The sequence below is a fragment of the Vespa velutina genome, chromosome 3, assembly GCF_912470025.1.
Source record: "Vespa velutina chromosome 3, iVesVel2.1, whole genome shotgun sequence".
In the NCBI taxonomy this organism is placed as follows: Eukaryota; Metazoa; Arthropoda; class Insecta; order Hymenoptera; family Vespidae; genus Vespa; species Vespa velutina.
Genome location: NC_062190.1, coordinates 4,705,110 through 4,776,178, shown reverse-complemented (window position 1 = coordinate 4,776,178; position 71,069 = coordinate 4,705,110). Strand labels below are relative to the sequence as shown.

Below are 71,069 nucleotides of genomic sequence, written 5' to 3'. Positions count from 1 at the left end.
CATATCGCACGATAAATTCGTGCGTTCGACGCGTTAAAATTTTCGGCTTAAATCAAGCTCATGTTTCGCATTCAGCTGACCGTTGAATGATTTGCTAGCTAGCTAGCTAGCTTACTACGAAACTCGCACAAAGCGATCGTACGATGAACGGAACTGATTAATATAATTCAAATACTATATTGAAAGAATATTCGATATTACGATTGTCAAAAGATAGATCGTAATACACAGAAATACGTAGAGATATGTTCGTTCGCTTAACAAATTAATCCATCACGATCGGATCACAATGAAAATCTCCGCGTCAGCGAGCCATCGAATTCGGACTGCATACACGTTTACGAGGATTCGCGTGGTTCCGACACGTGTCGTTCGCAGCGACCGACGACGGATGTCAGTAACACGTGTCATCGTCAAAGTAAAAAAAAAAAAAAAAAAAAAAAAAAAAAAAAAAAAAGAGGTAAAAGAAGGACGAAAAAAGAAAGAGAGAGGGAGAGAGAGAGAGAGAGGAAAAGAGATAGAAACGAGCTCACGTCTTCTATCGTGACAACTTGGACTTCGTCGCAATGAAAGCTTTTCCGGAAGTGCATATCGCAAGGCGGGGCTCGTCATGATGGTCTCGATGACAGGCAAAAGATTTGAGATTCATCATGCATCATGAACTTTCTTATTGAGGCCGTCCATTTGTGTTAACATAACGAGAGATACCAAAGTGTATATACGTGAATGTATGTATATATGTGTGTATGCATGTATATAGGTAGATATGTATTACATAGAAAAAGTTTTTACTAACTTGACTCTCGTACAAAAAAAAAAAAAAAAAAAAAAAAAAAAAAAAAAAAAAAAAATAGATTGGTCGTGTTGGAAGTTGGTTAAAATAAAAAGAGGAAGGGGGAGGGGTAAAGAGAGGAGGGGGAAGAAGAAAAAAAAGCGATCGAGAAAAAACTCGAGAGAAAAATCGCGCGATCGACAAACCGCGAAAACGGAAGTCGAACGAACGAGAACAAATCGTTCCGGCGATTTTAACGAGCAAACTACCGATCGTTTTCCAACCAACGTACCGACTTATAATACACTTTTCCAAGCTCGTAACTCCAATATGGATGGGAACGATTCTTTCGTGGATTATATCTCGACAGTGTACAACACCACTCGTTTCCCATCTTTTTTCCGCTTGGTTCTTTACTTTCGCGAAAGATAGATAGATATATATATAGAAAGAGAGAGAGAAATAGAAATAGAAAGAAAGAGAGAGAGAGAGAGAGAAAGAGAAAGAGAAGGAGAAAGAGAAAAAGAGAGAAAGAAAGAGAGAGAGAGAGAGAAAGTACTTGAGCTAAGCAAAAGTTTGGCGTTACGTCGCCTTATAAATCACGGCCCGAACTTTCTTAGGAAGCAACTGGCTTTAACTTACTCTCCCTTTTTTCTTCTGCTCTCTATCGTTCTCTCTCTCTCTCTCTCTCTCTCTCTTTGTTTCTAGCATCTCTAGCTCTCTACGAAAGTAACAACCCAATTTATGCAGATTGCGGACGTCGTATCGGAACCGCGCGCGAATTCGAGCCAACGCACAAATTGGCACTTCGACGAGGAACGCCCGAAGCTATGAAATATTCAGGGCTCGGCTCTAAGGATAGCCATAATATTCTCTCTCTCCGCTATGATTTTACGTTCGACATATAAATTCTTAAAGTTCTTCAAGTTTCACCGAAAGGAAGAAAGAGAGAGAGAGAGAGAGAGAGAGAGAGAGAGAGAGAGAGAGAGAGAGTGAGAGAGAGAGAGAGGGGTAAAAAAGAAAAGGATAGAAATACGGAAGATGTTCTCTAGGAATAATAATTATTTCGAGACCCTTTTCTAAAACACATACCAGAAATCCATTCCTATTGCTATTAATTTGAAAAAAAATACACGGCTATCCTCAATCATAATTCCAAATCCACGTCGAGTTTGAAGAGTAGAGACGCGTGCGTTAAAATAGGCATACGGAAGACTCGTCAGGTGGTAAGCAGATGTGCATAACGCATCTGCATACTCGCGCATAATCATTCTTTTTATCGGTTCCCGTAACTTCAGACAGACACTTATTTCTGGCGAAAATCTCGGTCTCGATTCAATGAAATATGTAGGTATGTCAGACTTCCTTATTCAATTTCTTATCCCCTTTCGGTATTGCGTCATGCGAGCGTGTCGCTCCTTTCTAAGCTTATAAGCGCATTGCGTACGTCAAATTTAAATGACTCTCGTCTTCGTACTTTGATCTACCTGACGTAGAAAAGAGAGAGAAAAAGAGAGAGAGAGAGAGAGAGAGAGAGAGAGAGAGAAAGAGAAAGAGAGAGAGAAGAATGATCGATCTTCCATCCGGATTCATTCGACCCCAAGCATCGTAAACGTCGATTCGTTCGTTCGACATTGAGTACGGGCTTTAACGTTCGAGTAGACTTCCAAAAAAGGAAAGAAAAAAAAAAAAAAAGAAACGGCAAAAGAGTGAAAAAAGAAAAAAGAAAAGACACGAAAGTTCTCTAGTCGGGCGCCTAGCGCGTACATCCTCATTTAAATGAAATAAATCTTGTTACGAGTAATTTTCGTCCGGCCGACGGGTTCGAGACGGTAAAGAGACGAGATGGAAAGGCCTTTTAAGCTCCGTGTCGGAGTGATGCGAGACAAATGAATTTCGTTCCATCACCCCAAGAAGACTCCTTTTCTCCCTTCCTCCCCATTCTTCCAAAGCCCACCGTACTACCTACTCCTTCTCATCACTGAGCTCACATTATTGCAACAATGAGTATGTAACGCACGTTTTCTCCTGTCTACTTTTCTACGCAACGCGATATGAATGCGATTTGAACGATGCAATACGTTCCAATTTCATCATTCACGTGTCGATGTTTATGACGAAGAGAAAAAAAAGAAAGAAAGAAAGAAAAAAAAATAAAATAAACGCGGGAAAAAAAAAGAATCGTTTAAATAATTCTTTTACAGGCAGAACAAACAAATTATTTTTCATAATGGCTTTCCTTATGTTCGTTTTTTATTTTTACCTATTCTTTTTTTTTTTTTTTTTTTTTTTTTTTTTCTTTATTCGTACATTTTACGTCATTAAAAGCGGCAAACTGTCGCGATACATACGAAGGTAGAAAAGAGATATGACAGAGGCAATAGCTGGGCGCGTTTAAACGATAACACCATGTAATATTTTCAGAATATGGCCCTCGATATTTCATAGAAGCTGCTTCGTTAACGTTTTATTACACTTTTTTGCACGTTCTATACTCTCTCTCTCTCTCTCTCTCCCTCTCTCTTTCTCTCTCTCTCTCTCTCTCTCTCTCTCTCTCTCTCTCTCTCTTATTAGCGTGCCTCGACTCAGCTCAAGTAATTAAATAATACCATAGGATCGATCGGCTTTTACAAAAATGCGGTCACGCCACGGAGACCGATAAGTCTGTCATCCTTATTTGTGGGATTTAATCTCGATAAGCAAGATTTAATTAATGATATGACAATAACGATGCGGCATTCTCGGTTTTTACTCTTTCTCTTTCTCTTTCTCTTTCTCTCTGTCTCTCTCTCTCTCTCTCTCTCTCTCTCTCTCTCTCTCTTTCTCTTTTTCTGTCTGTCTTTCTTTCTTTCTTTCATTCATCGGCGTCGTTATTATCGTCGTCCACGAGTCGATACGCGAAAGAATTCAACCAAGAGCCGACCAGTCAATCGTTCGATGGCGTTTTGCGGTGGAATTAAACGATCGTTCGCTTAATTAATTACACGAAAGAGGCTACAACTTTTATTCGTTTTCTTATTACGTTCCAACGCTAAAAGTGTATCCACAATAAAAGAAACAGGAGTAAAAGGCAACACGTGAGAGAGAATTTTTTGTACATATACACAACACACATACGAACACTGAGTATCGAGTAGTTCGATGTCAAAAAGCAATCAACGAAGAGGATCGTAAAAGTTCGTATGCACTCTTGTTATACCTTTCTCTTTCTTTCATTCTTCTACCTTTTCCTTCCTACTCAATCTTAATCTTCTCTCTCTCTCTCTTTCGCTATCTCTTTCTTTTTCTTTCTTTTCTTCTTGCATCTCGATCGTGATGGTATTTTATATCCCACATTATCCGATTCGTCGTCTCGTTCCTCGTCTTCTTGAATCCCTCTGGCTACTATATACTACCTTTTCGTGATAGAAAGAGAGAGAGAAAGAAAGAAAGAAAGAGAGAGAGAGAGACGAAGGTCGGGCAGGTTTCTGTCTTGAGGAGCAAACGGTTTTTACTTCCTTATTTCGTTTTGTACTTGCTCATTTCGTCGCGTTTCAGGACCGTAGCTACGTCGTCACGAAGGCAACGAAGAAGCCTCCGAGCGTTTTATCAAACATCCCGATGTTTTATCTTTACGCGCTTCTTTTTATGTCTGCGACACTTTCCATGTAGCCGTTTCATTACGTCTTCGAGTAACGACGAGGACGAGAACGAGTACGATGACGTGATGAAAGGGAGAAAGAGTAAGAAAGACAGAGAATAAATATATTCTTTAAAACGAAAGCTCAATGGATCGAAGGAGAAGCGCGTGCTACGATAACAACGTGTTTTATTTATCAAAAACGAAGTATAAGTTAAGAGCATCCGCTTAGGAGAAGACTTGGACGCTTTCGCTAAACGATAAAGAATTCTTTGTCGATGAACGTAACGCGACAACGACAACGACAACAACGACGACGATAAAGATAGATAGATAGATAGATAAATACGGACTAAGGGCAAGCGAAAGAAAAAGAGAGATAGAGAGAAAAAGAGAAAGAGAAAGAGACACAAGAGGACTCGTCTTTAAATTGATCCAAATTGACGAAGCTGCCCTAGAATGTAATCGGCTCGAATAGTCACTTTAAAAAGTGTTGCGAGAGTTCTCTCTCATCCGCGATAGAAGGAGAAAGAGTAGAAGAGTCCATTTGCACTTCCTCTTTCTTCTTCTTCATCTTCCTTTACTTCCCCCTCCCATTACCCTTCCTGCTCTTGTTAAGGATGCCATCAGAGATTCCATTCTTTTAGGCAATGTACTTCTTACGATCGAATGTAAACATCTAAACGCTCTACCAACGAGTACAGAAAACGTGAAAGAAAAAGATGGAAAGGGATTTCGAAGTATTTCGAAAAGCGGTCCTCCTTCTTCTTCCTTCATTTCTTTCCATCTCTTTTCTCTTTTTCTTTCTAAAAAGGGTCGCGAAAGAACCCTCTTCAAGTTCCTACATTCTTTTACGATGACAAAGTGGATCGATCTCGTCAGTGTCTATACCCTTTCGCTTCCACTCGTCATGGGACTCGATTTCGTCAAGGCCCAGTTTCGCATTTAAGAAACTCCTGAAACTTTTCACTCTGCAGTTCGCGAGTATACAAGCTCTTTCTCTCTCTCTCTTTCTCTCTCTTTCTTTTTTTCCATCTTTCTTTTCTTTCACCCGAATTTTGTACGATAAGATACTTTTTCGAGACCCCCTTTTGCGAATCTTACTTTCAAGAGAAATACTAGGATTCGTTCCATATTCAACTATATTCCACGAAAGAATAAGAAGATGAAATGTACAACGCGAAACAATGTCGTTCTTTTTAGAACAACCATACCAACGTACATACCAAAGTTAATACTAAGTTTCTTTGTTCTTTGTCAGACATTTTTCGTAAATTACCAAAATATTCGTTGATATAAATCAAACGTTTATTAGGATAATTTTTACGATGAAATATAATAGATACGAAAATATCTATTATATTTCACTTATATTATACTTAAAAAAGTATAATACTAACGATCGCGTTGTCAACATCTAGAGAAAGTTCTTACGTTATCCTTCGATAGGAAAATATTACCATGTGCCGAGTTTATCGTTCGTTCCGCGATCGATTCTATTTCCCAAGTCTCGATGACTCCACCCTCTGTACATCTACGACGGATAGAAAGTCGACAAACCCAAGCAATCGTGATAAAGTAAGCCATACGCATAAAATAGAACGTTGAAAGCTCGCTTGTCATTCGAAAGAAATAAATTAATCGAAGAAAGAAAACGGTGAGATAGAAAGTAGTCGAGAAAACGATGAAAAATATTCTAATTTCTAATATCACTTTCTTTTTTCGAAAGATTTTTCAAAATTAGATTCTTATTTAATTTAAATTCGTTATAAAAATAAAAAAAAAAAAGAAGAAAATCATTTTATCGATCGTCAGATATCTAACGACGATGAAAACGCAATGTTCTCTTTGGTAAGGGAATATCGAGTACATCGAAGTCTCTTTTAGTGGTACGCGTGCCCTTTTGATCTCAAAAGGGAACGAAGGATGAACAGAGAGAGCGAGAGAGAGAGAGAGAGAGAGAGAGAGAGAGAGAGAGAGAGAGAGAGAGAGAGAGAGATAGAGAGAGATGGTTTTAACGCACGTCAGAATCCCAGTCGCTTTTTGAGACCGGAAGGACCCTGCTAGCTGTGGTACGCCTGTCAAAGTTCTATCGGCGGATAATCTCCGAGAGCAGAAACGCCAGACCTCCGTTTTATCCGCGTGCCGAGAAACTCGCGTAATGCCATGGCACGTTCATCAAAAGCCTTTTCCTCCTCGTCGGAGTCGAGTCTCATGGACGCTTCAAAATTTCTCGCTTCGATAGAGTCTCTCTCTCTCTCTCTCTCTTTCTCTCTCTCTTTCTCTCTCTCTTTCTCTCTCTGACTCTCTCTGACTCTCTCTCCCGATTAGAGAATTCATTGACCTTTCTATCCAACTATTTTGAATTTTTTTCTATTCGCCGTTTCATAACGGTATATCTATTTTATAGAAATCGATGAAGGAAACATTTTAATCGACTTTTTTCTTATCATTATTATCGTTTTTTATATATATATATATATTCTTTTTCTCATTCTTTCTTTTTAATCGAACAGAATCTAACTAATTCCGTTGAATTTTTTCTGAGTTTATACCTCTATTCGAGGTATAGTAATCGAAATAAGAAATGTTTCATTGGTATCATTCGATCTTCAAAAATCTACAAAGAAATTCAAGGAATTTTACTTCATGAAGAGAAATATTCGATATTACGCATTACATGTTGGACGATGGAAGTGAACGATAATGGAAGTAAGTACTTCTTAAAAGCGGACAATTCGACCGGTTTAAACGAATCAGCTTATTTCCGAATGCGATTATTACACGAAAATGAGCCGTAAATCACGCGAGTGGTATTGCACGTAAAGCTTATTTTCGCATAACCGGTCGACTACTGCTTCGCAAAACAAACGGGCTCATACCGACTAATTCAACTTGAATGAGCAATAACGTAATAATAATCGATTAAATCGCATTACGTTAAAGCATGATTAAAATAAATTTTATGAACATCGATAATTGCTACGATAATGTAAAATCGATAGTTGGAAAGCTTTTCAAAAATTTCCTGAGTCTCGATAAGAAAAAGAAAAAAAAAATAATAAATAAAGAGAAATAAAAATAATAGAAAAAAAAAAAAAAAAGGAAAGGATCATGATTGATGTTAGCGAAAGCCGTATGTCCCTCTTAAAACTTTTACGTGCGATCATTTATTCATAATGTAATTCGATTTTCTCATAAGACGTCAATGGCACGATCTACTTATAAGACGGATCGCACCAAAATTAATTTCCTTGAGTCGACTACTCCTAATCGAATTTCTTTACGTCACGGTGCACATCTACATGACCATAAGCGTTTCAAACGATTCAAACTATCGACGAAAGACGACAATTACTTTCCTGTTAAAACGATCTTGTGAACAATATGTCTATGACCCACAACCTTTGACGCCACGTGTCACATAAGCACGAGGAACGTTCGACGATGAAGAACAAGAAAAGAATAAAAGAAAAAAAAAAAAAAATAAACATGATCTACTTCCGACGCTAAGCGAATATACGTACATAAGCGGATAAAGTTCAATCACTTTTTTCCACGGGAGAAAAATATTCGTGTCGGTCGGTCATGAACGATTAATAAACAAAAAAACAATAAAAAAATACTTTCAAAATTCAATAAAACGTATACACAGATGAATGATACAAAGACAAAAAAAAATGTGAGCGTGTGTACTCACCACGTGCTTGCCACTTCAAAATTTTCTATCTTCTCTTCGTAAGAAGACGATAAGGGAAATTCTGTCGAGCACGAGATTGATTATAAATGATAACAGAGAGAAAACATCAAAAGGAAATTATCACTGTCCATGGAAGATGAGAATTCTCTTGCTCTTGTAATACGTACAGTACAGATCGAGAAAAAAAAACTGCGCGCTTTAAAACACGATTTATTTACGCGTTTTTAAGAAGGTATACGATACTGATACTAATACTAATACTAATACTAATAATAATAATAATAATGACGATAATGACAATAACAATGCTAACAGATCACTAATGTTGAATGATATTTAAGAATTTATGGAGGAATAAAAGAAAACATGAAAAAACCTGTTCTATAATAATATTTATAATAATTATCGATAAAATGTAATGAAGGATAAAACGAACGGTGTGGCGTGTATCGTAACAAAAAATTGACCGCGTTATCTATCGGTCGAGTAGTCGCGCTCTGCTAGCGTGCACAACCGTCCGGCTCGAGGTCTCGCACTCAACTGGTCTCCGCTCGTTCGCGCGGATTTCTTGAGCGACCAATCGGATTCGAGACTGCGCGGCGCGGCGCGCCGACGACGCCGGCGAACATTTTCTATCTCTATCTTTCTCTCTCGTAGCGGCGGCAAGCGAGTTATACCTCGTGTGCACCGCACCTTAGCTTTAACCCCTCGACGCAGGAAAAGAGAAGAGGAGGAGGGGGGTACCACCCTTCGTTGCTTCTCCCTTAGGCCCTTCCTCTTTATTTCTCTCTCTTTTTCTCTTTCTTTTTCTGTTTGTTCTTTTTTTCTCCCTTTCTCTCTCTCTCTCTCTCACTCCCTCTCTTTCTCTCTTTCTTTCTCTCTCTATCGTCCATTCTCCATCTTTCTTTCACATTCATTCTTTCTCTCTCTCTCTCATTCTCTCTCTCTTTCTCTCTCTTGTTCCTTCTCCACTTTTCTTTCTCCTCCATTTGCTATCTCTCTCCTTCGTTAGTTCACTCTTTTTCTCTCTTTCTATCTTCCTCCAGAGCACGACCGTGTTCCCTCTTTTTACTCGCCCTCATCGTGTTCCTCTTCCTCGCCCTTATTTCCCCCCTTTATTCATGGAAATATAAGGGTCGTTGGCATCATGCGTGTATGCGTGACGCTCAAGCGTACCGTGTTCAAACTCAGGTGCGAATTTCGAGACGAATTCTCGTGATAATTCGCTCGCGAAACTCTCACTCTCTCTCTCTCTCTCTCTCTCTCTCTCTCTCTCTCTCTCTCTCTCTCTCTTTCTCTTTCTCTTCCTTTTTTCTATTTCTCTTGTATAGTCGTAAAGATTAGGGCACGAGTTTCGAAAGGCCAACGAAGAGCAACGGGACTCTTAGCCGTTTGTCGAACAAACGGCCCTTTCCTCGAGGATGTGTTATTGAGTCTTCTCAAGTGGAATTCACTGGAGAAGTTTCAAATACACCGTATATATCCACTCGACCCTCGAATAATATACCTATATCCATATATATATGTATATATATATATATATTTATATGTTGATTTTTTCCCAGTGGGAGAAGATCCGAAGCGAGCGGTCTTATAGCCTTTCATGAGTCGTTAAGTACCATCGAGGATATCGATGATGCATCTGCCTGTCTTCGGCAATAGGATCGGCATATCCGACAGCCCGACTTTCGCGTGGCTTAAACAAGAAAAAAGAACAAATTAAAAAAAAATCTGTCCATGTGCTCGCTATCGAATTAAAAATATAAAAGTAGAACTTTAGGACGACAACAGACCTACAGTAACAGCAGTTTCTCGTCTGCTCGTAATCGTGCTCGCTGCTCCGAACGGACGTCGATTTAAAAGGCAAACGAGATCACACGATCGAGCACAACCCCCACACGGCAAGCATATAGCGAGTAACGAAGCTTTTGTTCGAAAAATTCTTTTGGACCCTAGAGAGGAAAAAAAGCTAGGAAAAGAGAGAGAGAGAGAGAGAGAGAGAGAGAGTGAGTGAGAGAGAGTGAGAAAATAAGTGTTGTCACCCTATTTATGTCGGACTTCGATCGCCGATCCACGCATCACTCTTTCCTCTTTCTAGGGTTCTTTCCCTTTTTATTTCTCTCTTTCTCTTTTTCTTCGTCTCTCTATCTTTCTCGATAATTCCAACGAGGGCTCGACATAATGCTTTTTTCCGGCCCTTCCTTTAGTACAGTACGACAGGCCATGTAGCATCAGTACGTATCTTCCTCTCTCTCTCTCTCTCTCTCTCTCTCTCTCTCTCTCTCTTTCTTTCTCTTTCTTTCTTTCCCTATCTTTTCATTTTCTTCTTCTTTTTCTCTTACGCCCCCGAGTGATGCGAATTTTTCCCCGAAACGACGCGCCGTTCAAGCACACGAATCCAGCCGGTGGTAACCCCAAGGCGCACTCTTGTGAATTATCCGAGTACCTTAGGTAACTCCGTCGGGAATCGTTTTGCATAATGTTAAGAAAATACCGTGAAAGCCTCGAATATATGTATATATACATAGTTATGTATGTTAGGTATCTATGTATTCTCCTACGAATACACCGTACTCTCCTTCCCACCGATATTACATCGCGTTACGACATTGTCGACAATGATCGCGTTTCTATAGCGTACTTCTTCTTATTACACCCCCCCTCCTCTCTCTCTCTCTCTCTCTCTATTTATATCCCTGGCGAATTCTACTTCGTAATTTCACTTAAAGACGTTCTAGCGCCTCGAGAGTGTCGAAAGAAGAGTTCCTCTGTGAGTCCTAGTCTCTTAACAAGTTCCGAAGTCAAAAAAAGAATGAAGGAAATGAGAAAGAAGATATCGATTCGAAGAGAGAAGTGTTTATAGAACTCGATGCGACTTCGTAAATCGTTTTTGAAAAGCTATTCTTTGTTCATTGAAAAAGGTACAAAAGAGAGAGAGAGAAAGATAAAGAGATAGAGAGATAGAGAGATAGAGAAATAGAGAGAGAGAGAGAGAGAGAGAGGGAAAGAGAGGAAGAGAGAGAGAGAGAGAAAAAACATACGGATTCTGGAAGAGTCAGGAGAAACTAAGAGGACGAGGGAAACCCTTGGAAGCGACGCTATTAGTTCCGGTACGTCGTAAAACCTCGACATACCATGCTGAGGTTTCTTTGTGGCCATTTTCACCAAGAAAATCCTTCAGCATGTTTTCCCTTATATACTAATCTTTTAAAAGGGACTACTTAACGAGCGAACGATTAATGTTATCCGATACTCTTACTTCTTAAAATACACTATTAGATATATCTAATATCTATCGCATCGCGTCGCATCAATTTTTCTTTTATTTTTGTCGAATTCTCTCTAAGGGAAACAAGGCGAACAGCCACCCTTATCGGATCTGCGAAATAGAGTTTAAGATTAGATTCAGACCGGTAGCGACCGTTGGTCCTTGCGTAAGGACTTTTTAATGCATTCGGCGTTAAGAACTCGATTCAAACTCCATAAACGAGTTACGAGAAGTTGTTCTCTCTCTTTCTATCTTTCCTCGTCGCACGCGCACAAGCCGCAACCTCTTTAAACCGCCTCTCTCGCCTTATCGGTCGATCTCGCCCGCTCGTCGTTCTGCCGTTTTCGTCCTTCGTCTTTTCTCTCTCTCTCTCTCTTTCTCTCTCTCTCTCTCTCTCTTTCTTTCTTTTTCTCTTTCTTTGTGGACCAGAAAAAGGGCAACCGGAAGCCATTGAAGATTCACCGTCCATCCAACGAAGGTCTTCTTGTTTTGTAAACAGCTCGCGAATCAGTTACTCTTTTTATTTTTCGTATTCTCTTTCCTACTTGTCTCTCTTTATACGGCTTTTCTCGCGGAAGATCGAGATCCTCGAAATTTAAAAAACCACCCTTATGTTATTTCTCTTCTCTTTCTCATTCTCTTTCTCTCTCTCTCTCTCTCAATCCTGTGATTCAAAGATTTACAGTGAAAAATGATCCCTGTCTTGCGATTCTTACAATAATAAATTAAAGACTAATAAGACGAACGCAAAAGGTTAAAAAAAAATGAGTATAAATTGTATAAAGAGACTAGTCAATGATTCTACTTCTCCTTCGTTTGCCTTTCTCTTCGTTTAACAAATAAAGAAATACATTTGTAACTTTTTGAGAAAAATCGTTCGTTGAGAAATTCAGTTATAGTGCAACTATTCTTTTTCGCAAAGTATCGATATTATCGATGTTCTCGTGAATTAGATGTGTCCGTTTGTTATGACTGATTGAAAACACGAGTATATGAAAAAGCTCGTCTTCACGATTCGTATTTGTCTAATGTAGTACGCGTTTCTAATTACTTTTCTGTCCACGCGTATTCTGATTTACGGTCCATTAATATTAATGCTCCGCCTAGGAAGTGGTCGCTTGAAAAGCATTTGACGTGGTATAACGTTTACGATCCATTTCCATGACGGTCCATTTGCCGGCTATAGAGATATGTGAACGCATCGATCGTAATACGTCTATCCGATGAATGAGTAATAACTGAAAATTCGTCGGCAGCTGTCGAACCAGCGTGTCGTTTTGCTCGCAGACAGACGACAGAGTTAGTACGAGAAAGAAAATAAATCAAATATAAATAAAATGAAGAAGATGAAGAAAAAGAGTTAAAGGATAATCTGTCATAACTGCCGCGAGCACTAGAAAATTTCATGTTGGACGTATATATATATATATGTAAATATGTATATAGGAGAAATATGTGATACGTGCCGTAGATGGCATTTTTCAAAAATTCAAGTCTGATTCTAGAATAGTTCGATGCATTCCAATAGACGTTTACAAAGAGCTCGTTTTCCACAAAACATCTACAAATAAAGTTTTGCCGGACGATTTTAAAACAGAAGCTGGACCTCATCTATCGAAGCGTGTTCGCGAGATAAACGTAAAAGGAAAAGAAAAAAAGAATTCAGAGGAAGTAGTAGTAGTAGTAGTAGTAGTAGTAGTAGTAGAAGAAGAAGAAGAAGAAGAAGAAAAGAGATCAGCGTTGCGAATCAAACGAAAAAAAGACGCGAAGATAGATAGGGAAAGAGAAAGAAAGATAGAGAGAGAGAAAGAGGAAACGAATCGTTTTCGTTGTTTTGCGTCGTAAAACGTGGCGAGTGGCTCATTTGTACTACTCCTCGGTAACGAAGAAAAAACAGGAATCCGATTTGGCGCGAGAGCTCGGTCGCGTCGCATTTAAGGTTAAAAAGCTCGTTGAATCCTCATATAACGGAAATTCTATTTAAGCTCTCCATTCGCTCTAACAAACCGCACCCATATTAAATTCCACTGCTTCCTTCCTTTTCCTTTTTTATCTCATTTACTCTCAATACATATATATATGTATATATATATATATATTTATTTATTTATTTTTTTATTTTTACAGCATCAGAATTTTTGGAACGCTTTTAGGAAAGCTTTCGATCGGGTAACCTTCGTGTCCTGCCAATTGCTAGCTTTTTCCCGTAAAACGCTTCGATCGCGTTTAATTCATTTCAAAAGTGAAAAAGAGAAAGAGAGAAAGAGAGAAAGAGAGAAAGAGAAGGAGAGGGAGAGAGAAAGAGAGAGAGAGAAAGAGAGAGAGAGAAAGAGAGAGAGAGAGAGAGAGAGAGAGCTGGAAATAGCTCCGATCCACTTACAGCTCGTAATATATTTTACATCGCTTTTATAACTACGAGTTAATGACGCTTTTACCAAATGAAATAGTGCTCTGACTCTGACACGGTATATTGGAGAATTTCGTATGATCCCTTCGAGCCTGTTATAATCTCATGACGACTGAGAGGTCATCGAAAAGAAGCAAAATGATGATCCAGAATAAAAGAAGAAGTATAAGAAGAAGAAGAAGAAGAAGAAAGAAAGAAAAAGAAGACTAGAACGGATGTCCTTGAAAGAAAGTGCACAAAAGACGTTTGCTCTCGCGTTTTCTTCTGGTGCTCATAAGAAGTCGCGAGTTCGCGGTATCCCTCACTCGTTGCCGGATGTCACGATTCTTTTGGCGAAACGTAGAACGTCCCATTGATATAACGAACGTGACCGGCGCACCTTCGATGCTATTACTTGCGTCTCGAAAAAAAGGTACGAGTGCCATACGTTCCTATCCGACGCGCCACGATAAATCGGAATTAAGGCGGAATTACGATCGTATCGAGTTCACAGTAGCAACTCTGTGCGTGCTCCAGCAAACTGTACGGGACTTAAGCCTCCTTCTGGCACCATCTGGACCGACCGGTCGAGCTATGTTCGACCTATTCGAAGAGATGTCTGTTCTTTCTTTCTTTCTTTCTCTCTCTCTCTCTCTCTCTCTCTCTCTCTCTCTCTCGCGTGCGCACGCACACATTCTTTTTGTCTTTTTCCTGGTCTATATCGATGATAATTGCACAAACCAGAACAGCTTTTTGCTCTTCATTCTTAGTTCTCTCTTTCTCTCATTTCACCAAAGACTTCCGACCATACACCATCCATCGTTTCATCCTATCTATAGATGATCACTCCAGACTGCGTGGCTCCCGTCAAGGCCGATAGCCTCCAATCTAAAGAACAGCACAATTGCGTGAATATACTTTTCTTCTTTTACTTCCGTCTAACTTAAAAGCAATGCGAACATTCGAAATCGATGAAACGCGTTATGAAGGGTGCGATGTGCGTGGCGTTGAAATCTGGTATTAGCGAAGAATCGACTTACAAGAGACGTCTATCAAAACTTTCGCACGCTTCTTATTTCAGAATACAGAGACTACATAAATATAAGTAATGTATGTGTATGTATATATGTATATATATATATATATATATATATATATATATATATATATTTGTATACATACATGTATACACTTATATATGAACGTATCATCCACAGCATTTTGTATCTATCAAACGTATACGACGTACACATTCGAAACGTCTACGGTGGCGCTTATGCTAATTTTCAGGCTTTTATAATCACGCAAAGGGTTCCTGCCACGCGAATTGTTCGAACGAATTCTCATGTCAGCGTCTCGTCAGAGCGTCACGCCGGATTAAAATCCGGTTTCCGATTCACGCCGGCCTGTCAATGAGGATAATAATGTTCCTACTACGCGTGCATATGCGAAGGCTTTTGTTAGCGAGAATGCACGTCGATTCAAATCCTCCTTGACAAAGAAACACGGTTTGCGCGCCCCCAAACATCGCTTCATAATGCAAAGTGTAGCGAAGTTTATGCCGAGCGAACGTGCAACGCAATTCGCCGTGGTCTTTCCATTTATAATTATCAGGGCCAGTAATTAAAGCCGAACTCTGCTCGACGGACCGTTCATATAGCACATATTATACAGCCTGGTAAACCTATAATTATGATACAAAAGAGGTAATTTCTCTAGAAAATAAATTTATCCGCAATGATAAAACGTTTTTCCTTTTTCTTTTTCTTTTTTTTTTTTTTTCACATAAAGACTTATTTTCATTCGTTTACTCTAGAATTATTTTTGCCATGTATGCTACTAATAATGATCTATGAAATATTGTACTATGTGATTCGTTTATATTAATTAATCCTGACAATAGACATTGCATGATGCATGTATTTTGTAATTGCAATCAAGAATGCCATCTATCAATATGATACTTTTTTCAGATCTCGTGGCATATAATCTTACAAAAGATTTTCATTTATAGATGGCAGTAGTGACCACAATTATTGATGAGACATAGGAAATGCTCGTCTAATTCCATAGGCAATGTTAGATATTTGTGTGGATTATAAAAATTATAAGATAAATTTTCCTAAAACAATGTTACTTGTCGTTTTAATTTATTCATAATCTTTTTTTTAAATATATCTCCTTTATCATTATGTCACATCACACATTGTATTTTAGTATAAAAGTTTTTAGAAAAAAAAAACCAAAAAGAAAAAAGAAAGAAAGAAAAAAAAGAACAAAGAATGAGTCGCCAATCGAAACGTACGTAAGACTTTTCTAAGAAGATTACATACGAACCTCTATGAGGGCTAGTGACCTCTCTGCAACTCTTCGAGCAAGTTTTAGATCATATAAGGACTGTTTCTAGAGCAGCTTGAAACCGTAGCTGGATCCATCACTTGTTTAACGTCTGGACGTGTCGAAGTGACAAATAAGCGGATAGCTTGAACGAAAAAGGAAAGATCTGATGATCGACCTATATAAAGGAAAAAATAAATAAATAAATAAGAAATTGAACGAGATAGGTATGTCAAAAGTTGATGATGCTAAATACAAAGACTACTATTTTTAAATCAATTCCTTTTTGCTTTGCTTGCTTCGAATTATTTAACTATATCTATTCGGTTCGTCGAAACGATTGTTATCGGTCAGCCATCATTATCAAATAGCTTACATTGCGCTGTCACATCGATTGACATACCTCGTAATTACATATTGTCCTCACGGTAATGCTGTATATTCTGCCATGATGAAAATATACGAAACAAAGAATCGAGTTGTGTTCGATGTCTCATTGATGTTACTGATGAGAATAAAATAAACGCTTTTCTATTACCCAGAAAGAATAGCATAGGTTAAATTCCAATACGAAACAATTTTAACTAGATTTTGAATCGTGCACTAACATCTAGTTAAAATCCTATACGTTATACTGATATAGAAGACGAAATATTGATTTTATTCTATTTGTTACGAATTGTCTTGAATTTCCTCGAATTACTCTGATAATTTATTCTGATTTAAACTCTAACAGAAAGCTTTATATCAACTTGACGGTTCAGCATTATTTACGATTAATTGTAAACACGTATCTAACCCACGTTGTGTTGTTAAAATGTAATTAATTCAAAATATATGCAAGAAGTATAGTATAACTTTCTAAATTCTATTATGAAATGAATGACAGCTCGGGGCACTTTTTATAGGAACCACAGTATTCATTTGAATTTTAAGTGGTTTTTTGAAGAAAACGTGGCTCCCTTTTTCTCTAAAAAAAAAAAAAAAAAAAGAAAGAGAAAGAGGAAAAGAAAGAGAAAGAGACTTTGAAATTATGAAATAATTTTCTTACAATATTTTCAAAAACTGACATGATTTGAAATATTAATTACATCTTCCATTAATCTTCTGTCGACAATTTGATGTCTAAATCTTAGTCGTGGAATTCTAGATTTTAATATAATATTATTACCATTTAACGATGTATCTCTCTCAATTCTTTATTCATACTTCTCTATAGATAAAGACCAAAGCAATTTTAATTGATATAAAATTTTTATGTGAAGATTGAAATTATATTGAGAACATGGATAATTATAAAAATCAGAAAAATTGTAAAGTAATATAAGTTATTAATTAATTAATTTATTTATTTATTAACTAACACGTACCTTTATTGTTAGAATAAATCAAAAAATAATAGGAAACGTATAGGATGTGAAGATCTTTCGGTAGATGGCGTTGGTAGAAAATTCAAGAATATCCCACAGTCGGTATGTGCTGAGATAACCTTAAATTTAATCCTATAATCAATAAAAAAGTATTTATCATATAAATTTAGATTATGTATTCTTTTTTCTTTTTATCTAAAAATATTTGTTCTCATTTAAGATAATACATATATAAACGACTATCTCAAATGTTGAATATTCTAATTGAAAACGACGTAAATAATATTAATAACTCTTCTTTCCTGTAATATTAAAAAGAGCTATTAATCTGTAAATAATGAAATATATTATTTTGAAAAACAATATCCTTAATTGCAGCTCCGACAAAGATGCGGTAAATAAAATTAAAAAAATGAGATGTTACAAGTTTTTCACATTATTTTGTTTGGAGCAATTTAAGAACAAAGTGAATTAATTATCTTCCGTATAATTAAATTTACTAATGAAAATTTACGATTGGACTAAATAATGCAGCCAATTAAATCGGTTGTACTTGTGTTATTATATTGTGATCGTTCAATAATAGTAACATCGGAAGTAATACAGATTATTCAGACTTCACCACATAGAGGTTGCTGCATAGAGAGATTCTATTCTTTATAAACAACGAAATTTGGATTTAATATTATACCAGAGAATAAAATAAATATATTACAATACTGAACGTATTTTGCTTTGATAAATCGGACTTCGCCACTTTAGAAAACAATACAATCATTCCAATGTTCGTCATTCCAATGGATGAGTAACATAAGCACAAAATAACTGAGATGTTACCTAAACGATGTTCTAGCATATAATGAATTACTTTGGAAGAATATAATTCATTTATATTATTAACATTCAAAACATTCAACTATATTTATTAGTTCACAAAATTTAAGAAAGATTCTGAAGTAAGAGATTCACAGAATGAAATGCGAAATTTTATTAAATAAAATAGCGTTCTAATGGTCTCTTAACTTTCACTTAGATAAACATACATATATCTTCTCATATATAATATAATTTATGCATTATACGTAATCTTAATTATCGATCAGATGATTAATTAAATATATCATTTGTATTTCGAATGATTTTATACTTGATTCGAGATGCAAATGGAAAAATATTTCGAAATGAGAAATAAAGTAAGCGCATAATTTTTTGTTATGAGTAAGATGGATATTAAAATCTTGAAAAAATAATAATATCATATGAGGAAATGTTTAATTTCATTATCTGTAATTCCTTTCCTATATTTTTGAATAATTTTAATAGAAAATTCTTAATTTCGACTATTTTTAAAATGAAAAACCTGAAAATAACAATGTCCGTCTTACGAAAAGATCGCAACGATTGTCATTTAAGGCTGTTATGATTTTAGCGACGAAATGGGATTATCCAAACTCAATTCCATACATTGTACATTTATAAGCTTAAATGAATTATTTATTATATGAGATGCAATAATTGGTATTGCGTACGTTCATCTATTTTACATAATACAATATAAATAAAAGACCAATAGTTGGGTGCATTAGACAATTTTTTATGATATATTTTATTAAACTTGACAAATATGAACTAATATCATAAATTAATAATTAGTTTAATTAATATCATAAATGTCATTATTTCAATTATGTCTAATTTAAATTTAATGAAATATGCAGTCATTCGATCACAGTACCTGTGTTACAAGATTTAGAATTAGATTTCGATAGATCACAAGTAATTGCGATCTATCGGTAAACAGGTATTTACTTTTATCGACATTTACTTAGTCGGCAAAACGGGAATCTACTATTCCCAAGTTTGTATTCGGTCAATAAAAATATGAATTTACTATTATCGATATTTTACACTATCGGTAAAATAGCAATCTGACATTACTGGCAAACTATTCATAAAATTATCGAAGATATATATTATTTAATTTTAGTCATATGAATGAATATTTTAATATTTATTCGTCGGAATGTCTATCCATGACTCTAATTATATATTATTATGCATTTAAGACTATCGTCTACTTGTTCAAGGTAGAAAATTCAAGGGAAATCATTATACAAAACTTTTTGTTCAAAAAAACGTTAAAAACAATATTCACATCAACCTATTACAGATTTGATGAACAAGGTCTCATTTTAAAAATGAAGATTTATGCGAGGATATGGCTATTTTGAATTATTATAAAAGTTTATTTTTTTTTTATACAAAAATCGTGTCAAAAAGTAATATTTCTTCGAGAATAGTTTATGCATTAAGATAAAGCTTTTTAACAAATTCGAGAAAGCTATGTCCTCGTTTAAATGTTCAGATTTAAAATAAGAGGCTATTTATCAATGTCGATCAAGAATTATGTCTGTACTCATTGCTGGCGTAAACTATTATATATAATCAAAGATGATGGACAGTATTGATTGATCGTTATATTTTTTCCTAGGTATAATCAAAGTTGTAAAAAAAAACTTAATTATACCTAAAAATTAGAAAATAATTTTAATATTATTTTACAATGCTGTATTAATATGGATTATAAGAATATAAAAGAATGTATTTCTTATGCTTACTTGCATAAATCAAAACTGTAACATTGTGATAAAGGGAAAAAAATTGTTTAAAGTTTGTTACAAATAAAGATATTCTATATTAATTAAAAGGCAGTCAAACGTTCAATTTGATTAATCTAAATCATATTCTTAGATTAAATTCTTACTTTTGCATGTTATGCACTTACTGCATATTTTTGTAATAACATTAACTGTAGTTAAATTAATTATTGTGTATATATATATATATATATATATATATATATATGTGTGTGTGTGTGTGTGTGTACATATATTTATATATATATGTATATTGAAATTTTTTTAAATTTCTTTTCATAAATGGATTACAAAAATATTAGCTACCAATTACAATAATGCTATACGTATTTACATTTAACAATTTGACACGTCTCTATCTATGTACATGTATTCGATGTAAAATTATTTTTGCCAAATTTATATTATCCTTTCCAAATGACATTTTATAAATAATATATGTTGTTAAATAAGACATTTGCATCTCATGGAAATGCACGTACTGAATATAAGTAACACTTATTCAGACTTTCAAATTCCTTAACATTATGAAATGCGAAAATTAAAAAATATTATGGGAAAGTATAAAAATGTTGCCTTTACATAGTCTAACTTTTTTTTTTTATAAAAACGCTTAATTGTCAAATTAAAATATTCTTTATATTTATGTGGGAGAAATCTCTTTTTTTCGTTTTTTGTTAAATATTAAAATTCTTTAAAAATGACACTAGTTTAAGGCAATGAGTGATGATAGCTACATTTATGGACATTATTCGATATGACTTTTTATATTAATGTGTTTCTATTTATTTTGCATTGGATTTATTATGCATTTTAGATATGAAATCCATTGCTTGGTTGTCTCCTTTCCTATGTTCTAAGGCTCGAATTACGTCCGTACCTTAAAAGAAATAAGTTACAGTGTTCAAACAATTTTTTAACGCGCACGCGCGTGCATACATAAATTTAATAATTTAAATAAATTAATTTTAATTCATACTTTTATTATTTGGCCGTGAAAGTTTTAAATGAATTTGTTCCATTGATTCCATTCCTTTTTCTGGTCCCACTTCTGGAATTTCACGGAATGATAGAAAGGCTTCAGCCATAAATCTAGTTCGTAAGAAATCCTTGTCTTTTATTTCAAAAGCCACTATGGCATCCTCTATAGCTCGTTGTTCTTCGGTAAGAGGACTATAATATTAAAACGCAGCAAGATAACATAAAATGACATAAATGTACAGATTTTACTTAATTAAATTAAACTTACATGTTAAAAGTTTCATCGAAAAGAGGGAACAAAGTTTCCTTTTGTACATGCGTCTTTGGTGTCTTATTATCAATAAATTTTTCTTCCGGCAATAATCTTATTTTTACGTAAGAATCACATTTGCCTGTAAAAAGAAAAAAAAAAAAAAAAACGTAAAATTTTATGACATTTGAGTGATACTTAAAAAACCCCAATGTAGAACGAGACATGCACGGTGAAAGTGATTGTTGAAAAGCAATCGACAGTTCATCAACGAGATTCTATTTAATTTAGACGATGAAATAATTTTAATATTTTAAGGCAATTTTTCAAGAATCTAGTTAATGAAAAAATCTGTCGATTTTCTTTATATCCGTGACAATGTATTCAACTTTTCGAGCAAGGAAAATCATTGTGTCGATTAAAAAGAGCTAACATTTCTACTTGGAAATAACAATAATAAAGTTGATCCGTGCCATGCATTTTCAAAATCTAATCTCACTTAGACAGGCAATCGACCAGTACGAGTCATTTAACAGCGATGAAATAGAATTTTACACGTCCACCTTTTTTTACATACTTTTCTTCGCTTCTTTCAGTCTTTGTTTAGATTTAGAGTGCAGTTTGCGCTCGAGAGTAGACAGCTTGCCTATAAAATCTCCTATAAAATCGAAAAATATGTCATTCTATGTCTATATCCCGTTACCAATTACCCTATTGCATTAGAAATATAATACATTAGAAAATATTATTCGTAATCCAATATTTTACTTTTTCATTCGTGTTGTTCATTATATTATTTGCCATTCTCGTACTGTTGATATTGCTCAAGCATTTTTTATTAACTTATGCTTTAGCTTTCTAAATTTATAATATATATATATCTATGTATAATATATAATATATATGTATTATATAATATATATATATATATATATATATATATATATATATATATTGCGTAAACTTTTCTATTATGTATTAAAAAAAAGATAATTTCCTTTACCATTACTATCCATCGGTCGTAGATTTCTGGCATTGAGAATTTGAATATTCAATGAATTGTTCAGGAACCAAGCTTTAACAGTGAGAAGACCATAGATAGTTTCTTCCATCTCTTTCTGTTCTCTCAATCGATCTTGATTATATCGATGAATAAGCTCAGCCGTTTCCAAACCATGAAGTTTCAAAAGTTCTTCAATCTTCTCTAAAACCTGCACGTTCGACGTTTCATCTGCACCAAGATTGAAAAATCTAATGAGTGTATGAAGTGTCCGGTGTAGATTAGAGTAAAATGAAGGTGGTCTTCTTTTCTGTAAACAATTTTTGAAATAAAACAGTTAAAATATATAAATATTTATTTAAATAAGTGAATTAATAAAATATATATTTCTTACTTCTAGATTACTATGAACTAACTGATAAAGTGTTTCAGACATTATTTCCCAAATAACTAAGAGAACTCTTTCAAAATTATCCTGACTAAGATTATCGTGTAATATCGTTAAATTTGAATCAAGATATTGCAAAAGTCGATCCATCGCATTACTAGTAGTATCTATTAATTCTGCTCCTTCCATGAGATACCTACAATTATAAAATATTTTTTATAAAAATTTTGGATAATCTCTTATATATCTTTTTATAAGCACGAAGACAGTATTTAATTTTACCTCTTCATAGCAGGTGCCATTTTGTGCGCAACAACTTCTAATAATTCAATAATTTTATTTTTCACCGTGTCTGCCGCATTAGCAATGATTAGCTGAAGAGTTTGTTTGCAACGATCGGCTTCTTCTTCCGTCTTATTTTCTCCTAAAGCATCGACGATACCTTGAAGCCCTAAATCATTTGCCAATGGACCAATCGATGTTCTGATATAGTCAATATTATTAATAGCAAAGCACCAGGCATTAGATACCAAGAATTTTTTCTCATAGACACTATTTTCACTAAGCTGTTCTAAATCTGTTGTAATCTCTGCTTTTGTAGCCATTTTGTCAGCATATGCAATGGAACACTTACAAATATCCTGTAACACCGTTTCCATACTCAAACTAATATGATCATGAATATAACAAAGGAACAAAATTATTAAAAAAAAAAAAAAAGAAAAAAAAAAAAAAAGAGAAATATTAATAACGTACGTCTATAATTTTAGTGACAAATGTATAAGATCCTTCAACATCAGGCCATGCCAGTTGTGTCCAGAAAACTTTGATTTGATAAAAAATCGTTAATGTATCAACTGCACTGGATGTATATTGTACAGTATTATCAATAGCCTGTAATGTATCAAATTCAACAGCTCTATCAATTCTTTTTATAGCTTTGTATACTGCAATATCTAACCAATGTGCTACACCAGCTTTAAACCAGTCATGATAATTTTGTATTTTCATAGTTTCCAATTGTCCTTCGGCACAGACTATCTGTCCCAGTCTATAAAACAATTAATTAATTTAAAAGAAGTTAAATAATCATTAAAATAATTTACTCTTTTTATATCTTACATAGCATATCGTTGAAGAGTGAGATAAAGTTCGAACAAAGTTGTACCAAGACTTAACTCGGAATCATTATTAGTATCGACTTCTATATGTTTCAATCTTGCACATACATCTTCCACAGCCTCCATGCACATGTCACTTATTTTTTTTTCATACATAATATACAATGTCCTTGTATAAGGAAAATTAATTTTTCTAAAAATAAAATTTTTATAAACGATTATATAACATAAAATAAATTACAATAATAATGATATACTTTTTTATATAACTTACTTGATGAACAACTTGTCATAATAATCTATAGATCTTTGTAAATCTGCTCTGATTAATTGAATTACTTTAATATAATATCTTAATGTATCTTCGTCCGATTTAGTCTCGGGAGTAGTATTACTTGCTATGTGCTCAAACCTTTTAATGTAACAGTATATAATCACCAATAATTAATATAAATCATATCAGAAAAATTATATACAAATAAAAGATATATATCTACCATTCGACACCGCCTTGTATAACTGTGTTCTCTAAACCTCGAATAACATCCAATTTCGTACCATCTGGTTCTGGAAACCAAGGATACATCTTTGCAAGAAATAAATCAAAATCTTCAGGAATTTTGAGAGTGGCAATAGATGATAATATCCTACAATTAAATAAATTAATGTAATTATTGTACTTTTGAAAATTTTATAATACTATGATCGAGAAAAATATACCCTAAAATAGCCGATAATTGTGTTGTGGCATTCTTGTCTCCTAAAATGAATCTCCTTATTTTCCTGATACTATTTAAACAAGAATATAATAGTTTTCTTGTAGCATCCCAAAATAGTTTGGTTTCGTCCGTAGAAAATAATCCATTATCCATAGGTCTTAACAAATCGACTATCAATTTATTAAAAACCATAAAATTAAGTGGATGTTCTTGATGGATCCTGGCATATTCAATCCATTGTGCTAAAGCAATATTTCTAGCTAAAAGACCACGTTGTGCACTATGTTGGAGGATCAAAGCTTCTGCAGGACCTGACCATCGACCACACCAACAATATTTTTCAACTTTTTCGGTCTCAAGTTCATATAACAATAAAACTCTGAGTAAATGTCTGTGTTCCTGAGCAGCAACTTGCGCATTATGTTCCGCGCTAAAAGCCAATTTTAATTTAACAACTCCTCGTCGTTTAGACTTATTTTTTTTCTCCAAAGGATACCACATCATGTGTCCAGTCGTTGGAATATCCTAAATAAAAAATTGATTTATAAATAAACAAATCTTTAAGTGAGAAATATAGTTGCGTTTTGATAGAAAAGGCTATCTCGAAAAATAATCACAATTGAATTATTATAAACTGAAGAATTATGAATACAATAAGATAACAGTATTACGTCGGCAGAAAATGTAACCAGATGTTCACATCAATGTAAATTTATTAAGGTCAAATAAAACAGTCATATGTACGAATAAAAGGTTCGATGTGATCGATTATATTACTACTACGCTTCATAGCTATTTATTAATCTCTTCATAAGACAAAGAATTTTTTACACTTTACTATGGCTTCATTTCATTTATAAAAAATAAATATTAAATATAGAATTAATAGTGCTGATAGATATAATATTGAATTAGAAATTTATAATACCTTTAAAGGTATTCGACAACGTCCAATAAATTCATTATCATGATTACCAGTTGTGGCTGTTACAGCGATTTCCTTAGCAAGTTTCACGAGACCACGAACACCTTTAATATCTTTAACTTTACTTATTTTCTCAGGCACAGTTTCAGCTGCATCGAAATCCCTATTTAAAGAAAAAATAAAAGAAAAGCAAGACTAATATAATATATATATATATGTATATAGTTTATCAATTATATTTCTTATTAAATTTAACTTGCAAAACATTTACCAAACTTCCAGGGATAGAACATCATTTTCTGGATCCTCTAAAGGTCTGTAAAACACATTTTAATTTTTTAATATTCATTTTTGAATAGTTAAAAACAATTCAAAATATAATTAATCTATTTATTTATCGATGATATATATATATTTATGTAAATATTTATTATCATGCACATATATAAAAATACTATTTCATATTAAGTAGATAATATTACTTTTGCGATACGCAAGTTTTTATAGAAAAGGGTTCTTCGCAAAGAACTGCAGATATTTTGCCTACTGAAGGGGCATAAAAAATTTTCATAGTGATAGATGGCGCTCACATATAACATTATCAACTGAATATGAAATGTTACATATATACAGGTGCATAATAATCGCATTTAAAAAAATAATTATTAATCACCGAAAATACAACTCACAATTCAAAATGTTCTTCCCATACTGGGCTAAGAGTGGACGTTTTTACAGCCGTATTGTATCTTCTAGTAGGAGCTGATTCGAGATAAAGAGCGCAAAACGGATCGCTTTTTCCATTAGCATCTTTGGATACCAATTCCTTGGCTTCGATCACTTCTACATTGAGATGCATTTCTGGAGCCTAATAACAAATAAAAATAATACTCATCGATATCGAATTTTGATTAGTTCGATTTATAAGTAAAATGATTATAAAAATCTACCTCCATGTTTTGCGTTTCTTCCAATATTCTCTCATGAGTTTCATTGTCGATCTTGAATGCATTTTGCAGATGATTTAACAGAGCTTCTTGTCCACACTCGTTAGAAACGTCATAGCCGATTTGATGTTGTGTCATATACACAAGAGCCGTGTAAAGTTCCTCGATCTGTAAAACGTACGTGATAAATTAAATAGATTCACTATCGATTACCTATTTTATTACCGCGCTCTTAACATAAAAATAATAATTTCGTAATATTGTCAAACAGTTCAAATTTTATTTAATAAGTTTGTTGAAAAGATATCTAATAAAAACCCATTACCCGGTAGGTTTTTATCAAAGAGAAACCACAACGATAATACATGTATCTATACATGTATTTCATACTTTTCTTCAAGAAACATCACTCAAAGATATTTATTAGAATTATTTAACAAAAGGTTTAATCAGACTCCAAAGTTTACTTTCGAAATATTCAACAAAAAAGCTCCGTTACAATTGTATTGAAATACATCAAGTTCATACAATCTAGTAAAAAATAAACGTAATCTGTTATAATTACAAAGATTATAATATGGACATATAATGCAGACACTAATTCGTAAGAATGAAGCAAATTTTAATGTAACGACAAAAAATATATATGATTTTATTTCAAAAAATGAATTTGACTTAAAAATTTTCGCCACATCTCAACTTGCAATAAAATAATTTACACTATATGATTATGTCCTTCTTCATATCAAACAACATTTTTTGATATGTTCGATCTTCTACGTGATATTCCAACACGTATGAATGGAATATTTAAAGAAACACTCTAACTATGTATGTGTATTCTATATGTATATATATATATATATATATATATATTACATTACACAAACAAATACATTACACAATAATATATTCATTCCTCGACAAAATAAACTCACCGTCATTGCTTGTAGAAGAACATTAGTTCTTCTTTCAACTTCTGCTTTTGGTATTCCACGAAAATTATTTCTTTTGCGATCATAGATGCTCGCCCCACCGGGCGAACTAGTGCTAACCATTTTGTCGTTCACGCAAATATCATTCTCACTTATATCAAATATAAATAAAGATTAACAACGTCGTTGTATTCGTTGACACTTCACCTTTGTTTTAATATAAAATGATAATGAAATGGACCCTCATCGAACTATAGAAATGAATGTTTTGCACTGTCACCACACTTATTTATAGACAATTCACGATTGGCCTTAAGAGATCAAATCGTCGTTGAATGTTGGCATTCGTTTTACGATGAGGCTATAGATTTTGGAAAGAAGAATTTAGGACAAGGCGATAATGACCCACAGAATATCACGTTTTAGCCAAGAACAATGACCATGTTTATGCACCATAAGTTCTCCTTATTTAGGAATCGAAAAACACAGTTAGTGTCGAGCTTGAGAATCTTACTTTTCTTGTTTATTATATTACAACGAGCTTCTTCTCGACTAGAACAAAGAACTTCTGTATTGTATGTTCACCGAGACAAAGACGTACGAATAATGAATAAAGAGTTCTCACACAAGTCAAGAAAGATTTACAAACACTTGTGACATGATCGAAAGCTTACAATGATCTATCATTGCAAACGCCACAGTACATACTAAAAATGAGATAAAAATTCTTTAATAAGAACGAACGAAAACAGCATATTCGTCGGCTAACTTACTTACGTTTTTACTTAAACAAAACTGAACTTCTATCATGACCTTTTCTTATCAACGATACAACAGCCGACGCATATTTGATCATGCGTGTACATAATCACGAGTCATCTAATTAAATCCATTCGTAATACATCGATAAACTTGTATTCTTTATTTTCATCGAAATAACAGTTTCATGAAAAAAAAATTTGCTTAATAAAATCCAATACTAACACTATTATTATTATTATTATTATTATTATTATTATTATTATTATTATTATTATTATATATTTATATTATATTACATGCGTGTGTGTATGTGTAATATAATCAAATTATATAATTCGTAGGAGAGAATAAATTATTAAAATTTATAGAAAGACGTTTCAATCAAATCAGAGAAATTATACGAAATAATAATTACTTACATTGATTGATGTGAAAAAAAAAAACAACTTTCACAAACAAATAAAGAACGGATATATACAACTTACTCGTTTTACAAGAGAAATATATGGCGGAGTGCTCTTTTTTTAGCATCTTCGTTACGTACGTCATAGAAAGAGAGACCAATAAGAATGCGGTAACGTATAGTACAAATAGTTGATCCTTTGCCATTGCTTTAGAAAGAAATCTCTTGATAAATTTTACTCGTAAACGCGAATATAAAAGAAACGATTTGTATGAAAAAGAGAATATTCGAAATTTCACAAAGTACAATATGTTTACAGAAAGAATACGAGTCAAAAAGTAACAAAATATATCTAATAGTAGGTCAACATTGTAGCTCTCTGTCACATCGTCGTTAAATCGACTAGACTTGCCAAGTGCAATTGACTCTGACAATGAAGTTTCCTGCGTCTTAAGATTCTCCTATTAAATTGTTTATTTCATGAACCAAAGTTTATTTTATCAAAACAACAATACAATCCCAAGGGTTAAACATACCTGTTACTAAATACATGAATCTTAGTATTAAAGAATAAAAGAAAGAAATATTACTAGAAATAAAATTTACTAGATTCACTTGTATTCATTAAAAACATTATATTCATTCTTACGTCTTACATTCGAAAAAAATAATATTAACAAAAAAATATAATAAGAGTACGAAAGTATGTAGTATCCCGTTTGACCCACATGACAAATGCAACTACAATGCGTTCGTACGTTCACACAATTGTATCCAATGAAAGTTGATATACCGGCAATTAGCTCGTTGGCCATCAAGGCACACACCGAGATAGAACACCCGGTATGCGAAGTGTATACGAGCGTATATATGTAATATGTAGATACGCGAGACTATCGTTCTTCCTACTCAGCTGTCGCCCAATTTTCGTTAAATTATGCAATTTTCCTTCGGTCCAATTTTACACATCATTCTATTTCCGAATCCACGTTATGTGGGTGAAGTTCATTCAAGAATTTTGTCCATCTTTTTTGTCCTATTTTGGATTAAAAATTTTACCAAAATTTCACACAGTTCTCTTTTTTTCTTTTCCTAAATATTTTTTTTTTTTTATTAAAATATAAATCTACCATGAATGTAATGAATTTTTCAAAAGAGCAACGAACTTCTTGTTAAAAAAAAAAAAAAAAAAAAAAAAAAAACGTTACGTTCGTAGTAAAACAAAAATTCAATTTTCCTTTTTTTTTTTTTTTTTCAAATGTTACTTCTGACAGTTGGCCAATTTTTTAAATTATCTTACAGAGAAGATTGCTTAACCTAATTTTCTAAGTAACAGTCCAGTTTTATATCTTGAATAAATCCACGCACACGCATTTCCACACGGAATCGAACTAATGGAAAGAGTCGAGACAGAAGCTCGTCGATTGAAACCAATTAATTCATCTTATCATAAGAAAGAGAGAGAGAGAGAGAGGGAGAGAGAGAGAGAGAGAGAGAGAAAGAGAGTAAGGGAGAGAGTGAGAAAGAGAGAGAGAGAGAGAGAGAGAGAGAAAGAGAGTGAGAAAGAGAGAGAGAGAGAGAAAGATAAAGTTGATTACTTTTAAACGATTAATAATCATAAATCGATCAGATGAAAAATCTTCATAAGCACTGGCCTTATCGAATATGTTATAAATAATAATTACATTTCACGTTTCAAAGACCCTTCAATACAAAGGCAACATTCAAGTCTCTTCTAACACGTAACACTTCCCTTTAAATCGATTCAAATCGAAAAATTTTCTTCAACTAACTTTTCACGGAACAAATTAGATCTGTAATCTATAGATCTATTTATCGATTCCTAGTAAAATCACAAGTAGCAGAAAGCTCATACACTCCGTTAATTTAACTCGAACACGCTGTGTTGTCAATAAAAAAAAAAAAAAAAAAAAAAAAAAAAAAAAAAAACGAAAGAAAAAGAAAAAAGAAGAAAAAAGAAAATAAAAACAATCAAACACTATGAGAGAAAGAAAAAGAGAGACAGATCAGGATAACGTTCGCGTGAAGAAGAGAAGACAGGGACTTGGCGGAGGCGAGCTCAATACTGCCAGGAATAGATAGATCGTTGGGATCAGAGTCGTCGTTGGTCGTCGTCGTCGTCGTTGTCGACGACGACGAACACTAAGAATCACGTTTCGAATGGAACTTAACTGCTCCGATTGAGCTTGCAGGATAATACTACCTTAACTATCATTATTTCCTTCTTCCTTCCTCGCTCTTTACACTTTTCTCTCCCTCTTTCTCACTTTCTCTCTCTCTCTCTCTCTCTCTTTCTCTATCTATCTATCTATCTATCTATCTATCTATCTATCTATCTATCTATCTATCTATCTATCTATCTATTTATCTATCTATCTATCTATTTATTCATCTCCCCTTTCCGATTCAGTTAGAATGTGAATCTAGTGTAAGTGCACGCGAGTTCGGCTATCGGTCATAGAATTGCAAGAATCAAAATAGAAAGGCTGTCATTATCTAGACAAGAGTACTTTATAATTACGTTTTTTTACAAACGTAGTACTATCTTTCTCTATCAAAGAAAATAATCGAATCCTTTAATCCCCTTTTCTTCCGCTACTTATTCCGTACCAAACTAGGAAGTAATAATTATGCGATCGAATATACTTAAAATAGATTTTAATAGACAAGAGATCGTTGGATCGTTGAATGAAAATTAATTAATCTTTCACCTGAACTAAACTCATTGAAAATTATACGAATGAAAGGATCGTGTGAAACTACGAGGACGTTACTTTCTTTAATGATGTATTTAAACTCGACTTTGAGACTTCTTTTCGAATTAATATTCTGGACGTTCTACGTTGATTGCTCCTTTATCTCTCGATTGTGACAAAAGTGGACGGATTTAACAGAACGGGAAGTCCTTTTGTGAAGTAATGTTTATATCTTCATTGTTAACCTTCTATAAGTCAATTTTTTTTTCATGTCTTAATACAAAAATTATATACTATGAAAATTCTATTAGTATAAATATAACATGTGTCTAACAAACACTAAAACGATTAATTTTGAATGATAAAAAAATTAAATATAAATTTTGCATGACTTTGTAGAGGATAAAACGTATACATTTTTTCTTTCTTTCGTACCATCTACGATCGATGGTTGTCCATTTAATAAACATTTTGAAAATCACAAATATTTTATAAAAAAAATATCATGCAATGTTTATAATCGACTCATTGAACTTACGTTTACTTCCTCGTTTTTTACGGAAACAGGGCCAACAAACATCCCCAACTGCATTGCGCACCATTGTGACTCATTAGTCAAGCAAACCTTTACCACTCGCTTGACCGAAACAAACTATTACGACAACAGTTTGAACGAGAATGAGAGAGTAGCTTCGTCTACCCTTCGACGAATCAGCACGTAACCTTCAAAAAATCAATATCAGGACGATCGTCAGGACTCGTGTGAGGGTAAATTTAATGTAAACAATAGACGAGTTATCGATCCGACGGTTAGAAATGAATTAATCATTCGACTATACTATAATAAAATTATCGATCGATCATTTTCTTAAAATAAGTTATCATAAAATAAAAGATAAAAATTAAGACAAAAGAAGAAAAAAAAGAAGAAGAAGGAAACTATCTTGTCCTTGAAATTTCTTTTTACGATTCAATAATATGCAATCATGTGACTTAATTGTTATATGTACATTATTTTATATAGAAGTATCAAGATATAGTATTATAACGTGATATGGATCAAATCGAATAATTAGAAACGAATGTGTGCAAGTGTTAGTACAATTATGTTCTATATATCTAACGATTATCTTGATCAGGTCCTGATTCAAATTATTGTGAGATAGTAGCATACTAAAGCAAAAAAGGAGATTCGTCAACTCTAACAGTTTTTTTTCTTAATTCTTAAAAAGCAAACCCTTATATTCCATGCCACCTTCGTTTAGATATAGAATCACTCAAGATATTTCTTAGTGCGTATCTGCGTCAGTGCTGACGTGAGAAATGGATAAGACGAGCATCGACGTCGTTTCAACAGAATTAAAACGATTCGTTAATATCTTCAACAAGTCGACTCACTAGTTTTCCTCTGAGATTAGATCTTCATTCTCACGATGGGAATAAAGCGAATCTAAAAAAAGAAACTCTCCAACGAATAGCTTGCTATCTCGTGACCGAAATATGTCGAATAGCTTTTTCGTCTTTTAAATTTACGAGCATTTTAAGTATACCATATGAAAAATCTACAAGGATTCGAATGATTTAAACTTTGAATAGATAGTCAGATTTATGTATTCGTCAGAGAATTGCTTCAAATAAATATGACGTTCATCCTATATTAAACTATTATTGTATTAATATTATAATAAATTTGACGTAATCCAACAAATTCGTCGATTATCATTGATTATCAATTTCTACGAACTATATTAATTTATATGATATATATTTGTAAATATATATATATGTTTCAAGTAAATTCGAATTCCAAATTTGAATTCCATTTTATTCTACATCGAATTTATTATTATTTTAAGTTTGTAATAAATTCGACGTAATATAATGAATTCTTTTTTTATTAACGAACCCGTTATACTATATTGATTTTTTGTTAACTATATTAATATAAAATTAACTTACGTTCAATCCAACGGATTCGACCAAAAAATTTTGAGCATGTTCTTTCTCGTCTCGATCACTGTCAGTTTCTAACAAAGCTTCAGATGGTTCCTCGATGCTTCCTTCTTCGCTCAAATTATCCTCATCTTCAGCTTCTATTTCTTCTTTCTTTTTCGGAAGAGGTCCTTCCATTTGTTCTTGAGCACGTACTTTTTCAGCCAGCAACGTGCCAAGATTTTCGAAGAAGCCGCCATCGGTCTCTTGTACCCTGTAGCAATAAAAATTCAATATATTCCTCATGTTCCATTAGACTATTTTTCTAATGATTTAATCAAATCAGTAATTCGACAAACATGCGAACTTCTTTTTCCTTGTCGGCGCTTGAAGAAACAAACAAAATGATGAAGAAGGAAAAAATAATCGCACGTATTTTTCTCAAACTAACTGCTCAATGCCAAATTAATATATTGTCTGTTACCAAGCTAATCTGTATTTAATTATTATATAATCAATTTCACGTTCGTTGAATAGGGAATACAGTAAACAAAAAACAGGAGACTTTTAATCGATTCGTTTTCGATTGCTTTCACGAACGCGATAACGTTTACGTCAAATAGGTCGGAACTTTTAAACGAGTTGCAACATAAAAAGCGGAAAAATCAAATAAAATGTTACTTCGATCGAAACAAATGTATGTTTCATCATCCACATACGTTGCATTTTTGTTATGCGTCTAGTCGTTTATGAAAGTCATGAAAAAGTATTGAAATGTTTGTAATATTAATCGACAAATAAAAAAAATAAGCGATCACATCTAATAAATAAGCCTTTTTACTACAAACGAATTCGTAACATTACGAGCACGTTTCACCTTTTATGAATAAAGTTGAATGCTGCGAATTTCCAATAGATGCTAGCTGTAGTGACTGCTTTGGTTTCAGGTTTTTGCCACATACGAGCAGCGGCGATCGCGTAATAAGGATGTTTCTCGTCCATTTTATGAAAATGTGCCATTTTGTATGATCCTTTATTCCTTTGGAAAAAAATATGAATCGTCTTTTAAATTCGAAGTTTCAACGAGAAACTTTACATATCGTTCTCTACATATCGTCGTTTTACATACATATATCCTTCCAAATGTAACTACGGTTTACGATTATGAACGAATAATATTATTACTTCTCGTATTATCAACCCAGCGATTATGCCAACTTCGTTATTCAGGAATGTATCGATAAAAGCGACGATTCAAACCTTGATAACATCATCATAGAAGTACACTCACTTTGTTTCGATAATGAACGCGAACGATAAACTGCCTTTCGTTACCTTTGTAATCCCGTTTTAACACAAAGTGTTAATTATTGTTGAGTTAATTCCTTGAAAATTGGAATGAACTTTCAACGAATACGTTCCGAGTACTATGGTATTCCCTTTTGCTAAGCTTTAACTGACAGACCTATGGTTTCCGCGTGGAGAACACGTTCCACTGAAATTATTTCGTTTCTAAGCTTTAAACTCGCAACGATCATTTACGAGGAAATGATAATCACATAGGAACACGAAGAACGTAGGGAATTTTGCGATCGACATATATATGTAATAGGTTTATACGTAGCTCGTGAGAAAGCTCGTGTAGGCTGAATCGTGTCTCCTTAGAAACTGTTTAAAGAAGACTCGATTCATACAGGTAGATCGGAGGATAATAGGTAGGAGGTTGTGTATATATACATCTGTATATATGTTCTAATATATCACGCTACTAAAAAATCATCGCGAAGGTCAAACACTGAAAGTAAACTATTCGAAAGTCATACAATTCATTTTATTTCGCTTTTATAAATGTCTCTTCAATATTAAAATTTTCCCGTAAATCTTCGCTAATATAATCTTATAGAATTTGAATCATTTAAAAAGACTTTTATTGCGATAAGATAACGGCAAATTAATTTATAATCTATACTTAACCTGTAATATGATACGAATCGTTTGTGAACTCGTTGTTGTGTGATTCATTATGCAAACCAATAAAACGATGTACATATATATATATATATATATATATATATATATATATATATATATGTTTTCTCTTTTAACGAAGAAAATATAAAAGCATTTTCTAACTTTTCTTAGCGTGAAATTAAATTAAATCCATTGAGAATTAACTTTCGACGCACCTTTCTTTATACCATGCGCATAGAGAATAGACGCTATAAATATACACGAACTTTACTTCTAGAAAATAAAACTAAATCGAAAAATCAATCGACTTACGTCAATGCTGTTGATACTTACGACTTTACGTAATTTTATTGATACTTTTTCTATTTTTATAACCCTTTTTTTTTTTTTCTTTTCTCGCATTTGGAAAACAATGAATGATTCATTCATTTACCGATACAAAAAGTACACGCGCGATGAAAGGGGTACTTTGTAAAAATATAATGTCTAAATTTTTTTCTTTTCTATGAACATTTTTTTACATATTTCTGATTCAAATTCATATATTACGTAACGTACTCAATGCAATGAAATATATTCATTCTCACAATTATATGACTTCTCTAGGATTCTCCGTCCATTCACCTAACGTCAATGACATCGATGCCTTCAATCTAGTTTCCTCATTCGCACGAAATCAGGAATTTCCTGTAGAAAAATGATGTGACGTAGGCTGTACTTTTTGAGATCAATCACGAGCAATGAGTAAAGTAATTTATCTCGAAGATGATAAGGTTTTGCAATACACATGTTCCCTCTTTCCCTCTCTCTTTCTCCCTATCTCTTTCCCTCTCTCACTCATTCAATCTCTATCTTTTTGATGACGGATCATCAACACAAATAAAAGTATGAGACACGAGACTAATTCTTAATACTTAAAATCGATTCCACGAGATGTTTCATATCCTTATAACAATAAAGGAATACGACTTATCGAGTCTTTGAATTATTCATGAGTTTTCAGGCTAACGCCAGGAACAATGAAACTATATTAATATGGATTTTCCGACTTTCGCGTTATCTTTTTACTTCCATCAATGATGATTTATTTCAATAATTGTACCGAATTCAATTGGTATAATTTGCATATCATTCAAAAAAAAAAAAAAAAGAAAGATTCTTCTTAGGTATAGATCATATATATTGATATGAAATCGTAACGACTCAGAAGAAAATTATTCGTAAGATGAGCACGTACGTATATCCCGGTAGTTCGTCACCATTTAAGGAGAGACAGAATGCGAAATATTTACTGTTTAAATTATACTGTTTATGCAACACATACTCCACGTGTAAGGTGTCGAATGGCAAGAAGAAACCAAAAAGAAATAATATTTTTTTTCAACGGATGAACCGTATTTAACAAAATAATCATTCTCTTCCGGATGAAATTCTTTTTTATTTCTATTAAACGATATAAAACTTTAACCATTAAGTTCTACAAAAAGGGAACACGTTAGGTAATAAGCTAGTCTGCCAATGATGAATCATGAAATGTTAGGAATAACCTTGAACGTTCTGTTAGATCATAGAGAAACAGAGACGGAGACAGAAAGAGAGAAACAAAGAGAGAGAGAGAGAGAGAAAGAGAAAGAAAAAATAGAGAGAGAGAGAGAGAGAGAGAGAGAAAGAGAGGGAGAAAGAGAGAGAGAAAGAAAGAAAGAAAAAAGAAAAAAACAGAGAGAGAGAGAAAGAGAGATGTGTTTAGGAGAGCACTGGCATGCAAATGCGACGGTAAAGACTGTACCTTGCTTATTCTCAATTTTATAAATAGATTCTGACACCAGCAATATAAGAGAAGCAGTTGCATCGTAAACATGTTCAAAAACTAATAATTAGTTTAATAATAACGTGTTATCACATTTTTGTTAAAATTTTATGTATAATTATAATTCGAATGTTAAAAAAGACAAATATTTTTTAAAACACAATAGATCATTCGAAATTAGATCTATTTATATTGTAGATTTTCTTATCGACTGTGCTCTATATATATATATATATATATATATATATATATATATATACACATCATACACACACACACACACACACATAATGTACCTGCCTATAGACTTTGTCAGACGCGATTAATATTTTAGTTGATTTTCATTTAACCTTGAAGAAAGATTTACGTTTCATTACCTCAACTCGTGATCCGTGCGTTCCTTCTGTTCCTTCTCTTTCATCTCTTTCTCTTCCACAATTTTGTGGTAGAAATTCTTCCACATGGCATCCTCGTCCATCTTGATAATTGATCGATTTTGATCACAGTCACGAATAATGATCAATATGGCCAATATATATTTTTATATCTAATAAATACTTAAAAATAATATATCATTTTCGACCTTGATTATTATATTATTTTTACTATCGTTTTTTTTTTTTTTTTGTTTTTTTTTGTTTTACACAGAGACGTATACACAGACACACACACACATATACATTATTTCTTTCTCTTTTTCTTTCTTGTATGTACCGTTATGTTTCGTGACAATAAAAATGACGAACAATCCTCGATTTTCTTAAGACGTACGCGCACGTAAGATTTTTCTTTCGTAAGAATACTAGGAGGAACGATACGTACAGGTATATCGATTTTCCGTGAGGAAATACAATGAGAGATGCCGGCTGACAGTTGCGCCGATAGAAGGAACACGTCGAGGCAATACTGTCTTTACTCTGCAGATGATCACGTAGAATCTCGTAATTTCTCGTACACCCGTTAGATGGCAGTCATAGCCAACAAGAGACTCACCAATGAAAACTGTACGATATATTTATACATGAATATATATATAAAGATATATAAAATATATAAAATGCATGTATAAAAGTACATATTATTTTTTATAAATCGAATAATATATATTTGTGTTAATACATATAAATCTATATAAGTAGACTTATGGTTGAGATAAAAAGAAAAGAAAAAATAAAATAAAATAAAATAAAATAAAAAAAAAGAAATCCTTCTGATAAAAGAAAAAACTTAGAAATTCCAATGATTTGCACGTAGTAAAATTTAAAGAATGACATTAATTTGTAATATTTCAAACGTCCTTATCGAAAATCGTTCAAATTCACCGAGTAGAAAAGCTATAAAAGATGAAAGAGTATTTTTTAAGAGATCAGTTTTGCCAAAATGCGTTCCAAGAGAATTCTCTTCTTTTTATGTCTTGGTAAAATCATCTAATATGAATTAAAAATATTTCCTTGATAGAATAATTCATATTAATACCATAAATATATTTTATTTTTAGGAAGTCTGACGTCGAAGATCTTTACAAACAGTTATTATCGTCAGTTGAAATCATGGACGAATGATTCGTTAGACACATTTATAAGTTCGGAACACGTGGATCCAGCTGAACGGGCTATTGAAAATTTTTTAACAAAATTAGCTGGTCCGATATCAAGACCGATAACATTACGAAGAACTTCTAATGAAAAATATGGCCTTCAACGAACGATTTCTGAAATTTGTCACGTAATACGAAGAAATTTAATGAATTTTGCTAAAACCTGTCGATTAACGTCAACCGTTAATCGATATAAACAAAATTCGGCTATTCATAATATCAGATCTAACGATTGGCTCCCTGAAATTTTACTTCGAGGTTCATTATTACTACACGATTTAGGAGGAATCACAGAAGAAGTAATGTCTTCCGTTGATCGTTATCTTTCTAGACACAATCTTAATCTACCTAAAAATAAAGTGAGTTCATTTTGATATTCCACGTTTTATTCTGATGCAATTTTCTTTTTTTTGTTTTTTTTAAGATTTTTTTTGTTTAATCTATTTTAAGATACTTTAAAATCTGTGAACAGGTGTACAATGCAAAGAAAAATCCCCGATTTTTAGGAACGATCGATGATCTTTCAGAGTTCAGCGATCGATTATGGGAGTGCACGAAATCGAAAACAAGAAATAATCGAAACACAATTTCTATTCTCAATGAAGCTTTTGGTAACTTGGCAAAGGATTCACCTGAACATATTCTAAGAGTTCTTAAATCTCGTTTGGACGTTGCTTTAGCAAACGATCCATTGAATAATAATGGTTCATCACTCGATCAACTAAACGTTCTCTTTTGTAATCTTATTTCCAATAATTCTAGTCATTTAAATCATAAATGTACCACGGAATTCAAAAGTCTTAGTGAGTGTATGTTTACTCAAAAACATAATTCTACAAAGCGTTCGAACGATAGGATCAATAATCATAAAAGTTTCCTAAGAAATCATTGGCTAAGTGGAATCGAAGATATAAGTAATTGCATTGCCGTGTTCGATGACGATGGAAATGCGAATGTGAGGTGTAAAACGAAACGAAAAATACCTAAAGATCCTGGTCGTCGAATAAAATATATTTATGAGAATCTATTAGAACAAAAATTATCAAGAAAATCACCTTTATATCGAGTTGCGAATGATCTAGGTAATGTTCTTTCGATGACACCTTGGGGTAGGCAACTCATCGAAGATACATGTTACTATCTTTCGATTTATCAAGATGGAGTCAAGAAGATCAACAGATTGTCGAAACTTCAAAAGAAAAATAAAAGAGTAACTGCAAAGTATGTACGATAAATTTGTTAATCATTTTGTTATTCATGTGATTAACTAAATTAAATCTATTTTAACATTGAAATCATATCATTTCTTAGATATAAGAAAGTGTCTAAATCTTTGGAATTATATAAAAGAGGTTTACTTTTAAAAACATTGGAAGCAATTGATAATATTCATCGTACGACGATCGAATTCGAAAAGATCGTTGTGAGCGGAATTAAAACGGCAATGAACGAGAATTGGTACTATCATCTTCAAATTTTGAACTGTGTTTCCGATTGGATGACAAAACTTTTTTTATTTTACGATTACGAAAAAGAAAAAAAAAATGAGACGATATTGACGACTACGTTGGAGCCTTCGCTGTCAATAGAATCGGATGAGAATTCCTATGAATTATCTGATGTATTATCTGACGAAGAAGATGATAGTGAAGAAAAAAAAACTGCTTTAATTACGACGAAAAAAGGTAATCATAAAAAAAGAAATTTCTTAATATTTCGTAACTATTATAAAAATAAATCTACCATAAATGATCGTGCTAAAAAAAAAACAATCTATTCCATCGAATGTTACAGTGATGAAGGAAGCTGCTGATAAATCTTTCGAAAAGTTAATTCGATCGATGAATCGTGTAAACGTCCGCACGGCGAACGAGAAAAGCATCCTGGTTAATCTCGCGAATAATTTATTGCTAACAGCTATGTTCATGGAAACTATCGGTTTCGTTTCTGTGTTGTTTTCTCTCGGGAATGCTAATAAAGAGGAAATGAATTCGTCCGAAATAAGAGACGAATGGCTACAAAACCGCAAACATAGATCCTTGATCTTCAAAAGATAACCCACGAAATCGAACCGAAGTGATGCAGAATGAAGATATATCATTTCAAATGGAAATTCTTCGAAAAATAATTTTTATGTTCAACGATAAAAAAATAAATATGAGAACTTATGAATGAGATAATTATCAAGAATAAATATAAATAATGTATAAATAAAATATAAAATTATTCTATACGTATATGTATTTATATCTGAATAAAATGTTATGTTGCAAGTAAAATTATTATTGACGTCATCAAACAATTCATATAATACTCATCTATGAAATTAGTTATATAAATTTCGAGATAATTTTCACAATGTAAGATATTGTTTATGAAATACATCTTACAAAGAATATTCTAACTTTAAGCTATAAATTTTGTCATGTTACATAAACTTAAGATTAAAAAATTTATAGTTCGCATTTAAATCATTGATAAACAATAATATGTTCTAATAAATTTATGATTTACGACAGCTTACTAATCTTAACTCTAACGATGAACCAAAAAATAAAATAAATTAAGGAAATGTAATTACAGTGACATTTACGAAGAATGACGCATCAAATGTTACAAGTAATAAGCAAGTGCTCTACTTCCCAACTCGTATTTTAAAAGAATGCTTTGGACCATCGTTTTCATTTGCTTAATATGTAAGTAGACAAAATATTTCTGTTATTTGTAAATATAATTCATTTAAAAATCTTTTAATATTCTCAGATTCTCATATTGGACGTAACGAACAAGAAACGCATAATGTCAAACTTAGAATTATCGGAGGATATAATATTAACATCAAATCGCGTCCATTTATGGTTATCATTATTATTTTCCAAATCGTTAAAAATCTCATCATTCTACAAAAATTCACATAAAAATAAATTTTCAGGTATCTCTTCATGACGAATTAAATGATTTTCAATGCGGAGCAAATATATTGTCAAAAAGATGGGTCATTACTGCGCTTCATTGTTTGTAATAATAACTCCTATATTTACTCTTTAATCTGTATTAATATCTTATACAATGTATTATACACGTATATTTAATTATATGTTTTCAGCAATTCCATAGATAAAAACGATTACTACGTTCGTGCTGGGTCAAATTATACCGATCACGGTGGTACATTACACAGAGTTAAAAAAATTTATGTTTATAACGAAACGATTTATCCATATTGGTCTACGAAAATATACTATCATGATATCGTCCTTTTCAAAGTGACACCGTCCTTTCGATTCTCTTCGACGATTCTACCGATTGGTTTACCGAACAACAATAAAATACCACGGAGACTTTACGTTTCTGGCTGGGGACATACTTCTTTGAACGTAAAAGAAAAAAATAATTAATTAATATTTTTATCATCGAAAGGATTTTTTGTTCTTTTTTTTTTTTCAGAGTAACTCTCATCGTACTCTGATGACTGTGAACATTCCTTACGTTCCATTTAAAGCCTGTGTCAACTCTGTACCATTGTATAAATTACTCGTTAGAAGGGATCGTCATCTCTGTTACGGTAGACGCGGCAAGGATTCATGCTACGGAGATTCCGGCGGTCCATTGGCTGATGCTTGCACAATTTATGGCATCGTATCCTTCGGCCATAATTGCGGCGAGGTTTCTGGAGTTTACGCAAAAATCTCTTACTATCGTGAATGGATCAAGATTATTACAAAATTATAAGTCAAAGTGTATGTACAAGATAATCTTATCTTTGATAATTTCCACCTTTTGATTTCATTTCTATTACAACTTTTAATTCTCGTAAATTTCCTCGAAAGTCATATCTTTATATTTATCTATACGTATTCTTTTAGATAGGAATACATAAAATAAGAAAGTTTAATAAAAGATTATATTACTTCTGACACATATTTATGTATCTGTTATTTTACACAAATTTTTTCGTCATAAAATTAATTCATTCATATACGAACGTTCGTTAAATATAAATTATATTTTTAATATAGTATAATATAAATTATATTAAAAATTTAACATTATATAATTTTCTCTATGAACATGAAAAAAGAATGAGTTGTAGTAAATCAAAAATTTCAATTAAACTTTGTTATAAAAAATAAAACAAATATTAAAATTCTAGATTAAATAGATACGAATCGTTCAATTATAATAACATTATCAAAGATCTTTAAAAAAATGATAAAAATGAATAAATAAATGATCGTAAAGACTTCGTATCACGTTACTGTGTTTTCAGGAAAGTAGATAGGACAAGTCGAATCACGGAGCGTGGACCCCAGCGCGTTCAGGTCCGATGGACACAGGAAGTCCATTACACGCGTGCCGCGCAACAGCGTGTCATGCACACACGCGCGTGAACGTGTCTCTTTATCTTCATGCAGGGTCGAAAAAAAAATAGTACATTTATTTTATGAAAAGAAACAATCATTTTCATTTCCTTTCAGGAAACGTATGTAAAAAAATGATGTATGTATAAAAATTACAAGAGAATAATTTAATAAATAAAAAATTCACTTCGTTGAAAGACAAAGACGAACGAAGACGAACAAAATTATAAGTTGTTGGAAAAAGAACGCCTTCTCTTTTACCTTCGGCCCTGAACTTGTAGTACTTATGTTAGAGACTATCGTTTACCAGGCTGACTCATCCACACCTGAACATTTCTATGCGAGATGATTGCATGCTTTTCCGTTCGCATTTCCGAACCTTTGTAAACTCTCCCCTTACTGCAGACAATTTAGTAAATATCTTTGTAAAAAAGACAAAAGCGTGAGAAGTACTCTATCACTGAATTACATCCGCTAGTATTACCTTTATTATCGTATCAAATATGATAAAGTTCATTCTTAGATTAAAAGTAATTAATCGATTTTTCTCATGTGTTATATATATATATATATATATATATATATATATATATATATATATATATTGAATATATTGATACGTGACTCACCCAACTATTGCAACCGGATAAATCTTATTCCGTAGACTCTTCAGTATCTCACGTTTTAATTTCAAATACCACGAATTATTACTTTTAGAATTGCAGTACTTTTGCGAAACACTGTTAACTCGAATACTCTCTGTAATTTCGTCTTTCGTCACTGACTCCCATTCCGATACTGCCGATACTTCTTCCACAGCCACATAAATAAACGAATCCGAAGAGTTCGAATTGGACGAAGAGGTCGAATGATTTGTTCTCGTTTTTCGTTGTCCTTTCTTACGTAAACAAACATTGTCTATTTCGGGCTCATTATCCGTCATGATCGACAAACTTTTATTCTTTAAATATTCCTTCAAAAATATATTCGTACGTTTATTAGAAACACACAATTGTTCACTCATTTCAACGGTCCATGAAAATCTTTAATTTAAATAATCAACAAATTTCATTCATTTTTACAAATTGTCTTTGTCTTTGTCTATACACAATATTAAATACTTATTTCTCATTTTTACAATTGTTTCAACAGGTACTTCCCGGATATATTTGATATCTAACTTATTCTATTAATTGATTCGATAATTAACATTTGTTTTTAATCTGTATAATTTCAAAATTGAATATATTCGTGCCGACGAAGTGTCCGATGTATGGAATAGAAAGTGTACGACTGAACAGGCTCGCAGGAAAGGCTAAAGCAGGCGGGAAAGCCCAACGACAGTCCAACTGATTGTGAATTCATGCACCGGGAGAAGGGGTTTGTCTATGGTGTCTTGAAGTTTATTTACCATTTGCTGAACGTTATTGTTCCGACTATATTTTCCAAATGACTTTATTCTACACGTTGCATATTACATATCAAGTTTAAATAAACAATCGTAAAGATTTCACATAATAAATTGATATTAATTAATAAGAAACTAATTCTTGTCAATTAAAAATGATGACCGTGCATTCGGAGAAATTGTAAAGTTTTGTTTTTTATTATATACAATGACACCATGACGAAAAGTGAATGGCCACGATGGCACGAAATAACGGTATAACGTTGAAGATGAAATTACGATAACAAATAATTAGAATAAGCAACAAGAGAATCTTTAAACGCAGTGATTATGTTGCTTCGTCGAATATGGCATTTTTATTTTATGGAGTTGCATGCTACGCATGGCAACGATTTAAACAATGAATGAAAACTACGACACGTTCAACGTTGCTACACAATGGAGAACAATGCCCGAAGATCTCAGCCTGAATTTCTAATGATGTTTCTTTTTTAATACGTCAAGTCTTCTGCGTTTCAAATATACACGTAATTTATAAATAGCTGTTATCTCAATAAATAAATACTCATACAATACGAGTAGCATTTATTTCTTTTCGATTAAATTTATTCGTAACAGTTCATAGAAATTTTTCCTTATTATCTAAAATAAATTTACACGTAATATAGTAAGTATTTATAACAAAAACTTTTATCTTTTACAAGATAATTAAAAATATAATATTTTTATTTTTTTAACGAGATATACATATATATATATATATATATATATATATATATATATATATATATATATATATATATATATATATATATATTTATACACGTACATATAAGTATAGCAAGCGTGTTAAAAAAAAAAGCATTTTTCACATAATCTCACAACACATCCGTTGACGACGAACTGATAATTCACGAATGCAATGACATCATCACGATCATAGGCTAAAAATTTCCATTTCTTGCAATTGATTAGAGAAATATGACACGTTTCTAATCTAAACGAATGAATGAATAACAAAAAACAATTGAGATCTAAATTTAAATTTAATACATAAGTATACCTAAACGATTTAGAAACTTTTGATATCTTTTTTTTTACATATACTCGGATAAGAGAATTTCACGGTGTGTGATATTAGAAAGGATCCTTGGAGGAATTACACTAAAGGCTGAATTCACTGGCGTGAAATTGAAATATTACGAAATTCCAAAGCTTCTTCTACCATCGACGTTTTATTGTCAAATTATTGACAAATTTGCAGGACCTATTTCTTCCGAAATGTAAAGATTCTATGACGTGAACGTCGACGTAAAACGTTAATTAGAATTTACCTAGGATGTAAATTTCTTTTGTAAGATGAATAACGAGATATGTCATAACGTTAATTGTATTTCATGGAAGACTAACAGTATTCATAATCAAATGAATTAAGCGTCTAAACGTGATACTTGCACGAAACCTTTTCCAAAAACTTAATCAACTTTAATAGAAACTTTGGAGAATTTAAATGAGTATACACGTGTCTCTATAATCTTTTTTCATCGTACAAGTACGACGTATAAATATACATATATATATATCTATATTATCTAAGGAAAAAAAATGAAACTTTCGTATAATTTCTTCGCTATAATTCGATCTTATTTATATTAATAAATGCTATACGATAGAACATAACATTTATAAAGTGCATTGACTTTTCTAAATGACTTTTCTAAAAGCACCACGCTGCAATCGATACAAACTATTCTATTGTAAATGAGTAACGTGTATATGGTACATAATTAATAGAGATGAAGCATGGCTAATAATACATCTAATTATACTTCCGAGTACGAACAATAATTCAATAGAAAGAAGTATTAAATGCATTGCGTACAATTAAAATTTGAATGAAACGCTTGAATAAAATGTCATATTGTAAATTTGTACTTACTCTGAAGTGGACGTCAAACGTAAAAGCTGGGGACCTGATTTGACGTAAGTTGTACACACATTTTTTTCGTTGACATTCTCCTCCACCATCTGTGTCGTTCTCCATAATCTCCATAATCCCATATTCTAAGAAATTTCTTAGAAACACGGTCTAACGTTATCTAAACTATTCCCACGTGCATTAAAAATAATCTAAGTGTATCAAAGAGACACATCAAGACATTAGAAAACTCGTCTTTCAGACTAACCATCCGCAAGCCGACTGTAGAAAAACTCATCTCTGAATAGCTTCCTATTCAACGAGGAAATAACGTCCACTTGTCTGTACCGTAATTACGCGTATTTACATGAACAGGCGAACGTCAGTCTACGGTAATTAATTACATATACTGAACATGTCATCATGAGACTAAAAATATGGACTGATTTACTATGAACCCTTATTAACAATGAATATTTGTTAGGAAATATATTTGAAAGATTTTTTCTTTTTTTTTTTTTTTTCTAAAATCATTGTCCTTTTTCAAAAATTATCGAACCAAACGTATCCGTTCGATTCGTTCCTTTTTATTTTACTATCGTATAAAGCAAAGAGAGAGAAAAGACGTAACATTATTATAAAGCTTTGATCTTTCGTACGAGAAAAGTTAATTTTCTCTCTCTCCTTCGATCGTTTATCCCGAACAAACTCCTCCATACTTTCGCTCGCCCTTTTATGTTCGACTCGCCTCCCCCCCTCTTACTTTGTTAGGAATTTTTATTACGGACCTCTTATTAGATGGAGGTCTTAAACTTCCTTTCATCTTCTTCAAGCGGATTTCGTCTAAACTGAACGTTATTGAGTCTGACATAGCCAACGTGGAAAGCTTCGAAAATACGATAATTTCTCTAAATCCATTAAAGGTATCTTACCTTCCCTTCGTCGTCGTCGTCAACTCGACAAGATGGATTGCATTAGGTAAACGAAATCATTACCACCTCTCCATGATGCAGACATCGAAAATTAGGTCTACGATACATGAGAATAAATAAACATGCGCTAATAAATCATTCCGTGCTTCAGCATCATTAATCACTTTGTATATAACTGCATATAATGGATTTATTGAATAATATATAATATCTCGTTGCAAAAAAAAAAAATATTTAACGAAATAAACTGACCGAAATATGACTCTCGAAGAAAAAGAAAAAAAAAGAGAAAAAAGAGAGAGAGAGAGAGAGAGAGAGAGAAAGAGAGAGAAGAAAAAAGAAGAGAGGAAAAATATTTATTTTCATCATTTAACAAATCTATCGAAGTAAAATAAGTTAATAATTAGAGTGATAATATCTATATATTATGACAACTCTTTTATAAATTCTTAGGATTACAATATCTCTTTATCACATCAAATAATCATTGTCTAGCAACGAACGTTAAAAGGATTCGGTGTTTCGAAAAGAGGCCTTGCTGTATGAATTTTCATCCTTGTTTTGAATGGATCGGGGAAGGTAAAGTTCCTACATAGGATTCACGAAATGGTAGAGCAAGAGAGAAAGAGAAAGGGAAAGAGAGAGCGAGAGAAAGAGAGAGAGAGAGAGAGAGAATGAGAGAGAGAGAGAGAGAGAAAAGGAGGGGTTGGATTGAGACATGTCGGGGTGTGGCCGGTCCTGGGATTAACTTTGCTGACAGCCAATCATATCCGAGACGACCCCACCAAGTGCACGACTGGGAAAGCCAGCTTTGAGGCCGTCGCAGCAGCAACCCCGTCCACCCTTCTACGTACAACAACCCCCTCACGGCTAATTGCCCTCGCTTTAATATCGCATGTGGAATGAAAGCTCGAGGCGGCAACGGGGTAGGTTCCTTGCTTCAGCTGGTGTTCCGGGTGTTCAGAGGTTGAAGGGAGCTGATAAGGTACTATATAGAAGCTAGCTAGGAGTCCAGGAAACAGAGACTGCTTTGAAACACCTTCGTTGCTCGTATACCTATAAACGAGCATTTCTCAATGTATGTGTCTAGGTGTTAGCATGAATATGGTATAGACCATAGCTCTTGCTACGATTAAATTTCGAAACAATGGCGAACCGCTTGACGACTCCTTAGTTGGCGAATCTTGCTTTATTAATGATTTAGATACTGTGCTAAGTAGTTAGGTGTAAGGACGAAAACCATGAAACCATGAAATACCATCAATAATTTTTAATACTCCAAATAGAGGAGTCAGTTTATAATGAATTCATTAATAGATCATGAATCTACGAAACAATGTAAGATAATATTTTTTTTTATTTGTTATATTGAAAGAAAGAAAAGAAATGTTGATAACGATCGAAGGGGATAATCCTTTGGAAAATTTTGTAAACTGAATTTACTAGAATCTCTCGAGAATCGAAAAGAAATTCCGTGAAGCTAGGAAGATCTTCTAAGATCGCTTTCGTCTTATATATTGGCTCATCCGGAAGGGGAATAGCTCTTATAAAGCGGAGCAATTATCCGGGTAAAATACTCTCCGAAATTTCCGTGATAAATTTCGGCTCGTAATAAGGGTGGAGTCGCAAGTCATTTGGACGAGGACGATCAAGGGTATGGGTATCGAGCTTCAATAGAAATTCTTTTCAAACCCCACCGCGTGCTCGGTCGGCCGTTTAATTTAAACATTTGTCGCCTGTTACGCGTTCACCTTCTCTGCTACGTCGTTTTAACTTATACTTTCTAGAGCGGTTTCTTACTACTAAGCTAATAATTACCGTCTTTCTGAATACAGTGTGAAATAAGAACATAAAAGGGTCTCCCTAACACGAGCTTGAAAATCTTCTCTTCCGTTTTCATTTCTTCGTTTGTTCCAACTTCTCTTTGTTCCAAGTCGCAATAAAACGAAATCATCTTATTTACTTAAATAACGAATTATTAGCCATCTAAATTAATTATTTAATACGATTAATAATAAGAATGACAACCTTCCAAAAAAAAATTTGAAAATTGACGAAAGTTTGAAAATTTAATTAGAAGTAACGCCTCACGATCAAATAAGAAAATATATTTTACGTTATACCTACGATAACTTAGCTTATTCCTATCCTCCATCTCCGCCCTTCTCCCAACGGTGCCACTCTTCGAAGTAGATCCTACAATGCCAAAGTTTGCGACAAAGTTAGCACGCCGCGAAATATATGACGTAATTACATGAGCCCGTTCCTCGTTTTGTAAAATATTTAGAAGGTTCTCCAAGTAAATTTCGAATTTATAGCTTAATTTTACGCTCATAGAAGTGTCAACGAGATAAGTGCACAAGTTTTCATAATACCAAGCGATTTCTTTAGAGATCTCTTTGTGTAAGATATTATCTAGTATAAATTATATAAAATACATGAAAGGAGATGATCGATAAGGTTTAGATTCGTAAATAGTATTAAAAAAAAGTTGAAATATTAATAATTAAAAGTTTAAATATTAATTAAACGATATTGGTCGTGATATCGATCATCGACAACATAAGTTACTTTTCACAATGTAACATACCTTAAACATACCGTTGACATGACTTAAAAGCTCATCGTAATTAAGCACCCTTAAGCTCCTTAGAGGTTTTCCGAGGTTCTGAAATTCCCGCACGCTCGTCAACATCTAATGAGGGGATTGTGGATGAAGTTTCGGCCCAGATAGAAGCAATTAAGCAAACCCCACTCGATGCCAAGACGTGAGAATTACCTTAAGACTGTGTTTATACTCTCCATTAAATTACATTAAATCGTATCTATTAAAAATCATGTTTCATTTTATTTTCTTATTGATAGAAAAAAAAGAACAATAGAATACGCGAAAAGAACAACAATCTCTACGAAATATTATATCCTCAAAGAGAAATAAAGATGACAATAAAAAAAAATCGTAAAATTTTAGAACAATGAGAAAACGAAATGTTGAAATAGATCGAGTTAAAAAAAAAAAGAAGTATGAAGGAAAAGAAAAGTAGCTCATCATAATTAAAGGAGACAGCTAATTAGCGCAACGTCTTAGACACAGATGACATCGTTGAGAAGCGAAGACACTCGGTCTCAACCGTGGCCAAGGTAGCTACACAGTCGGCTAAGATCTTGCTCGGATCTACTCGTGTTCATTCCCGTATACATAGAAGCACCCCTTGGCCAAGAGCTCCTAGTCTCTAGGCGAAAGCTTATTAATGGCTCTCTCTATCTATCTTTCTCCCTCCCTCCCCCCTTCTCTCTCTCGCTCTCTCTTCGAAGGAAGAGAACAAGGAAAAGGGAGGTTTAGGAAAGGGAAGAGCAAGGTTGAGTCGACGCGAAGAGCAAGAAGGGTGACGGCTGGTGGTGGAAAAAAGTAACAAACTCCCCGCAAACAAGGCTACCACCCCCTTTAGGTATACCCTAAAGCTTACCGACACGCAGCGCAACTCGCTCCGTAGGCGTGTCCCAGGACTAGTGGTGATGGCAGGACTCGGCCAACCAGGACTCGAGACGCAACATTCGCCTCGGCCTTCCTCGGTTCGAACGAAAAAATATTGACCGTACATCGAGAGGATATCCTGCGGTCCATTTGGGGGTTGCGGAGGTGAAAGACGACCCTGGAGGAGGGTGAAGAGCAGACAACATCGGTGAATACCCCTCTCATCACGTACGGGATCATTAGCCGGATATCCTTGCTCCTGCCACCACTGGCCAACCCCGCAACACACCATCCTACTAACTCTTGCCACCCCTCTCTTTCTCTCTCTCTCTCTCTCTCTCTCTCTGTCTCTATCTATCTATCTATCTATCTTTCTCTATCTCTATCTCTATCTCTCTTTCTGTGATAGCGGTGATTTTCGTGGCTGACATCATTATCCTCGGATGCTCCGAAGCGCCAGCGCGGATCGACTCTCGCGAGACCAACCTCTTCCTCCTCATCCTTCTCTCGTTATACTATTCGTGCTTCTACACCTTTGCCACTTTCTTCTTTGCTCTCGCCCTTCGAAAAACGAGCTCGATTCTTTCTAAAGGATCCACGCGATTATCAGTAACGAACACTGGTCCTGAGAAAACGTCAACCAATGCGTGTTTATCTCTAAGTTTATCCGACGGCTACGATTTTTACAGTTTTCTGTAAAGACTTAACGAAGCTTTATAAACTTTTTCGATCGTTTTAAGTGAAATGAATAAATGCAACGACGTTGTGTATGGTGATAGGACTCTTTCGGAAAATACAATGGACTGATCGTTTAAGTGATGTAATATATATTTGATGAATGTGATGAACTTTTCTTGTTGGACTTTTACGACGATGTATTTGTAAGTAATCAAAAAAAATTGAGTAAAATATAGATATAATAAAATTAAGACATCGTTAGTGAGAAACAAAGGAAATTAAGAATATAAACCGAAAACAATGGAGACGAGCGATCCGTCGGGTCGATTAACGATAGAGGATCTATCTGATTGTCGAAGCGACAGCAATCATTCCGAGACACAAATACGTGCTTTTCAGGATTACGAAAGAGTTAAGGAATTAAATTTGTCGGTGGATAAAAATAAGGAGGATACTTCGAACGAACCAAAAGATTTTCACATTGGTTTAGAAGGTAGAACATCGATGCGTTTCGATGAATTTTCTAACGACATTACTAGAGGTGTTTCAATGACCTTAAACAAAGCAAAAGATTTTGGTTACTCTACGAACGGCATAAGTAACTTAAATTATTCATTGGAAAGAACAAACGAACCTGAAGATTCAATGGAAATGGCAACGTCACTTTGTAGATCGAAAAATTCCACCGCGAAGGATTTACTTTTCAATCTTCGCGAAACAAGACAAAAAAATGCTCATCCGACGCTCTCGTCTTTGGACAGATGCAACAAGGATCTTAATTTTGGTATCGAGAGAGACATTAAGGACTTTGGTTTGCTGAAGAATTATGGACTCGATCGTATGAAGGAATTCAACTTGTCGTTAGATCGGATTAGAGACAATCATATAAGTAATCTCACACTCGAAAGGCTACGTGGAAATGCTGGACTCCTGGAGAATCCTGCCATTTTGGACCACAGTGAATTCAGAAATCTTCAGGTGCAACAAAGAAGTCCAGAATTGGAAGCTATTGCCTTGGAACGTATGAGACGTTCTCATCTTTTAGGCACCGATCTCTCCGTACAAAATCTCTCGACGCAGCTCCCTCACTCGCATGCCATCACACAAATGGAACACTCTCAGGCACAACAACAACAACAAGCTAAATCCTTCACCATCGACGCAATTCTCGGACTGAGAAATAATCAAAGAGAAAAACGTGGACAACAGCAACAATATAGAAAACATCAGGGTACTTCCCGTAAATATTCCATCTTGTTATGCATGTCTCATTTTATTTATCACATGTTCAAATTTATCACCAACACGATATGAAATAAAAGCCAACGATTGACAACGATGGTTAGCTGTCTGTCAATGCAATAACCACTAATAGTTATCATTTGACAGACTCGGACTTTGCTACATTCGCGAGAAAATTTTCTAAATTTCATGAAACTCTAACGTCTAGACGGATTTTTATTAGTGAAAATAGATAGTATTAAGGAAATTTTGATGTGAATATTTTCTAGAGTGAGTATATCACTTTTTTCGTTATTAACGAATGTTAAATCAGATATAATTTCTAACAAACGAAAGAGACTTAACCTATCTCGCGTTTTACGATACAATTAATTATGATCGTTTGATAACGTAAAAGAAAATTAAAAAAAGAAAAGTTAAAATCGAACAAAGAAAATATTTTGAAGTCGTTTCGAAAAGAATTTTTATATATATTTTACAGGTCAGGAAAGTTCAACGAAGAACGGAAGTTCGACTTTACGTTCACCCGGCGGTGGAAAATCAAAGAGAGTGAGGACGATTTTCACAGCCGAACAATTGGAACGACTTGAAGGCGAATTCGCTCGTCAGCAATACATGGTTGGCCCTGAAAGACTATACTTGGCTCACGCATTGAGATTGACCGAGGCGCAGGTCAAGGTCTGGTTCCAAAATCGTCGAATCAAGTGGCGCAAGCTTCACCACGAACAACAGACTCAGAGAGTTCAGGAATTTCAGAGATCGCTGAGCACGTCCTTAGAACACGAGGACTGCAACGAGACAGATAAATGGTGAAGAGGCTTGCATCTCGATCATCTTAGATCACGATCGAGACAACACATTCCTCTTGTCGTTTCTCTTCTCTTCCTTTTGCAATCGTGTCTTCTTTCCATTTCTTCTTTGAAACGTGTGATCGCTCGATTTTAACAACGATCCGGCCAAGACCCATTTCAAATATCGTTTTAATCGATATATTTAGCTAAAGATATTCCGATCATTTTCTTTTTTCTTTTTTTTTTTTTTTTCTTTTTAAGGAAAAGACTCCGTCCTTTTGATTTACTTATTTCTTTTCACCTTTTTTTTCCTAACACAATTCTAATATCGTGTATCGATTTCTTTTCTTAACTCATTTGAAAATCACGAAGGAAACCGATCAAAGACTTTGTGATTTTAGAGAAAATTATTGTTACACGAAGATCACGTGTTACGAGAAAAAAAAATTAATTCAATTGAAATGCAATGTGAACAGTGAAATTGTAGTAGATATAAAATTGTCAAAATATTGTGGAATAGGAAACACCGTTTTGAGACGATTTTTTTTTTAATGAAATTCCTCGGCGTAGAAACCGATTGATAACTAAAAGTCGAAGCGAAAATAGTCATTACCATGCAACAAACTGAGAAGCACAAAACACAGAAGTACACGGCTGGGCGTTCGCCTTTGTGGTCCACAAAATATCAAACAGATGTCAGAGATTCTTCGGATGCGAACTGGAAATATCTTCACAAACATAATTCGTCTGTTCCACCAAACAAAGCTAATAGGTAAGCATTAAAGAATTTATCAAGGTAATTAAGTATTCTAATTAAATACTTAATATACATGTATATCGTATTTCAAATCGTTAAATTTGTATTACTCAATATTCTTGATTCTTAATTAGCGCTTAAAAAAGAAAGGGACGAAGAATATACTTCGGAAATAACTGTTTGGAAATATAATTCTGTCTTTAGGAGACAAGTCAATGCGACGGCCGAACCAGTATCGAATTATTATTTTACTATGAATTCCTACAAACAACCTAAACATCACAATTGCGAATCTCCAACGCATACAAAATACACGACGTGTCAAAATACAGAACCACATCGATGGGCATCGCACAATCAGACTAAAATTCCTCGGAACAAGTTTTACACTACAAACAACAATATCGCGATCGTGAGAAGGTCTAATTACAACAAGAACGAGTTGGAGGATGACGAGAAGGTAAGATACGTTGATGAGGAAATGGGTAATTTCACCGAAGATAACATCGAAGAGGATGCAATCGAGGAAGGTACTAATGATCGACATTTTGAAATTTCAAAATTTCACCATAAGTTTCTTTTAAAATATTTAACATTTTGTTGTATAGTTGAGGACGATCAGGCAGAAACAGCTGAATCCGTCGATAAGGATTACGAAGAACACGAAGCTGACGATGAGATCGACGAAGAATCCGATTCACCTATCTTGAGGTCACAAAAATTGCAGAGACGACCTAAAAAGGATGAAATTTTACAAGAACAACAAAGATCAAAATTGGTTAAACAACAGCAAGATCCACGGAAACTTCATTATCAACAATACATACAAAACTCATACGATAGTCATCCGTCAAGAAGAAGGTTCGTCAAACTTAATTAAACATGTTACTAAAAATAATACAATGATGTTGCAAATAATATTTCTTACTTGAACAGATACTATCACGACCTCGATGATCGCGACGCAACAGAATTTTATTCCGACAAGGAAGCGATAGAGCCACCAACACCACCAAAAAATTCTATCAGAAGATTAGGGAACTATTATCAACATAGGACACCATCTAGAAGTTCATCCGATCGCTACGATACCATTGCTTCTTTGAATCAATCGATTCGCCGACCTCGACCTAGACAGGATGTTGAAGCTCTGTTGCATTCAGAAAATAATAAGAAATGTATAAGATGTGGTGCACCTTCTGGTAACAGATCTTCAACGACAAGTAAAAGGAACAGCTGCAGATTTCAAGAACATCCTAATTTTATTGTGAAAGAATCGATCGGTAATCTACGAATTCAATTATAAATTAATAAATTTAAATATCTAAAAAGAGACAAAAAGATGGAATACAATGAAAACAAATGTGTGACAAATAACGAAGATATTATTATTATTATTATTATTATTATTATTATTATTATTATTATTGCTATTATTATTATTATTATATCGTTTTCACACATTAGGCGACGATATGGATGCCGTTGAAAAAATTATATGCAGCCGTTGCAACGTCAAACACAATTCCGAGGACATTGAAAGACCTTACAGATTAACAAGATCAGCTTTGCAGACATTAAAACCACGACGATCGAAAGGCTCGAAAGGAATCTATGAAGTATTGGAAGATTATCAGATAAACGAGGAAATTCCAAATGATTATATGACGAACAGATATTCGAGAGATATTGCTGCAAATACCGTTCACGAGAGAACGAGACATTCTGCGCCAACAGCGCGTGGACTAACCACCAAATCGTCCTCTCGTTATGACGCTTAACAGCCAATTTATCATGAGGCTGTCCGCAGATCGAGGGAAATTTGGATGAAACGTCGAACGAAAAAGTTTAAAAGACGTTTCGTGTCAATGGCGAGTGTGTTCTAATCTAAAAAAAAAAATAAAAAATAAAAAAGGAAATAAAAGCAATAACAAGAACAAATTATTTGTATCAGTGTAAGGTGATCGTTTCCGTGAAAATTCAAACAAAAAACTGAATGAACTCGTATACATATAAACGAAAAAAAAAAATTATGACGCTTTCGAGAGAAAAATGTAATTTGAAAATAATCTTATTAAGAATCGTGAGATACTCGCATCCCAATGATTTCCCTCCGACCGATTGTGTAATATATATTTTTGTAAATGTCTTCGAAACGTGTAGGTGTGTTAATGAATGTTACATAACATAGAATTTCGCTAAGAACGACGTAAAATTGTTAGCACGATGTACATATAGAGATAACGAATTAAGAAGAGACTAGGAGTTTAATATCTCAAAATATGTACTTTTAATGTCCAAAGATCACGAAAAGAAATAAACGTACGACCGTAAAGTGTACGATTTCTTTTGACATTGGCAATACGAGAAATACAATATGTAAATACGCGGTGACATTACAATTAATTATACACGTACATCCATACGCGTACATCCATACGCGTATATGTTGCAGAGAATAAACTCTTGAATCTGTACATTCGAAATGGCACGTCGTTATATCTCACTTTTCCTCTTATCCATCCATCTCGACAAATTCATTTTTTTACTAATCTATCACTTCATTCTACTTCGCATAACATCGACTAATTCGTTTTATCTCTGTTTCCTCTATCCTATCCACAATTAAAATTTACGACCAAACGAAGCTCGTTCGGCATGCAAAGGTAAAAGCAACGAGCCGAGCTTTTGTTTAAAATATTAATAACATGATGAAACTCCGTTGCCTTTCTGAAAATAGAGGGTTACGCTTTGTCCAATTAAACTCGATACCTTTATTATTATTCGTCCGTCGAAAGAGGATAATATTTATTGCCAGCCGAGGGGACGAGATGGGTCAAAATTGTAATTTCACTTGAAACGTAGAGAAATCAATTAACGAACCAGCAAATTAAGTGGAATCAGCAATTCAACAAAAGAATAAATGCTCGTAATTGATCGAATAATAAATTAACGTTGATTTTTCCAAAATACGTTCGAATAAATGCGTATGGAAATTTTGGTTGGAAGAAAAAAAAAACGAAGAAAAACATAATCAATTTAAAGTTACGTTTGAAGGATTTCACATAGGTATATGTACGTGATTGTGATATGGGAAAGTCATACCCGGATGGGGTGACGGTAACTGATATTCGCTCGTTACTCCTATCCCTTTTGTCACCGTGATAAATTAGCCCTCGACCCGTGTCAAAGGATCACAAAGAAAACGTTCCTATCTCGTGCGGAGTGTCGCACCATGTTGACTATCATCGTTCCACATCGTTCTAATAAAAAATAATCGATCGAGAAGGATCGAAAGAGATACATCGTAGAGTTTGAATGAATCGCGAACTTGATAATTAACGTAACTACTTTTGCCTTAATCGCATTGATGTAATTAGCATAATTAACTACTTAGCTGTTGAAAACAATGAAATATATAAACGATCATTGTATCTATTTAACCTTATCTCGATCATATTCTATTTAAATACCACATTATATTCTATTTAAATGCCACTCTAATTGTACGTCGTTCATTTTTAAAAATAATATCAGCTAATTGAAACACAAACTTTTTTTAAATGATGACGTAAGAATCTTCAAAATAATCGAAGAAAAAGCCTTAACAAATTCGAAACTTGATAACGAATGAACGAATGCATCAACTTCCGACAAAAGATCGTTCGTATTGCAAACCGAAAGAGAATAAAAAAGTCGAGGAGCCGATGAGTCCTCGATATCGCGAGGTAGAGAACCAGTCTGTGCGGGGGATGTAAGCTCCGCCTATCCCAGCGTTACATCGAGACTTGGAGCACCCCCTCTTGCTCTTTATCCTCTCTCTCCTCTCTACACGTTATCCCAGCCCCTGCTCCATCGTCGTTGGCATCCGCGGCATTCCAATTAGCTCGCGAATCAAAAGAGCCCCACTGCCTTTGTGGGGTCTCACTCCCTACCCCTCACAAAACTCTATCTCTATCTCTGTATCTATCTCTCTCTTCATCCCTCTCCCTGGACCAGCCGCTTTGTCCTCCTCTCTGTCTCTACGTCCCTTCCTTTCTCTCTCTCTCTCTCTCTCTCTCTCTCTCTCTCTCTTCGCGTCCGTTCTACCACTCCTCTTCGCTCTCAACCCTCTTTTTCACTCTCCTCTTCCACCACCTAGTATTCTTCATCCTCTGCGTACACAGCGCAATGATTTTTTCTTTCTTCTTCTTTTATTCGTAACTAGCAGCAAACCATGGGAAAGAGCACCCGTTAGACCGAGTTAAGAGAGGTAGAAAGAGAGAGAGAGAGAGAGAGGACAGATTAAAACGCGGTTTTAATCGCAAATCTGCCCTCTCCTTTACATCCTCGTAACTTCCATCAGAGAGAAGATTTCACGAATGTAACTACGTCGAATTCGTATTATGTTGAAACGTTAATTATCTCATCATTTTGTGTTACTTTTAAAAGATCCCTCGATTTAGATCAGATTTCAAAATTCTTCAAATTGATTTAAAATTCTTTCTATTTTCGATCGTTTGAAACTTTGTAAGTTTTTTCATTTATCAAGCTTTCAGATCTCAAAATAAATAATCGTGTGTAACGAGAGTATCAAAATTGGCATTTAATAATATTCGGATAGAGATATACTTTCTATCGGTAAATTTAACAGAGCATTACCTGAAATCCGTTGAATTTCCGAAATTCGAGAAATGCGTCAAAGGAGATGCCATTCTCCAGCTATCTTTGTTAATTACACCACCGTATTAACCTTTACAGTATATATTCGTTTATATGATTTACAAAAAAAAAAATTATTTCTATTTTCTGTTGTATATTTTCTATATCGAAAAATGACCACTTTGATGATTTATTTAAATCCGATGAATTATCATAGATAACTCCTAAATATATATGTTAAGCCGAATGAAAAAATTTTTCGATATTATCAAAAATAACATACAAAACGTTAAAGTCATATTTTAATTAAGGAGCAAACACGTTTCGAAAGATTGTACATACTACATACATCGAAAACGATACGAGGTATGAGCTTACATGACAAATTGAAATTGCTAAGGTTCTTTCTACGTTTTCCTTGGGTTCTTGTTGTTGTTGTCGTTGTTGTTATTGTTGTTGTTGTTGTTGTTGTTGTTGTAGTAGTCGTCGTCGTCGTCGTCGTCGTCGTCGTCGTCGTCGTCGTTGTCGTCGTCGTTGTCGTCCTCGTCATCGTTGTTTTTTTTTCGTTTACTGCAACGAACGCCCATATATTTCCGTCGTTGAGGGTAATTGAAATCGGAGGAAACCGCTCGTGACGTTTCTCTTGGCTCGACCACGACGAAACGCAAACGCAAATTTTATTACGCTGTGCCTCTATCCACTTCGTTAGATACCCACTTTGTTTATCATTCGCGAATATTAAAATTCCCGGTATACCGTATATAGATATGTATTTACGTGTATGCCTCGGCTCTTGGCCGCCATTCCTACACTTTTTTCTCTCTCTCTCTCTCTCTCCCTCTCTCTCTCTCTCTCTCTCTCTCTTTCTCTCTTTCTCTCTCCCTCTGTTTCTCTTCTTCCCTCTTTCTCTCCACACTCTTCCTCTTACACATGCACGATATTCATGCAGGTACGCCCCGCCCGATTTCCATAAATCCGCGATTCGTTTTTCGATGCTCTCGACTGAGAATCACCGCTCGAAGTACTCGATTCGAAATTAATATTCAACGATAAGAATTGAATCCGTGAAAAAAGAAAAAAAGAAAAAACAAAGATTTTTTCATCGTTTTCTTTTTTCTATTAAAAAAAATAGATTTATATATCTATCGATAAATAAAATTATAAATACTATAGTGTGTTCGTATTTTATTTTCCAAATAGTTTTATTAATTGAAAGTAAGAATGAGAAACGAGTTCGAGCTAATAATAATCATTCTCGATCTCTTTACGTTCTTTTACATACACGCACATATATATATATATATATATTATACTCGTATATATACATACGACGAGAGGAAGGACGGCGAATTCCAGTCGCAATAAAATAACTTGCCGTAACACAAAGGATTATTAATATCAAGGGTAGGATGAAAGAAGAGAGGAAACGTTCGAAATAACGTGCGTAGAACGATAATACATGGTGTAACTTTGTGGGCATGATCAAAGAGCATTCCTTCGCTTGAAATATGCCAGTAGCTTCCCCTCGATCGCTCCGTTAGATCCATATGAAACGGAGACGCTTTGGAAAGGCATGGTGGTTTGTTGTGTATATGCGTATTACACATGCATTCTCAAACATATACATATAATATATATATATATATATATATATATATATATATACACATATATACACATATATTATACACACACAAACACATATCTTTACTTTATTGTTATGATTACATCTGTCTTTCTTTAAATTTAATTACATTACATATATATATATAGTTAAGTAGATACTTGTTATTAAAGAACAATAAACCTTCTCTTAAGAAGATAAAAATAATCTTAAGAATCGTAGATAGAAACGATAATATTTGTATAAAGAACGCTAACACTTTTCTTCGTAATTTAAAAGGATAATCTCTCGTTATACTCGATGCTCTCTGCTCTGACCTCACAGTTTCCCAGGCTATTATTCTCTCAAAGTAGAGAGATAACGAGTGAAATTGTCGATGTCGAGTCCGCTTCGGCAAGGTAATATAATTCCAACGATATTATTCGTTTCGTATAAATGGTAGGAAAACGAGTATGCCAAACGTTTCTCTTTCATTAAACGATTATTAAAAAGAACTATAAACAAACGTTTATTGGATCACTTTGAAGGAATGATGTCATCTTGAGATATCTTTCATCCAAAGAGATAAATGATAGAAGGACAATTATTATTATTATTACGAAAAAACCAAAATCAATCAATCGATGAAACATTTTGATTAACAAAGAATACTATAAATAACAAACATCATGATACATATACGTAAATATTTCATTTCTTAACACATATCAACGACGACAATTAAAAGAAGACACAAATAATATCGTTACTATCCCCCATCACTGCGCATCCTGCGAAGAGCATAACAAAAAGACAAAAAAAAGGAATCATGGTACGTCAAAAAAGAATGATCGAGCGTGATCTCGATTACATCGGCACGCTCATAACCGTCGTTAATCGCGACGACGATATACATCGCGATAAAAAGCATAACCGCTTCGAGGGTGGCTACGAAGAGAAAGAGAGAGAGAGAGAGAGAGAGAGGGAGTAAAAGAGAGAAAGAGAGAGAAAGGGAGAGAAGGGGCTGTCGCTGCATCCAGGGCTGTTTCGTTCGGCTCGCATTCATAACATCAGACGGGGTAATAAAAGTCAGGCACCCCTTCCTCCACTTCCATCCCCAGCAGTAGCACAACCACCACCCCCTGCCTCCGTCAGCGGCACCCAAGCCTGATCCTGGGGTGGTACCCCTGTAGAATCGGGGGCTCTCGTAGAGGCTCGTAGGTGAATCAAAAAGAAAAAGAAAGAAAGAGATAGAACGTTTATTCGTCACGCTTTGCAACGGCGTAGCAGGTTGCTGCCACTACTCTACTACTACTATTACCACTACTACTATCACCACCACCATCACTACTACTACTAACTTCGATCCTATGAAATTCGCATTCGAACGCGTTCGAGTACGTAAATAAAAAGACATACGTCGAATTTCAATCTCGCGATTCTGATACGTCAGATTTCGCCCCTTTATATTGTCTTCCCCATACGATCGCAACAGGGATATTACGCTGAAACTTTCTTCTTATTTGCAGTTCTTTCTTTCTTTTTTTCTTTTTTTTTTTTTTTTAATCGTGAACGTTATAAAAATATGTACACCGTGTTATAGACGTAATAAAATTATGGAGATCGTAGAAAAAAACTTCGTAAAGTACGAGATAAAATATTAACATCCTCGTTAAAAGTATTCTACGCGTGCCTTCAATGTCCCTTTTAATTTATTTCTCGATCGGTCTACCTTTTAATGAATTGTTTAGATAAAACGTGAAAAATGTATACAATCGTTTATAAAAACATCTGCGTATGAAAACGATGAAAATTATTTGTATAGATTTGCTACGCTTATGTGAATAATACCGATCTAACTAAATAGGGACGAGAAATATGTCAACGTGGCTAGTTAAAGGGACGATGATCTCGTGTCTCTGATAGTCATCTTCTCCCTAAATATCATTTCCCCTCTTGTAAACCACTCGACGATCTACACGTTCTCCTCCCTTCAATCCATCCTCCCTTCTCCCTCCTCCCTCCTGGGTCAAGTGTTTTCTCCCACTTAAATGCGACACTGTGTGCAACCGAGCGAAGGGTGCCCGTTGAAAGAATCGCAACTATTTCATTTCGGGACAGATTAGACGGATTAGAGACCATCGGATGCACCCAACGAAACGGAATTTGAAAATGTTCTCGATAACGTTACACAATATACAACGGAACGATCTCCTCTTGAAATTATTAACCTCGATAAAGTCAAATCAAAATGGCCGACCGATGTATTATCGACTAGAAAATGATGACAAATCTTGGTTGAATTAAATTGCTTTATACTACGGTAACTTTGGTAACGCTTGACCCCAATATGATTTCCAAAGACCAAGCGAAACGAAAGCTACTAGTTTATATCGCGCATTCGTACCAATTAATAGTCCCTTTGTAAACGTTAATACCTTCATCTTCGAATCAAAACCTTTGGCCAAAAGGATTACACGTAAAATCGGATTTATACGTTTAATCCTTTTTTAGTTACTTGTATCAAGCGTTATGGTTCTTTATATAAAATAGATGATTAAAATGTTCCTACGAGAATAACGAGCTTCTTTGTCGTACGTATTAAGATGGCGAGATAACAAGATATAATTGTACTAATTGCTTAATGGTGACCTTGATCGTTGTCTTCTTTACGGTCGTCATATGTCCATGTTCATCGAAATATTTTCCATTTTTATCATTTCCATCTTGATTATGTTACAGATGCAAGATCACCTAATTCAATAAACTCCGAATGTCTCCATCGATTTATCGATCAACGAAATTCCGAAGACAAAGGGTCACATACATATAACATTGTTATAAGTATTCAAAAAAACGTAGCACAGAGACATCTATGGCTATCTTCACATATTTCTACCATACATAACAATTACGATTAATTGAATGCGATTCGTTAATTTAACCCGCCATTATTTCCACCTATAAAAATTAAAATGTAAAATTTTGATCTATAAACATAGAGAAGATAATAAACTTCTTCATATGTGCGTGACGTCAGGACATAAAATTTTCTTACTTAATACGAGTACACGAAAGTACAGATTAGAATCGTAGACATAAAAAAAGAACATTTTTCTTTTGTTTATAATCAAGGTCATTTGAAGTATACAATTAGAAGGAAACAATAAAAATAATTGATAAAAATAATTTTCAAAAATACAAAAATATAATTGTCTGATATATATTTTATTATTAGAATGATATTTAAATTATATTGGTTTTTTGATATCATCTTTTCCACCTATCGTGACAGTAGAAATAAAAAAAAGTTGAAGATCGTAAGACAAGGTCTAAGGTGTATAGTTTTACGAACGCATTTCACAAGGATGATTCGCGCGCGCACGTCGTTCACCGCATGACAGACCGCGTGAAATACATGTCGAAGGTCGAAAGAGAGTTTGCGCGCGTTGACACGCGAATATAATAGAGAATTAGTGAAAAACGTGTCTGGTATTTATACTAGGAAGAAAAAAGAACCAATAAATAATATGTTTTCTAATGAACGTAGAACGTTTTTTTGGGTTGGTTGTGCATGTGTCGGAGCTTATGTTGCTTACCGATATTGGAAAAAAAGAGAACTGAAGTCGATCGACGAAGGTTTCGATGAAGTTACTAAGGTCTCTAATATTTGCATTGTTCTGGAAATATTTGTATCCTATATGAATTTTCGATCTGTTTAACGTTATCTCATCCATCTCATGAATGATCATGCTAACTTATACAGATAAGATTAATATATATCATCAATTAATCTATTTATTATAATATTTTAATTTTATTTTTGATACTTGACATTAGAAGTTATTTTAAATTAATATGTGACTTTAATTTGTTAAAAGTCAACAGACAAAATATACTTATTGTAAAAGATAACCTTCACACCATAGCTTTCTAACTTTGTATACAACATAAGTGTTCTAAGAATTAATGTTACATTAAAAAACGTTAAGTAAAATCTTTTAATTACAGATCGATGACAGTTATGAAAGAAGGGTACTGTTACTTGGTTTAGATGGTGCAGGTAAAACCTCTTTGATGAATCAAATGTGTATCATCAATGGTCAACCAGAACCTTATAAAGCTCCTCCACTACCTACTCAAGGTTTTACTGTATATAGATTAGAAAGTGGATATTATACATATAATGTTTGGGAAAGTAAGAACACTTGATATTCTATTAAAATTTAAAAAAAAAAATCATAAAGAATTGAAGTTATATTTAGTTTGTTATAAAAAATAATGATTTACAGTCGGAGGCGCTGAAAATGATAGAAAGTATTGGTCTACCTTCTTACAAGATACTGATCTCTTGATATTTATGGTAGATGCATCTGACACAAGTAAATTATCTCTTGCTGTTTCAACGCTTAAGCAATTATTAGGAGATTCACGGATGGATACTGTACCAATATTAGTTATTGCCAATAAACAGGTAAACAATGTGTAAAATTTTTTAATGGACTTTAAAAATATGTATTGTATTTGTTATAAGAGACATTTTGTTGTATATTATTTACAGGATGCTTCTAATGCACTAAGACCTGATCAAGTAAAAGAAGCTTTAGATTTACAAAGTATTTCTCCACACAAACATAAAGTAGAGGTGATTGGGTGTCAAACGAGGCCTTTACCTGATTTACACTCAGGAGCTACAGAATATACCTGGTATCATTTGTCTGTAAATGCTATTAGAAAGAAAGTATTTTCTATGGCTACTTCTTAAGAAAAATTAATATTTTTAAATTTATTTATTTTATTTGTCCAAAGTTTGCACAATTAATCTATATAAACAAAAACAAATAGTATATTAGAGAAAACAAAAAATATACTCTCTTTTTTTATAAAAAAAAAAAAGGCTGCAAAACGCTTAACAATGATTAAACAGATCTTGTTTTTAAAATATAAAGTAAAACAATACAGTATTGTCATATTGCTCTGATGGGATATATTCATATTTGTATAAGTCATGTATAATATTTATTGCATTCCTTTATTTTTTCATTCTTTATTAAGTAAAATGTTTAAATGTAAATGTGTGATAAAAATTAATTCTTAGTCGCGTATAATAAATATACAGATTTCTATACAAAATCTCGTACTTTATAGAAATACAGAAATTCTACATTTGGTAGAATAAATATTATGTTGCATTTTTCTTAGATAAATATTCGTTATATTGTTCTGGAATGCCTTTAAAAGTTTTTATTTTAGCACGAATTTGTTTCCAAGTTAACTGATAATAATTCTTCTTATCGCGTGCCATAGCCTAGATAAACAATTTTCATTTTATATTTTTTGACTTATTCTTATAAACATTTGCAATGATGTAATACATACCTTATAATCTTCACCATATTTGTCTAATAAATAAGTGATAAAATGTACTTGACCATTAGGTAATCGAAACATTCTTTCCCTAGGTGTTTTAGCATCAATTTCTAAAGCTTGAACTACATGAATTTTAGCTGGTTTGTTTTCCGTATCTACGTCATCGGCTTCACTATCATTTTGTAAATCACTTAACATAAATTTTTGTTTAGCCTCTTCTAGTAAATCCCGTTTTACATTAGGAATCGGCAATACTTCATTTGGATCATATGCTAAACCCATCTCATTGAGATTAGTACGTGTAGATTTAGAAATTTCCCATTCTTGTTTTATTGTATCACTATATATAATAATTTACGATTAAAAATATGCATGAAAATAATAAGTAATCTAAAAAGGTTATGTTTACCATTCTATCGTGGGTAACTTTTGTAACTTATTTCGTAGTCTTTTTCGATTTACATTCACACGATACTTCTTTCTTCGCTTTACTTTCTTAATTTTCGTCATCTTTTAATAACGAAATTGATATTTTTTACAATTAAATAATCCACCGAAATACACAACCGCGTGTAAACTTTTGATACCGTTAAAGCGTAATAGTCAACACATACGTATGCGTAGGTAACGAAGAGTTACTACTTTATCATAAGAGTTTGAAAAAGTTTTTTCGTAATAGATGACGCTCACAAATGCGATTATCAACAAAGTATGGAGTGTTGCCTATCATTGTGCGTGATATTTAAATTTATATAACTTCGATCAACAAACTTTTCTCATCTTTTTCTTCGAGGAATTGAAATATTCAGAAAAAATAAAACTCACATATTATTATCGCAGATGCAAAATTTATTTTCTCACATTATGGAGATAAGTATATCGAAAAGATCGTTCTTACTCACTATCGAATAAGTAAATATTCGTGTCGAATCGGATTGAATGGCGAAGACACGGAAAAGTCATAGCATTCAGGGTAACATAAATATAAATACTTATGCACTACTCCTACTACAGATTTGGTAAGCGTCCATTAAACAACGACGACATTACGATATGGTAATATCTTGAAGTCGATTACAATTACACGGTAAATTGGAAAATAAGAAAAATATCAAACGAACGAATTGAGAGAGATCTAATAAAAAAGTATGTACATATCAGTTAGAAATTTAAAACCGATATCATCTCTCATTATCAATTAGCCTTATTCCGAATAAAACAGTGGTCTAAAATGGAGTATTTTTCAGGTCTACACGGTAATGTATAGTAAAAGAAAGATGAAATACGAGAAGTAAGAAGAATAAGAAGGGAAATAGCCAGGCCAGAAGAAGTCGAACTAATTACGATTTACCAAGCATAGCTGGTGCCTAATCCGGTGAAGGTGGCATGTACGACGGGGGCGGCGTATTCAGCAGCATAACCGTAGGCAGGTTCTACATGTGCAGTTTTGGCGAGAACAGGGGTAGCGGCGACGTGAGCAACAGGAGCAGAGTAAGTAGCCTTGGCAAGGACTGGAGTAGCGTGTGCGGCGTATCCGTAAGTGGTTGCTGCGTAGGCTGGTGCGGCATAAGTAGCCTTAGCGACTACAGCTGGGGCAGTTACGGCTGCTTTTGTTACAAGAGGAGCAGCTGCATATGTAGTCTTAGCTACAAGTGGTGAGGTATATCCGTAGGCAGAGGTGCCGTAGGCAGTTTTGGTGACGACAGGAGCAGAATGAGCAGCGTAGCTGTAGATTGGAGCTGTAGTATGGAGCTGCGAAGCCAATACTGGGGCAGCATGAGCAGTATATCCATAAGCTGGAGCAGCAGCATAAGCTGTCTTAGCCAATACAGGAGTAGCATGTGCGGCATAAGTCGTGTAAGTCGCTGGTGCAGCGTGCGAGGTATAAGTCGTATAAGTCGCTGGTGCAAGTGCGGCTTTGGTCACTACAGGAGCAGCATAAGTAGCCGCGGTATAAGCTGGCTTAGCGATCACTGCTGCTGGTGCTGCTGCGTAAGTCAAAGCATCGTTGGTAACGTGGCTGTTACTGACGCGTACCGAAGAGTGTGCGGAGTCTTCAGCCCTCGAGTAACTCGACACGACATTCTGTCCTGCATAGCCCTTCTGCGTAGATTCCTGGCTGTAGCCTATGCTACTAAGATCGGCCGATGCCGTGGCGATGTCGTATGCGGCTGGTCCGCCAGCATGGGCTATCGCCAATAGAGCTGAGAGAGCGATTAACTGCGAAAAACATTGTTTTTGTTAATATCGTTCTCTCAAATATGAGATACTAGATCGTTTGTTAAGGATCAATCCTACTATATTTGACCATACTTGGATTTGTAGGAAATATAAAATTTCTCACTATATAATGTGATAAATCCGTTTACCAGCCTTTGACGGATACTCACCTTGAATGCCATTTTTCTTGGTTTACTGTAGTAGGAGAGCTACTTGTGTTATGCTGAAACGAAACGACTGGCCCAGTATTTATATGTCTGCGAGATTGTAAGGGAGTCGATCGGATTTTGGACACCCCATTGTTCGATACGATTGGACATGAAGGATCGAGGGAGAGGGAAATACACGCGGATTTCCTTGTCAGAAATCACTAAGAAAGGGAGATAGAAAGTGCGAAGGAGAGGAAGGATAGTCGATTGAGAGGGGACAGAAACAAATTCCGGGCGTGGTCCTCTTGCCGAAATTAAGATCGGTACATTTGGTACAGTTGAGGCGATTAAGGCAGGTCGGAGAAGTTGCTCTCGAATGTATTCGCAGGAACTTTTTTTTTTACTTCTTCCCGTTTTATGATCATATTCCTTTCTTTTTTTTTTGTTTTTCATTAATAATTAAAATCAAACGATTAAGTTTAATCATATAATTTATCTATCCCTCTCTTAAATTAAACAAATCGTAGAGAGAAATCATTTTTAATTTGAAAAAAAAACATTCTGAAATATTTATTTCAAAAAGTATTAATTCGTGTACATTAATACCGATTGATCGCTATTAAAAATGATACTTTGCATCTCATAAAAAAATATCATTTTGTGTAACGTAATATATTTTAATCGTATATGATATTGTAGAACTTGTCAAGGACACACTTTCTCCAAATTCTGGCACTGACATAAGCCTTGTCACATGTGTAACAGAGCAGATGTGTAATGTTCACACATCTGCGTCCGATTTCATGATCTATTAGACGAAGGTTGGATCAAAATCTCTATTGAAATCAAAATGAAACATAGAAAGTTTGGATCGGACTACATGGTAGGAAATTTAATATTATGCAATCCAAAATCATAATTAATTTCGTTAAGATTCTTGCTAGCTTGTTCCTTGTGAACTACATTATAATCTCAAATCCATCTTGGAACGGGTTCTTGTACTCGTAGATTTACATTTTGACAGTCATTTAGAATTATTTTACAAAGTGAAAGTGAGCATTTGCAAGAAGAAAAAGAAAGCACGATCTTTTAGCTACTTTATAATATTTAATTTATCTAAATAAAGCCCATACATATAGTTTTTATAAATAAAAAATTTGTATGAATTAATTACAAATATTACTATATATACATCCATAAATAAATACATGCATAATATTAAATAAAATGTGACATTTCAAACACTGATTTACTAAGTATATACAAAGGATGATGCCAAATCATGTTCTTTAAAAATCGAATTTGTATCCATTTCCGCTGACCTTGACATGTGCTACAGAAGGTGCCGACGAATAAGCAACCCCCAATAAGTTTTGCGATTGATGTTGTTGCTGTTGTTGTACATGTTCTTGTTGAAGTTGAATTTGCTCTGGGAGCTACGGAAGATCATTGGTAAAAATGATCATCATCGATTTCTTGAATTTCTTCTAAGAATTACCTGTTGCGTTTGGACCTGTTGCGCTTGAGTTTGAGCTTGAGCTTGAGCTTGAGCTTGAGTTTGCGCTTGCGCCTGAGCTTGCCTGAGAGCAAGAAGCTGTCCCAATTGTCCTTGATAAACGACATTCGGATAATTTTGTACTTGCGCTTGTTGTAATTGTTGCAATTGTTGCAATTGTTGAAGATACGCCAATGCAGCGCCCTGATCAAATTGTGCTTGATACGGTAAAGGTGCAGGACCAGAGGCAGAAAGACCTGGGGCTATTGATGCAGTTGCATAACCATGAGAGACAGGTCCAAACGGAAAAAAGCCTGAAATGCAACGTAGAAAGTCTTAACATTTGCGCGTATGAAAATATTCTTGTATGTATTTGGGACGGAGTTGTTAAATCTCTTGTGTAACAAAATGATAGACAAGTACTTATATCGATCTATATATATACAAAGAACGATATAAGTACTTGTCTATGATTTTGTTACACACACATATATATGTATATTAAATAGACTATGTATTATAAATATGATTTCAAATTTCTATTTTAAGATTTCATATACAAACCCAAACCAGGATTTTTGTAAGCAAGAGCCTGTGCCAGACTCGGCAATACTCTTTGAGCTAATTGAGGATTTCCAATACTCGAACTAAAGGATTGATAAGAGCTCGGACCGCCGAAGGAAAATGATGTTTGAGTTAATCCTGGCCTAACAAAGCTAAAAGATGCGTGTTGTTCCGGTCCACCCAAAACGTTTGTAGGCTTTATACCACCTTGCACAGGTGCTTCCATTGATACCAAGCTGCATAATAAGCTACAGAGTATTGTATATTTCTAAAGAACAAACAAAAGGTAAGAAAAAGAAAATTATTTTTATCAATTAACAGCAGAAAAAGATTCGAAAAAAACAGAAACAAATTTTATCTTAATTAAAATGTTGCGTCATTTTGGATTTCTTTTACATTAGAATATATGTATATTTAGCGAATAGATACGTCTATGCGTATATATAAGACGATAATATTGTACATAAAAAAAGGGCATGATATAACACTAATCTAAAATCCATATAATCTCTTCGAATGAACCACCTTTCGTCCATGACACAGATTTAAGGTAAAAAAAAAAAGATGTAACATAAAAAGTCTGAAGTTTCCGAGCAAGAAATCGTATTTCTTTATTGAATTATTCTTTCTATGTAGGTAACTCAATGAATCATCTGCATGTACGTTTCTATTCTTTTTCATTGTTCATCGATTATCATAGTGATTTCTATTGTCGATAGGGTATACTCGATTGAACAATGAATTGCTTTTACATCGTTCAAGAATCGTTGGATATTTCGTAACGAGTCCTTTCTTCACGCACCAAGGTGAACCTCTTTGACCGCGTTTTTTCCTTTCTTTCTTTTTCTTGTTTGTTTCTTTTTTTCCCTTTCTTTTCTTTTATTATTCTTTCGTTTTTAAA

General features: G+C 33.8%; 8 protein-coding genes and 1 long non-coding RNA gene across 28 annotated transcripts in view; 5 read left to right on the top strand and 4 right to left on the bottom strand.

The window, feature by feature from the left end:
• Positions 1–20,565: 20,565 nt before the first annotated feature.
• LOC124947688 (protein unc-13 homolog 4B) lies at positions 20,566–44,180 on the bottom strand. 20 transcript variants are annotated; one of them, XM_047490195.1, is made up of 20 exons: positions 28,623–29,649; positions 28,153–28,294; positions 28,001–28,082; positions 27,379–27,927; positions 26,444–26,608; positions 26,183–26,361; positions 25,765–25,809; positions 25,497–25,656; positions 24,570–25,093; positions 24,347–24,496; positions 24,124–24,261; positions 23,851–24,042; positions 23,485–23,779; positions 23,011–23,369; positions 22,735–22,924; positions 22,344–22,650; positions 21,918–21,998; positions 21,359–21,482; positions 21,089–21,282; positions 20,566–20,989 (listed from the first exon to the last, which is right to left on the bottom strand). In XM_047490195.1, exons 4-20 carry the CDS (start codon positions 27,496–27,498, stop codon positions 20,895–20,897), a joined length of 3,318 nt encoding a protein of 1,105 aa, XP_047346151.1. In that variant the 5' UTR covers positions 27,499–27,927; positions 28,001–28,082; positions 28,153–28,294; positions 28,623–29,649; the 3' UTR covers positions 20,566–20,894. The 20 variants fall into 20 exon arrangements, 18 of the variants coding, with proteins under 18 accessions (XP_047346151.1, XP_047346139.1, XP_047346142.1 ...); XM_047490183.1 differs by lacking the exons at positions 27,379–27,927; positions 28,001–28,082; positions 28,153–28,294; positions 28,623–29,649 and adding exons at positions 33,217–33,463; positions 34,067–34,228; positions 43,555–44,176; XM_047490186.1 differs by lacking the exons at positions 27,379–27,927; positions 28,001–28,082; positions 28,153–28,294; positions 28,623–29,649 and adding exons at positions 33,217–33,463; positions 34,067–34,228; positions 37,345–37,949.
• Positions 41,176–43,037, top strand: LOC124947690 (trypsin 3A1-like). The gene is made up of 6 exons (XM_047490202.1): positions 41,176–41,260; positions 41,328–41,422; positions 41,497–41,582; positions 41,671–41,941; positions 42,012–42,304; positions 42,835–43,037. Exons 1-5 carry the CDS (start codon positions 41,227–41,229, stop codon positions 42,294–42,296), a joined length of 771 nt encoding a protein of 256 aa, XP_047346158.1. The 5' UTR covers positions 41,176–41,226; the 3' UTR covers positions 42,297–42,304; positions 42,835–43,037.
• A 6,963-nt stretch (positions 44,181–51,143) lies between the features above and the next one.
• On the top strand, positions 51,144–53,584 carry LOC124947750. The gene is made up of 2 exons (XM_047490331.1): positions 51,144–52,567; positions 53,060–53,584. The coding sequence occupies exons 1-2, from the start codon at positions 51,637–51,639 to the stop codon at positions 53,389–53,391; spliced, it is 1,263 nt and encodes a 420-aa protein (XP_047346287.1). The 5' UTR covers positions 51,144–51,636; the 3' UTR covers positions 53,392–53,584.
• A 163-nt stretch (positions 53,585–53,747) lies between these two features.
• Positions 53,748–56,528, top strand: LOC124947593. Its single transcript, XM_047489969.1, has 5 exons — positions 53,748–54,141; positions 54,331–54,656; positions 54,735–54,987; positions 55,063–55,409; positions 55,594–56,528. Exons 1-5 carry the CDS (start codon positions 53,984–53,986, stop codon positions 55,905–55,907), a joined length of 1,398 nt encoding a protein of 465 aa, XP_047345925.1. The 5' UTR covers positions 53,748–53,983; the 3' UTR covers positions 55,908–56,528.
• Positions 56,529–63,721: 7,193 nt separating this feature from the next.
• On the top strand, positions 63,722–65,796 carry LOC124948061 (ADP-ribosylation factor-like protein 3). The gene is made up of 4 exons (XM_047491152.1): positions 63,722–64,029; positions 64,382–64,568; positions 64,663–64,844; positions 64,932–65,796. The coding sequence occupies exons 1-4, from the start codon at positions 63,901–63,903 to the stop codon at positions 65,133–65,135; spliced, it is 702 nt and encodes a 233-aa protein (XP_047347108.1). The 5' UTR covers positions 63,722–63,900; the 3' UTR covers positions 65,136–65,796.
• Positions 64,588–66,360, bottom strand: LOC124948062 (nucleolar protein 16). The gene is made up of 3 exons (XM_047491153.1): positions 66,150–66,360; positions 65,750–66,080; positions 64,588–65,678 (listed from the first exon to the last, which is right to left on the bottom strand). Exons 1-3 carry the CDS (start codon positions 66,248–66,250, stop codon positions 65,553–65,555), a joined length of 558 nt encoding a protein of 185 aa, XP_047347109.1. The 5' UTR covers positions 66,251–66,360; the 3' UTR covers positions 64,588–65,552.
• Positions 66,361–66,494: 134 nt separating this feature from the next.
• Positions 66,495–68,217, bottom strand: LOC124948059 (pupal cuticle protein G1A-like). The gene is made up of 2 exons (XM_047491151.1): positions 68,131–68,217; positions 66,495–67,960 (listed from the first exon to the last, which is right to left on the bottom strand). Exons 1-2 carry the CDS (start codon positions 68,140–68,142, stop codon positions 67,088–67,090), a joined length of 885 nt encoding a protein of 294 aa, XP_047347107.1. The 5' UTR covers positions 68,143–68,217; the 3' UTR covers positions 66,495–67,087.
• Positions 68,218–68,674: 457 nt separating this feature from the next.
• The window catches only part of LOC124948058, a 2,915-nt gene continuing 520 nt past the window's right edge, over positions 68,675–71,069 (bottom strand). Inside the window, exons 2-4 of the mRNA XM_047491150.1 lie at positions 70,169–70,436; positions 69,608–69,918; positions 68,675–69,545 (exon numbers count right to left, since the gene is read on the bottom strand). Coding sequence (XP_047347106.1) covers positions 69,399–69,545; positions 69,608–69,918; positions 70,169–70,436 — 726 coding nt within the window. The 3' untranslated portion in view covers positions 68,675–69,398. The remainder of the gene's footprint in view (positions 69,546–69,607; positions 69,919–70,168; positions 70,437–71,069) is intronic.
• Positions 70,465–71,069, top strand: part of LOC124948063 — a 5,081-nt gene continuing 4,476 nt past the window's right edge. The window contains exon 1 of the long non-coding RNA XR_007100587.1: positions 70,465–71,069. This exon is cut by the window's right edge and continues 194 nt beyond it. This is a non-coding gene — a long non-coding RNA (uncharacterized LOC124948063).

Excerpts from the sequence above, each read along its gene's own strand:
- LOC124947690 (XM_047490202.1), top strand. The coding sequence starts at position 41,227 with ATGCTTTGGACCATCGTTTTCATTTGCTTAATAT. Across the intron at positions 41,583-41,670 it reads ATTACTGCGCTTCATTGTTT|CAATTCCATAGATAAAAACG; the intron begins GTAATAATAACT and ends ATATGTTTTCAG. Across the intron at positions 41,942-42,011 it reads GGGGACATACTTCTTTGAAC|AGTAACTCTCATCGTACTCT; the intron begins GTAAAAGAAAAA and ends TTTTTTTTTCAG.
- LOC124948061 (XM_047491152.1), top strand. The coding sequence starts at position 63,901 with ATGTTTTCTAATGAACGTAGAACGTTTTTTTGGGTTGGTTGTGCATGT. Across the intron at positions 64,569-64,662 it reads TACATATAATGTTTGGGAAA|TCGGAGGCGCTGAAAATGAT; the intron begins GTAAGAACACTT and ends AATGATTTACAG. Across the intron at positions 64,845-64,931 it reads TAGTTATTGCCAATAAACAG|GATGCTTCTAATGCACTAAG; the intron begins GTAAACAATGTG and ends TATTATTTACAG.
- LOC124947750 (XM_047490331.1), top strand. The coding sequence starts at position 51,637 with ATGGAGACGAGCGATCCGTCGGGTCGATTAACGATAGAGGATCTATCT. Across the intron at positions 52,568-53,059 it reads ACAATATAGAAAACATCAGG|GTCAGGAAAGTTCAACGAAG; the intron begins GTACTTCCCGTA and ends TATATTTTACAG.
- LOC124947593 (XM_047489969.1), top strand. The coding sequence starts at position 53,984 with ATGCAACAAACTGAGAAGCACAAAACACAGAAGTACACGGCTGGGCGT. Across the intron at positions 54,142-54,330 it reads CCACCAAACAAAGCTAATAG|GAGACAAGTCAATGCGACGG; the intron begins GTAAGCATTAAA and ends TTCTGTCTTTAG. Across the intron at positions 54,657-54,734 it reads AGAGGATGCAATCGAGGAAG|TTGAGGACGATCAGGCAGAA; the intron begins GTACTAATGATC and ends TTTGTTGTATAG.
- LOC124947688 (XM_047490183.1), bottom strand. The coding sequence starts at position 43,949 with ATGAGTGAACAATTGTGTGTTTCTAATAAACGTACGAATATATTTTTG. Across the intron at positions 25,810-26,182 it reads TGGGAAGAACATTTTGAATT|ACCTTTAGAGGATCCAGAAA; the intron begins GTGAGTTGTATT and ends TGTGTTTTACAG. Across the intron at positions 20,990-21,088 it reads TTCACGGCCAAATAATAAAA|GTACGGACGTAATTCGAGCC; the intron begins GTATGAATTAAA and ends ATTTCTTTTAAG.
- LOC124948062 (XM_047491153.1), bottom strand. The coding sequence starts at position 66,250 with ATGACGAAAATTAAGAAAGTAAAGCGAAGAAAGAAGTATCGTGTGAAT. Across the intron at positions 66,081-66,149 it reads AAGTTACCCACGATAGAATG|TGATACAATAAAACAAGAAT; the intron begins GTAAACATAACC and ends TATTATATATAG. Across the intron at positions 65,679-65,749 it reads AATATGGTGAAGATTATAAG|GCTATGGCACGCGATAAGAA; the intron begins GTATGTATTACA and ends TTGTTTATCTAG.